This window comes from Rhinopithecus roxellana, chromosome 19 (genome assembly GCF_007565055.1).
Source record: "Rhinopithecus roxellana isolate Shanxi Qingling chromosome 19, ASM756505v1, whole genome shotgun sequence".
Taxonomy (NCBI): Eukaryota; Metazoa; Chordata; class Mammalia; order Primates; family Cercopithecidae; genus Rhinopithecus; species Rhinopithecus roxellana.
This window is the reverse complement of record NC_044567.1, coordinates 44,026,350-44,089,247: the sequence shown is the minus strand read 5'-3', so window position 1 is coordinate 44,089,247 and position 62,898 is coordinate 44,026,350. Positions and strand designations below refer to the sequence as shown.

Here is a 62,898-nt window from a genome sequence, read left to right as displayed (position 1 = left end):
TTTTTTTTTTCGAGATGGAGTCTCTGTCACCCAGGCTGGAGTGCAGTGGTGCAATCTCAACTCACTGCAACCTCTGCCTCCTGGATTCAAGCAATTCTTCTGCCTTAGCCTCCCAAGTAGCTGGGGCTACAGGCACGTGACACTATGGCTGGCTAATTTTGTTTTGTATTTTTAGTAGAGATGGTGTTTCACCATATTGGTCAGGCTAGTCTCGAATTCCTGACATCGTGATCTGCCCACCTTGGCCCCTCAAAGTGCTGGGATTACAGGTGTGAGCCACTGTGCCCAGCTTATTTCCAATTTTTTAAATTTATGCGTCTTATTTAATTATTCCCAAGAGCCAAACATAAGAGTTCAATTTACACACACAAATTTATTTACCAAAGGAAAGCCCTGCCTCTTGTCATACTCCTACTTCACAGATAACTTAAAATTTTAGCCACATATTACATTGCACTATAAAAAATGAAGTATTAAAAAAGAAAGTGCATCCAAATTTATATCTTGTATTGGTAACTTACCATAAAATGCATAAACTATATTAGGTCATGATAATTTTATCTTGATGTAGCTACTTTTAGTAACCTGTTAAGGGAGGAGACCACCCCCTCATATTGTCTTATGCCCAATTTCTGCCTCCAAAGAAAGAAGAAGTAAAAACTAAAAGGCGAAATGAAATCCACAGGCAGACAGCCCAGCGCCGTGCCCTGGGCCCTGTAGTTAAAGATTGACCCCTGACCTAACTGGTTATGTTATCTATAGATTCCAGGCATTGTACAAATTCCTGTCCTGTTCTGTTTCGTTCTGATTACCAGAGCATGCAGCCCCCAGTCACATACCCCCTGCTTGCTCAATCTATCACAACCCTCTCACACAGACACCCTTAGAATTGTGAGCCCTTAAAAGGGACAGGAATTGCTCACTCAGGGAGCTTGGCTCTTGAGACAGGAGTCTTGCCAATGCTCCCGGCCGAATAAACCCCTTCCTTCTTTAACTCAGTGTCTGAGGAGTTTTGTCTGCAGCTCGTCCTGCTACACTATCAGCAGGTTGTGTTCTGAATTTCTCAGGTCTTACAACAGTATTTCTCAAAATATAAATCCAGACATTAGAATATACTTCTCGAATACGAAAATAAATTATTCCCTAACTTAAAGTATGATTCTTACCTATATAAAACTATTTGGGAATATTTAGTTATAATGGTATATAGTACATAATTGTGTGATGCAACTTTTTCCTCACTTGAATCATTTAATATAATTTTAATCTTAAAACCGAGATAGTAAACATCTACTTTTTGGTACAAAAATTCTAAAATGTGGTGTGTTACATTAATTTGACCTCAGGTTCATTTTGCAGTTACCGGAGAAATGGCACCCTCTGTACTATTTTGTAACACCTCGTGAGTCAAACTATTTCAAAATAAAAAGCAGTTTTAATTCATGGCAAATAAAAAATATGCCTCAGACTGATGAATCCAATTCTTTCCAGCTTATTTTGATTTTGATTTTTGATTTTTATTATTTTATTTTATTTTTATTTATTTATTTATTTTTTAGATGGAGCTTCACTTTTTTGCCCAGGCTGGAGTGCAGTGGTGTGATCTTGGCCCACTGCAATCTCTGCCTTCCAGTTTCAAGTGAATCTCCTGCCTCAGTCTCCCAAGTAGCTGGGATTACAGGCACCCACCACCACCCCCAGCTAATTTTTGTATTTTTAGTAGAGATGGGGTTCCACCATGTTGCCCAGGCTGGTCTCGAACTCCTAATCTCGTGATCCATGAGCCTTGGCCTCCCAAAGTGCTGGAATTACATGCATGAGCCACCACACCCGGCCCCTGCTCACATTTTATGACTGATATGGGTAGCTAAGAAAATTGTGATACTAGGTAGGCTGGGTGCAGTGGATCACGCCTGTAATCCTAGCACTTTGGGAGGCCAAGGTGGGCAGATTGCCTGAGCTCAGGAGTTTGAGACCAGCCCGGGTAACAACGATGAAACCCTGTCTCCACTAAAATACAAAAAATTAGCCGGGCATGGCAGCATGCACCTGTAGTCCCAGCTACTTGGGACACTGAGGCAGGAGAATCGCTTGGACCCAGGAGGAGGAGGTTGCAGTGAGCCGAGATCACACCACTGCACTCCAGCCTGGGCAACAGAGCGAGACTCCATCTCCAAAACAAAACAAAACAAAACAAAACAAAAAGGAAAATTGTGATACTAGGCTAGGCACTGTGGCTGGTGCCTGTAATCCCAGCACTTTGGGAGGCCAAGGCAGGTGGATTGCTTGAGTTCAGGAGTTTGAGACCAGCCTAGGCAACATGACGAGACCCCCATCTCTACTAAAAATACAAAAACTTGACCGGGTGTGGTGGGAGGGTCACTTGAGCCCAGTGGGTGGAGGTTGCAATGAGCCGTGATCGCTCATTGTGATGAGATTGTGACATGCAGATAAGCCAAGAAGTGCAGCAGGTGATTAGGATTTTCTTAGATTTTGGATGCTTTCATTTGTATCTTACTTATTTAAACTTACTTAAATAAGTACGTTTATTTACACTTACTTGGGCATGGTATGTGAGTATTTCTATGGACAGAGCTGCTCCATTGGTCAGTAGAGTAGCCTTATCAGTTTTTTTTCCCCCCACATTTTAACTTGGGAACAGTTTTATTTATAAACAAGCTTTGATTGCTAAAAAGGCAGGTCCTGAATGTTGTCAATAGAAGAGAGTATTGGTCAGCGTTCCCTGGGTTAGACTTACAACTAACTACATTTTTGGGGGTGCCGCAAGTCAGCTGGGAGTCTATGGTTTAGCAACTCTGCTCCAGGCTGTAGGTAGATGGTGGGCGACTCCATGGTCCTCTTGTTCCACACTGTGGAGGGGCTTGACCCAGATTGAGGAAGCAGAGGCGCTTGGGGACATGTTCTCATCACAGGAGCCAAGAGTGCTGGTGGGAATTTGCAGTACCTCTAAAAGCTTCTGCTCAGGTACAGCATGCTCACCTTTCTGCTAGCCAGTGCAAGTCTCATGGCCAAGTCCAAAATCAATGGAGTGGGGGAAATATACTGTGTCTACAGGGAGGGGTGGCAAAAATGGGGGGAATTAATCATTGTGAACGAATAATATAATCTACCACCCACAGTAAATATTATTAAGTCCAGTGTCTCTCTCTTTAAAGTGTGTGGAAATGGTATCAACTTACGTGAGTTAGAAGAGCTCAGTTCTATGAGTTATATAAATTCGAAGATGGTTGGCACAGGGATGATAATTAACATATATATTCAAATTGGAAAATGAAATCAGACTCTTTCGGGGGGCCGGAATTAAGTCTGATTCGGGTGATTAATTTGACAGTCAAGACTAACTTTGCCAATTAGGGTTTACAGAGGACGCTTCCCATAACCAGCTGAGCTAAATTTGTAGCTCCGAGGTTTTGACAAAAGTATATTTAAAACACATGCTACCGGAAAATCATTTTCTATCATGTTGGCCAACGTGTGTTGAAATTAACATTTTTATTACCCAAGAGCTTTCTGAGTATACTGAGTCTTAAAAGATGCTTCTTGGCCGGGCGCAGTGGCTCACGCCTGTAATCCCAGCACTTTGGGAGGCTGAGGCAGGCGGATCATGAGGTCAGGAGATCCAGGCCATCCTGGCTAATATGATGAAACCCCATCTCTACTAAAAACACAAAAAATTAGCCTGGCATGGTGGTGGGCGCCTGTAGTCCCCCAGCTACTCAGGAGGCTGACGCAGGAGAATGGCGTGCACCCGGGAGGCATCGCGAGAATGGCGTGCACCCGGGAGGCATCGCGAGAATGGCGTGCACCCGGGAGGCATCGCGAGAATGGTGTGCACCCGGGAGGCATCGCGTCACTGTACTCCAGCCTGGGCGACAGAGCGAGACTCCATCTTAAAAAAAAAAAAAAGATGCTTCTCACAAGGATCACTTGAACCCAGGAGTTCAAAGGTACCGTGACCTATGATCATGCCACTGCTCTTCAGCCTGGCAGACACAGCAAGACCCTACGGGGGTCAAATTACGGGGGTACTTACATAGGTTTAATAATGTTTTTAATTTATTTGGGAGGTATGATGGTTGTTTTTGGTTATACTACTGCGATGGCTATTGTCTCTAAAAAAAAGAAACAAGCAAAAGGAATATAGGGATAAATAAACCCCAAATTTAGTTTAGCTTTAATCTGTGGGCAGGGGGCATGTGATTAAAAAGTGTGATGCTTCGGCTGTATCTGAAGTGTTTTATTATTTGTAACTGGCTATGATACAGAGATATTTATCATATTATCCTTTATTCTTTTAAAAATATTTTAAAGATGGCATCATAAACATTTCTAACATTTTAAAAGGGACCCACGTGCCTTTAATCCTAGAAATGTGTTCATGAGGTGCAACGTATAAGATAAAGAAAAAAAACATTTCCGACAGAATAAGGAGAGCTGATGTCCCGCTTACTGAAAATGTAGTCCCCTCCAACACGATCCTTTTTCTCTGGAGGCAGGGGTTGTTAGGTTAGAGACAGAGAGCAGCCCGGGATGAAAAGGCTGTACTGTGTGTTTTTTACTTACGCAAATTTCTTTTTATCACTATGTGTATAAATGACGTCTGAATTAAAATGCAAACTTTGATCTCTTTCCAGATTGATGCTGGGTCCAAAGTTGTGTGTCACTGTAGTATTAGTAGCCTTGAATTCCACAGTTTCCTTCGGGCTGAGTGAGGTTTCACATTTTCTCCTTCATTCTCTTTAGTTCCTTTTTTTGCTGAATGGCATGCAATTCTTAAGTCCTTTCCCCCTCCTCCAGATGCATTCATCAATAGAAAAGATGAAAATATTTGTGTTGGGGGGATATCTTTCCATCAGTAAAATGTGTACTTTTTTTTTTTTTTTTGAGACTGAGTCTTGCTCTGTCGCCAGGCTGGAGTGCAGTGATCTCGGCTCTGCAACCTCCACCTCCCGGGTTCAAGCCATTCTTCTGCCTCAGCCTCCCGAGCAGCTGGGACTACAGGCACCCACCACCACACCCGGCTAATTTTTGTATTTTTACTAGAGACGAGGTTTCACCATATTGGCCAGGATGATCTCGATCTCTTGACCTCGTGATCCATCCACCTGGGCCTCCCAAAGTCCTGGGGTTACAGGCGTGAGCCACTGCACCCTATCAAATGTGTACATTTTTATGGCACGTTGCATATCATTGTTAAAGATGCCATATAAAGTTTACCCTCTGAATTAAATTAGAGGATGATTTATTTTTTAAAGAAAGTTGTCAGAATCCCAAAGAAGACATCTGTGTTGGGAATGGAAGGAGAGGATTAGTGTGAGATATTTCAGAAAAAGACTCTGTAGGACAAATTTTTCCTCTCTACTGGAAGATTCTCAACAGTGTACACACATTTTGGTAACGTCTATCTCAGCAAAACCCTCTCTTCCTTACACACCAGTCCCTCACCTGTTTTTCTCGTGGCCTTGGTGGCAAAGCTCCTGGGAAGAGTTGTTTATACTTCACTGTCTTCACTTTTTCTCCGCCCATTCTCCACTGAACCCATTCCAGTCAGGATTGTGTAACTCCATTCAGACCATCTGTCAAGGTCAGCAGTCACCTCCAAATCACTGACCTTATGGCCACCTTTCAGTCTTTATCTCTCTCCCCCTTGGCAGCATCTGTTACTACTGAGCTTTCTCTCTTACAACACTTTCTCGACTTGCCTCCCAGACACTACACTCCCTGGTTTTCCTTTCACCTTCTCAGTAACTTCTTCTCAGTCTCTTTTGCGAGTCAAGTTCTTCTGAAACTCCAAACATTGGAGTGTCCCAGGGTTCAGCTCCTCCCTGATTTCATCCAGTCTCACAGCTTTCAACACCATCACATGTACACAGCTCCCAAATGGACGTCTCCAGGCCAGCCCCAGCCTCTCTCCTAACTCCACATTTGTGTCTCTGGCAGCCTACTTGACAACTCTACTTGAATTTCTAATGGGCATCTCACACATAACACATCCAAAATCACTCCAGAATACCATTCCCCAGCCCAAACTGCAATCTTTCTCATCTTAGCAAATAGAAAGTCCATTTTTTTCCAATTGCTCAGGCCAAAAGCACTTGGATTAGGCCAGGAGCATACCTGTAATCCTAGCACTTTGAGAAGCCCAAGTGGGTGAATCACTTGAGGTCAGGAATTCAAGACCATCCTGGCCAACACGGCAAAACCCCATCTCTACTAAAAATACAAAAATTAGCTGGGTGTGGTGGCACGTGCCTGTAATCTCAACCACTTGGGAGGCTGAGGCAGGAGAATCGCTTGAACCTGGGAGGCAGAGGTTGCAGTGAGCCAAGATCACGCCACTGCCCTCCAGCCTGCGTGACAGAGTGAGACTTTGTCTTCCCCTAAAAAAGCACTTGGATTATTCTTGACTTTCTTTCACACCCAGACTTCCAACCCAGTCCTCTGGGCTCTAACTTCTAAATATATCTATCATGCAATTATTCTCCTCACCTCCATGGGAGCCAACCTGATCTAGCCCTCATTCCTAGATTTCTAACTAATCTCCCTGCCTTCATACTTACCTCTGTTCAGTCTATTCTCAGAACAGCCCCCAGAGATAACCTTTTAAATCATAATTCCGATCATGTCACTTCTCTGCTCAAAACCTTCCACTGACTTTCCACCTCACTCACCATAAACTCAAGGCCTTCAAAATGGTCATGTGTGTATTAGTCCATTTTCGCATTGCTACAAAGAGATACCCAAGACTGGGTAATTTATAAAGAAAAGAGGTTTAATTGGCTCATAGTTCTGCAGGCTGTCCAGGAAGCATGATGCTGGAATCTACTTGGCTTCTGGGGAGGCCTCAGAAAAATTTCACTCATGGTGAAAGGCAAAGCAGGAGCAAGCATCTTCAAGTGGCTGGAGCAAGAGGAAGAGAGAGAGAGCAGGGGGAGACACTACACACATTTTGTTGTTGTTGTTGTTTGTTGTTTTAGATGGAGTCTAAAACAGCCTCCCGAGTAGCTGGGATTACAGGCGCCTGCCACTATGCCCAGCTAAAAGTGGACAAAGGATATGAACAGACACTCTCAAAAGAAGACACTTATGCAGCCAACAGACACATGAAAAAATGCTCGTCATCACTGGTCATCAGAGAAATGCAAATCAAAGCCACAATGAGATACCAATGAGACACCAGATAGAATGGTGATCATTAAAAAGTCAGGAAACAACAGATGCTGGAGAGGATGTGGAGAAATAGGAAAGCTTTTACACTGTTGGTGGGAGTGTAAACTAGTTCAACCATTGTGGAAGACAGTGTGGCAATTCCTCAAGGATCTAGAACTAGAAATACCATTTGACGCAGCCATCCCAGTACTGGGTATATACCCAAAGGATTGTAAATCATGCTACTATAAAGACACCTGCACATATATGTTTCTTGCGGCACTATTCACAATAGCAGAGACTAGGAACCAACCCAGATGCCCATCAATGATAGACTGGATTAAGAAATGTGGCACATATACACCATGGAATACTATGCAGCCATAAAAAAGGATGAGTTCATGTCCTTTGTAAGGACATGGATGAAGCTGGAAACCATCATTCTCAGCAAACTATCACAAGGACAGAAAACCAACACCACATGTTCTCACTCAGAGGTGGGAACTGAACAATGAGAACACTTGGGCACAGGGCGGGGACTGGGGCTTGTCATGGAGAGGGGGGCAGGGGAGGGATAGCATTAGGAGAAATACCTAATGTAAATGATGAGCTAATGGGTGCAGCACACTAATATGGCACATGTATACATATGTAACAAACCCACACGTTGTGCACATGTACCCTAGAACTTAAATAATTTTAAAAAAACAGAGAAAATATTTTCTGCTCACCCTGACACGAAGCAGTCCCAAGCATAATTCACAACTGCCTTCCATGCTTTGTTTATTTTCACCACCTGATAGAGCATAACTATTTTGTTTGAATCTTCTATTCCCTAATAGAAGATAAGCTCTATTAGAGCAGAGACCGTCTGTTCTGTTCAATGCCGTAGCACCCATCACCTGGAATTTTCTTTTCCATGGTCGGTGCTCAACAAACACTTGTTGAACAAATGAAGGTGGGACAAGCTAGTGTGACTTCCAGGTTTCTGGCTTGGGTGGCGGGTGGCTGGTGATGTCATTTACTAAGATAGGGATATGTCAGCAGAATGGAGGTGGATGGAGGTGGGGTGGGCAAGCTGGTGAAGTTTTATTTTTGCCTGGTTGGACTGGAGTCCCCTGCTGTCTGGAAGGCAGACAAGTAATTTAGATTTCAGGGGAGTGGTCCTGCTGGAAATGGAGAGTTGGAAGCCATCTGACAGTGATTTCCCCAGAGAGAAGATTTTACCCTGCAAAAAAAGAAAGGGCTCTGCCAGAACCCTGGGAGACACCAGACTTTAGCAAATGAAAGGAGGAAAAGATGCTGATGGAGAGGACAAAAAAGGTGCATCAATGGAAGAAGGAGGAAAACAAAAACAGAGGAAACCAATGGAAATCAAGGATTGGAAGGGATTCAGGAAGGAGAACCAATGGAAACCAAGGATTGGAAGGCATTCAGGAAGGAGAACCAATGGAAATCAAGAATTCAAAGGGATTCAGGAAGGAGGGAGGGGTCTACAGTGCTGACTGTTGAGTGCATGAGGACTGGGCAACAAGGTCATTGCAGATGGAGTGGAGTTCAGTAGCAGTGGAGGCAAAAGCCAGGTTGAAGCAGAGTAGGGAGAGAATGGGAAGCCATGCAAAGCAACACCAGCAAGATTAGACTGCTCCTTCCAGAAGTCTGACTGTGAGGAGAAAAGAAAAGCGAGGTGTACTTGAAAGGACTAAAGGGTCAAAGGAGATTTTCTGTTTATTTGCTTTTTTAATGGGAGAGACATGCGCATATTTATATGTGGGGGTGGGAGGAGAGAAGAGGCTATAGGAAGTAAAGAAAAAGAAGAAACAGGAATAGGAATGCTATGAAAGAAAGCTGTGGAGGACTGGATAGAATTGCCTTTGATGGGAAGAAGGAGACTGGGTAGGGATGAGTCAGAATGCAGAAGTGCAAGCATCAGGGAAGATAGAGCTAGATCAGTAAATAAAGCCAAAAAGAAAGCAGAAAAAGCTGTGCATGTTACCACAAAGCTAGTGAGGACACTGGGACCTCTGCTGATGTTATACTCAGAAAATCCCAAAGCCTTGAGGACCGAGCTGGCCAACAGAAAGAAGCAGGAAGCCCAGACTCCACCTTCCCTTTCTTACAAATCTCTTGCAATGCATCTGATTGTCGAAATGCGAATCACAGCTGAAGCCCTAGCTGCAAAGAAAACTGCAGTGTAAGAAAGTACACAGGAGGAGGGTAGAATGGATGTTGAGTCCCAGTGTTCCATATTCAGCCACCCATGTTTTATATATTGTTTTATATATGTATATATACACACACACACATACATAAACAAATATATATGATAATGTATTTTTACATAAAATATAAAATTATAAAACAATGTATAAAACATAAATATAACATTCTAATAATATATTTTAAATTTAAATATATAAAGATATTTTTACATATACAATTACTATGCATTATATGTTTTATATATATATATATATATTTTTTTTTTTTTTTTTGAGAGATAAGGTCTCACTCTGTCACCCAGGCTGTAGTACAGTAATGTGGTCATAGCTCACTGCAGCCTTGAACTCCTGGGCTCAAGCAAGCCTCTCTTCTTGGCCTCCCAAAATGCTGAGATTACAGGCGTGAGCCACCGTGTCAGGTCTATATTTATTTTTTATATGTAAATAAAAATTATATGTAAATATTTTATGTGTTTTATGTAAATTATTTTATGTAAATTATTTTATATGTAAATAAAATTACATTTATATGTAAATAAAAAATTATATGTAAATAAAAATAATTATAAAAATAAAAATTATGTAAATAAAAATAAATAAAAATTTAGACACATATCATCTTTACTGAGATATAATTCACATCTCATACAATTTACCCATTTCAAGTATACAGTGAATGGTTTTTAGTATATTCACAGAATTGTGCAACCATCATCACGATCAATCTTAGAACATTTTTATCACCCCAAAAAGAAATCCTGGAGGTGGAGCAAGACGGCCAAATGGAAGCCTCCACCAGTCATCCTCCCTCAGTTGCCTTCTGGACAGCAAGTGACTCCAATTCAACCAGTCAAAAATGATATAGGTTCTGCTCTATCATTTTGAATTCTGGCTTCTACCTCCACTGCTACTGAACTCCAGTCCATCAGCAATGACCTTGTTGCTCAGTCCTCATGCTCTTGACAGGTGGTGGTGCAAGATGGCTGAATAGAAGCCTCAACTGTCTACACACATAAAGCATCATTGCAATAACCGAAAATCAGGTGAGTGATCACAGAACCTGGTTTTAACTTCATATCGCTGAAAGAGGCACTGAAGAGGGTAGGAAAGACAGTCTCAAGTTGTTGATCCCCTGACAGTGGTCATGTGGTATAGAGAATTTGTGCATTTCAGCGAGGAAGAGTACAAGCGATTGTGGGACTTTGCATTGGAACTCGGTGCTGCCTTATCACAGCAGAAAGCAACACTGTTGCTTTTCTGTTGATACATCATATCAACAGAAAAAAGGACAAAAAACATATGATCGTTTCAACTCATGCTGGAAAACCTTTGAAAAAATTCAACATCCCTTCATGATAAAACCCCTAAAAACACGGGGTATAGAAGGAACATAACATAATAAAAGCTATATAATATAGCTTCATAGACCCACAACTAGTGCCATATTGAAAAACTGAAAGCCTTTCCTCTAAGATCTGGAACACAACAAGGATGCCCACTTTACAACTGTTATTCAACATGGTACTGGAAGTCCTAAAAAGAGCAACCAGACAAGAGAAAGAAAGAAAGAACATACAAATTGGAAAGGAAGAAGTCAAGTTATCCTTGTTTGTAGATGAGGTGATCTTATGTTTGGAAAAACCTAAAGACTCCACCAAAAACACTATCAGAATTAATAAACAAATTCAGTAAGGTGCAGCATGCAAAATCAACATATAAAAATCAGTAGCATTTCTATATATTAGTAGTGTACAATCTGAAAAAGATATCAAAAAAGTAATTCTCTTTACAGTAGCTACAAGTAAAATTAAATACCTAGGAATCAACCAAAGAAGGGAAGGATCTCAACAATGAAAACTACAAAACACTGGTGAAAGAAATGCAAAGGACACCAAAAAATGGGAAGTTATTCCATGTTCAAGGATTAGAAGAATCAATATCGTTAAACTTTCTGTAGTATCTAAAGTGATCTACAGATTCAATGCAATCCCTATCAAAATACCAATCACATTCTTCTCAGGAATAGAAAAAAAATTCTGAAATTTATACAACCCAGAATAGCCAAAGCTATCCTGAACAAAAGAACGAAAGTGAAGAAATCGCATTACCTGACTTCAAATTATACTACAGAGCTGTAGTCACCTCACCAAAACAGCATAGTACCGGCATAAAAATAGACATATAGACTAATGGAACAGAATAGAGAACCCAGAAACAAATATATACATCTACAGTGAACTCGTTTTTGACTAAGGTGCCAAAGACATACATGGGAAAAAGACATCCTCTTCAATAAATGGTACTGAGAAAACTTAATATCCATATGCAAAAGAATGAAACTAGATGCCTATCTCTTGCCATATATAAAAATAAAATAAAATGCATTAAATACTTAAATCTAAGACCTCAAACTATGAAACTACTAAAAGAAAACATTGGGGAAACTCTCCAGGACCTTGAAGTGGGCAAAGCGTTCTTGAGAAGTACCCCCACAAGCACAGGAAACCAAAGCAAAAATGAACAAGTACGATCACATCAAGTTAAAAACTTCTTCACAGCAAAGGAAACAATCAGCAAAGTCAAGATAAAACCCACAGAAATATTTGCAAACTGGCCGGGGGAAGTGGCTTATGTTTGTAATCTTGGCATTTTGGGAGGCCAAGGTGGGCAGATCATGAGGTCAGGAGTTCGAGATCACCCCGGCCAATATGGTGAAACCCCATCTCTACTAAAGATCCAAAAAAATGAGCGGGGAGTGGTGGTGCATGCCTGTAATCCCAGCTGAGGCAGGAGAATCGCTTGAACCTGGGAGGCAGAGGTTGCAGTAGCCAAGATTGCACCATTGCACTCCAGCCTGGGTGACGGGGTAAGACTTGGTCTCAAAAAAAAAAAAAAAAAAAAAAAGAAAAGAAAATATTTGCAAACTATCCATCTGACAAGGGATTAATAACCAGAATAGATAAGGAACTAAAAAAACTCTATAGGAAAGAAATCCGATAATCCAACTTAAAAATGGGCAAAATATCTGAATAGACATTTCTCAAAAGAAGACATACAGACGGCAAACAGGTGTATGAAAAGATGCTCAATATCACTGATCATTAGAGAAATGCAAATTAAAACTAAAATGTGATATCATCTCACTGCAGATAAAATAGCCCTTATCCAAGACAGGCAATAATGAATGCTGGCAAGGATGTGGAGAAAATGAAACCCTCATACACTGTTGGTGGGAGTTTAAATTAGTACAACCACTAAGGATAACTGTTTGGAGGTTCCTCAAAAAACTAAAAATAGGTTACCATATGACCCAGCAATCTCCCTGCTAGGTGTATACCCCAAAGAAAGGAAATCAGTATTATCAAAGAGATGTCTGCACTCCCATGTTTATTGCAGCACTATTCAAATAGCCAAGATTGGAAGCAGCCTGAGTGTCCATCAACAGATGAATGGATAAAGAAAATGTAAGATATATACACAATGGAGTACTATTCAGGTATAAAAAAGAGTGATATCCTGTCATTTGCAGCAACATAGATGGAACTGGAGGTAATTTTGTCAAGTGAAATAAGTCAGGTACACAAAGACAAACTTCACGTCTTTTCACTATTTGTGGGAGTTAGAAATGAAAGCAATTGAACTCATGGAGATGGAGAGTAGAAGAATGGCTACCAGAGCTTAGGAAGAGTAGTGGGTGATGGCTCCAAAAAGCTCCTAGAATGGATAAATGAATTCAACAAAGTTTCAGGATGCAAAATGAATGTGCACAAATTAGTAGTTCTTCTGTGCACCAACAGTGACCAAGCTGAGAGTCAAATAAAGAACTCAACCCCTTTTATAATAGCTGCAAAAAAATAAAATACTTAGGAATATACCTAACCAAGGAGGTGGAAGACCTCTACAAGGAAAACTATAAAACTACTGAAACAAGTCATAGACAACACAAATGAATGGAAATACATCTCAAGCTCATGGATAGGTAGAATCAATATTGCAAAAATGACCGTACTGCCAAAAGCAATCTACGAATTCAATGCAATTCTCATCAAAATACCACCATAATTCTTCACAGAACTAGAAAAAAAAATTCTAAACTTCATATGGAACCAAAAAAGAGCCCACATAGCCAAAGTAAGACTAAAATAAAAAAGAACAAATCTGGATGCATCACATTACCTGATTTCAAAGTACACTGTAAGGCCATAGTCACCCAAACAGCATGGTACTGATATAAAAATAGGCACATAGACCAATGGAACAGAGTAGAGAACCCAGAAATAAACTCAAACACTCACAGCCAACGGGTCTTCGACAAAGCAAACAATAACATAAACTGGGGAAGGGACACCCTATTCAACAAATAGTGCTGGGATAATTGGTGAGCCAGATGTAGGAGAATAAAACTGGATCCTCATCTCTCACCTGATACAAAAATCGACTGAGGATAGGCTGGGCGTGGTGGCTCATGCTTGTAATCCCAGCACTTTGAGAGGCCGAGGCGGGTGGATCATGAGGTCAGGAGATCGAGACCATCCTGGCTAACATGGTGAAACCCCATCTCTACTGAAAATACAAAAAATTAGCCGGGTGTGGTGGAAGGCGCCTGTAGTCCCAGCTACTCGGAATGCTGAGGCAGGAGAATGGCATGAGCCCAGGAGATGGAGCTTGCAGTGAGCCGAGATCGCGCCATTGCACTCCAGCCTGGGTGACAGGACGAGACTCCATCTCAAAAAAAAACAAACAAACAAACAAACAAACTAAGAGCATAATTGGGTTGTTTGTAACAGAAAGTATAAATACTTGAGGTGATGGATACCCAATCCCAATGCGAATATTATGCCTTGCATACCTATATCGAAATATCTCACGTATTTCATAAATAAATAAATAAATAAATAAATATATATATTTATGCATTGGATCTGTAAATTGCTTTGGGCAGTATGGCCATTTTAATGACACTGATTCTTCCTATCCATGGGCATGGAATGCCTTTCCATTTGTGTCATCTCTGGTTTCTTTTAGCAGTGTGTTGTAATTCTCATCGTAGAGATGTTTTACCTCCCTAGTTAGCTGTATTCCTAGGTATTTTATTCTCCTTGTGGCAACTGTGAAAGGGATTGCCTCCAGTCCCTAGTAACCTTGGACTCTCTGGATCCTGAAGGCAATAATGCCTAAGGCTATGAAAAAGCAAAGATGGTGGCCTGTCCCTCCCCCTGGGAGCTCTATTCCAGGGAGGTGTAATGCTGCTACCAGTGACTGGCTGGAGTTCCAAGCCAGTGGGCCTCATCTTGCAAGGTGCCATGGAAGCAGGGCCTACGGATGGTCAATGCTCAGCCCCCTGGATTTAGCACCTTTTCTAGGGGTAGAACCTCCCACTTCACTAGGGTTGCAGCTGCTTTTGCCAGGAAGTCCAGTTATCGAAAGTTCCTGGGACTCCATGTATGCCTGAGTGGCTGCTCTGCCAAAATTCCACATAGCTCTGCATGTCAGAATGCAGACCATGGTGGAGTGGGTTCATGAAGGGATCTCCTGATCTGAGAGTTGCAAAAATATATGGGGGACACATGGATCTCTGGGGTTGTTCACTCACTCATGGAGGCTCCCCTGGCTCTGTGTCACTCCCGGGCAGGCGATTGTCCTGCCTTGCTTTTCTCCATTCTCTGTGGGTTAAGTTGTTTTCCTGATGAATCCCAATAATTATACCTGGATGACTCAGTTGAAGATGTATTTACTCACCCTTTCTATTTGTCTCCATGAGAGTGGCGCACACTAGCTGCTTCTAGTCAGCCATCTTGACCATCCTTCTCCCTGACTGCCTTTCTTTTGGGTATATACCTAGCAGTGGGATTGCTGGATCATATGGTAACTCTATTTTTAATTTTCTGAGGAGCCTCCAAACTGTTCTCCACTATTAGTACAATAGTAGTTGTACTAATTTACATTCCTATAAACAGTACGAAGGTTTCCTTTTCTCCACATCCTTGCCAGCATTTGTTATAGCCTGTCTTTTGGATAAAAGCTATTATAACTGAGGTGAGATGATATCTCATTGTAGTTTTGATTTGCATTTCTCTGATGATCAATGATGTTGAGCACCTTTTCAAATGCCTGTTTGCCATTTGTATGTCTTCTTTTTGAGAAATTTCTACTCAGATCTTTTGCCCACGTTGAAATTGGATTACTAGATTTTTTTCCTATAGAGTTAGTTGAGCTTCTTAAATATTCTGGTAATTAATCCCTTGTCAGATGAGTAATTTTCAGTTATTTTCTCCCATTCTTTCCGTGGGTTGTCTTTCCACTTTGTTCATTGTTTCCTTTGCTGTGGAGAAGCTTTTTAACTTGATGTGATCCCATCTGTCTATGTTTGCTTAGGTTGCCTGTGCTTGAGGGGTATTGCTCAAGAAATCTTTACCCAGTCCAATGTCCTGGAGAGTTTCCCCAATGTTTTCTTGTAGTAGTTTCACAGTTTGAGGTCTTAGATTGACATCTTTAGTCCATTTTGATTTGATTTTCATGTACGGCAAGAGATAGTGATCTAGTTTCATTCTTCTGTACATGGATATCCAGTTTCCCCAGGACCATTTATTGAAGAGACTGCCATTTTCCCAAAGTGTGTTCTTGACATCTTTGTTGAAAATGAGTTCACTGTGGGTGTGTGGATTTGTTTCTAGGTTCTGTATTCTGTCCCATAGGTCTACGTGTCTGTTTTTATGCCAGTATCATGCTGTTTTGGTGACTATAGCTCTGTAGTATAATTTGAAGTCAGGCAATGTGATTCTTCCAGTTTTATTCTTTCTTCTCAGATAGCTTTGGCTATTCTGGGTCTTTTGTAGTTCCATATATATAAATTTAAGATTGTTTGTTCTAATTCTGTGAAGAATGCTGTTGGTTTTTTGTTTTGTTTTTGTTTTTGTTTTTTGAGACGGAGTCTCGCTCTGTTGCCCAGGCTGGAGTGCAGTGGCCGGATATCAGCTCACTGCAAGCTCCTGCCTCCCGGGTTCATGCCATTCTCCTGCCTCAGCCTCCCAAGTAGCTGGGACTACAGGCACCTGCCACCTCGCCTGGCTAGTTTTTTGTATTTTTTAGTAGAGATGGGGTTTCACCATGTTAGCCAGGATGGTCTCGATCTCCTGACCTCGTGATCCGCCCGTCTTGGCCTCCCAAAGTGCTGGGATTACAGGCTTGAGCCACCGCGCCCAGCTGTCGTTGGTATTTTGGTAAGGATTGCACTGAATCGGTAGATGACTTTGGGTAGTATGGACAGTTTAACAATATTGATTCTTTCAATCCATAAACATGAAATATTTTTCCATTTTTGGTGTCCTCTTCAATTTCCTGCATCAATGTTTCATAGTTTTCATTGTAGACATCTTTCACTTCTTTGGTTAATTCCTAGGTATTTAATTTTATTTGTAGCTTTGTACACAGGATTACTTTCTTTATTTCTTTTTCAGATTGTTCGCTGTTGGCATATAGTTCACCAGGGATACAGCAGTAAACAAAATAGGCAAAAATGTTTTTCCTCGTGGAACTATATTCTAGTTGAGAAAAATAGATAAAAAGCAAATCAAATATATAGTACTATGTAGAAAAACGAAAGCATGGAAGCAGAATACATAATATAATAGAATTGGGCAGAAATGTTAGATTGGTTGCTTTGGAAAGGCTTTACTGAGAAGGTGTCTTTTGAGAAAAGACCTGAAAGAAGTGAAGAAACTGTGTCCACACGGATTCCTGGGTAACAGACTTCCCAGTGAATGGCTAATGCAGCTGGCTTCTGTAGTGGGAGCATGCACGGCTAGTTCCTCAAACAGCAAGGAGACCAGTGTGGGTGCGGTGGCGTCAGCATGGTGGGTAAGAATGAGATATGAATGAGAAAGACAACAGGTGAGAGAAGGTTATGTAGGACCCTGTAGATTATAGTAAGGGCTTTGGCTTTTCCTCTGTGTAAGCTGGAAAACTGTTGGAGGATTTTGAGCAGAGACCTGACATGTTCTGACTTCCATTTTAAGTGGATCACTGTGCCTGCCGTACTGAGAATAGACTTTAGGGGGCAAGACAAGAAGCATGGCTAGAGTTTTGTTGTTATTATTGTTATTGTTTAATCTTACTTTAAGTTCGGGGATACATGTGCAGAATGTGCAGGTTTATTACATAGGTATACGTGTGCCATGGTGGTTTGCTGCACCTGTCAACCCGATATCTAGGTTTTAAGCCCCGTATGCATTAGGTACTTGTCCTAATGCTCTCTCTCTCCTTCCCCCCCGCAACCCCCCAACAGGCCCCGGTGTGTGATGTTCCCCTCCCTGTGTACATGTGTTCTCATTGTTCAATTTCCACTTATGAGTGAGAACAGAAGCATGGATAGAGTTTGAAGATCACTACAACAATCGAGGTGAGAGATAAGGGTAGCTGTGACTATGGTGATAACAATGGAGATGACAAAAGATCAGGTTCTCAGTATATCTTGAAAGCAAGCCAACAGGGTTTGCTGAGACACTAGATGTGGGACGTGAGAGAAAAAGCAAGGATGTCTCCAATATTTTTGGCATGAGCAACTGAGAAAAAAAAGATGCCATGAACCCACTTGGGGAATACCAGGAGACAGCTTTGGATATGTTAAATTAGCTAGCCTATTGGATATCAAAGTAGAGATGTCAAGTTGGCATTTGGAGAGGAAGGATTTTGCCCCACAAAACCTTGGAAGGCTTAGAAACTGGGGGCACCGATTTCCATGGACAGTAGGTGTGAGAGTAGGGGCTGAAAACTGTGTGACTGGTAGAAAAATCTGCAAATATATAAGTTAGACCTCAGGTTCCCTATTCCAATACTAGCGAGTTCATATTTGAAGAAGCTGAACCAGAAAGTCCCTGGACTCAGAACACTGGGTACTGTGCAGGGCTGGATGCAAACATGGAGGTTAGGTGAAAGTCTACGTATTGAACAGTGAGGCCTGCAGCTCTTCATCCCCATGCATTTCTCAGGTTTATATTAACCAGGCAAGCATTTGTAAGATCCTTCTCTGAATGGCCCAAGAGAATAGACCTGCAGATGCTGACATCTGGGAGTCAGTTAGATGAGTGAAGGAAGTCAAGTACCCAATCCTCTATAGTAAGCTAGGGTTTCACCATATTGGCCAGGCTGGTCTTGAACTCCTGACCCTGTGATCCGCCTGCCTTGGCCTCCCGAAGTGCTGGGATTACAGGCGTGAGCCACCGTGCCTGGCCAATAAATTGTATCTTGATCTTGGAAAGAAACAAAAAAAGCCCAAACTGAGATTTGAGAATCAAAGTTTGCCTTTGTATCCAGGCAGTTAACTGCCCGCAACAAATAAACAACAAAAAAAATCTCAATGGTTTCAGAGGGAGCTAAAAGAAACCAGCATCTATACAACATAATATTTACAATGTCTAGAATTCAATCCCAAATTACCTGACAAGCAAAGAAACAGATAAATGTGATCCCTTATCAAGAGAAAATACAATCAAAAGCCCAATCCAAGATGACCCATATGTTGTAATTATTAAACAAGGATTTTAAAACATCTATTGTAACCATGCATAATGATGTAAAGAAAAATATATATTTGTAATAAACAAACTGGAAAATCTCAGCAGATAAATAAAAACTCACAAATAAACCAGGTGGAAGTTCTAAAATTGATTAAAATATCTAAAATTAAAAATTAACAGCAGCAGATAGAAGATGACAGAGGAGTCAGTGAATTTGAAGATAGATCAACAGAAATTATCTAATCTGAAGAAAAAAATTAAAATAGAAGAGATCCTCAACATCAAAACCTCTGAGATACTTTCAATGAGTCCCAGAGAAAGAGACAAAGAATGGGGCAGAAAAAAATCTTGCAAAACAATAGCTGAAATTTCCCCCAATTTGGTGAAAGACATTAATTTACAGGCACTAGAAATTCAGCAAACCCCAATCGGGATAAAGATGAAGAAAACTATGCGTAGACAAATCGTTATCAAACTGCTGAAAACCAAAGACAAAAAGAAAACCTGACACCTGTCAGAGAAAAATGACAGATTACATACAGGGAATGACAACTCAAATGACCATGTACTTCTCACCAGATACTATGGAAGCCAAATAATTATGCTTGATGCATCCCCAAGCATAAATTAAAAGGGAATTCGAAAAAATATTCAAAGAATCCAAAAGAAGACAAGAAAGGAGGAACGCGGGAACAAAAAAACAAGGGGCATACAGGAAAAATGACAATAACATTGCAGACCTAAATGCAACTGTATCAACAATTATAGGCCGGGCGCGGTGGCTCAAGCCTGTAATCCCAGCACTTTGGGAGGCCGAGGCGGGCGGATCACGAGGTCAGGAGATCGAGACCATCCTGGCTAACACGGTGAAACCCCGTCTCTACTAAAAAATACAAAAAAACTAGCTGGGCGAGGTGGCGGGCGCCTGTAGTCCCAGCCACTTGGGAGGCTGAGGTAGGAGAATGGCGTGAACCCGGGAGGCGGAGCTTGCAGTGAGCTGAGATCCGGCCACTGCACTCCAGCCTGGGTGACAGAGCGAGACTCCGTCTCAAAAAAAAAAATTATATTAAATGCTAATATACTAAGCACGCCAATTAAAATATGGAATTGGACCCTGTTCACAAGATGACGCCAAAAGCGAAGAAGGAAGCTCCTGCCCCTCCTAAAGCCGAAGCAAAGGCTTTAAAGGCCAAGGAGGCAGTGTTGAAAGGTGTCCACAGCCACATAAAAAAGAAGATCCACAAAAAAATCAAGATCCACCCACCTTCTGGCAGCCCAAGACACTGTGACTCTGGAGGCAGCCCAGATATTCTCAGGAGAGTGCCGCCAGGAGAAACAAGCTTGACCACTATGCTGTCATCAAGTTTCTGCTGACCACTGAGTCTGCCATGAAGGAGACAGAAGACAACAACACACTTATGTTCATCGTGGATGTTAAAACCAACAAGCATCAGATCAAACAGGCTGTGAAGAAGCTCTGTGACATGGATGTGGCCACGGTCAACACCCTCATCAGCCTCTTGGAGAGAAGAAGGCATATGTTCAACTGCCTCCTGATTATGATGCTTTAGATGTTGCCAACAAAATTGTGTTGAGTCCAGTTGGCTAAATCTAAATATATGTATATCTTTTTCACCATAAAAAAATATGGAATTGGAAGTAGCTCCCCAACTTACTGCTTGCTGAGGAAAAGGCATAGATCATCCATTCCCATTGCTTCCATACTCATTTGATATATATCTACCCAAAAGTAATATGCTGTTCCACTCCCCTGTACTCTGCCTTCTGCCTCGAATGCCCTTCCTATCTCACACCACCCTCACCCCCAGCATTCAACACACACACACACACACACACACACACACACACACACACACACACACTCCCTCATGTCTTGCCTTTCCATGAAGGTGATATGATCTGACCACTCCACTTACTGCAATAAAAATAGATCATATTTACGCATGGGTGAAATTATATCTTGCTATGCAAGCTCACTAAGAGCTGAGACTTCATTTTGTTTGTGATTGTAGCCCCTGAGCTAGGTGTATTTAGCTGTTATGTCTAGGTGTATTAGGCTATTTAGCTATCAAAAACATTAATCAGTAATCGAAATTAAGTAGTGAATATGGTAGGCTGTTCCCCACTAATAAAATTTATAATAACAAACTTGAATAGGGGAGTAATTCAAGCCAGACTATGTCCTCTGCTTTACAAAATAATATCCTGCCAACTTGGCATGACATTGTATTTTTTTTCCTGACAAATACTGACATGTTTGCTCAAACAAATTAATATTCTTCCTTTGATTCACTTTTTTTTTGGAGGAAATAAGTTCACATGTCAATGTAAAAGCTGATCCTTACAACCTCTCCTCCAAATGAATTTTTATATCTTCATGATAACAAGATAATTAAGGAACAATAAACTTTTCTTTAACTTTGTCTTTTTTTTTTTTTTAGACATAACCCTGGCCTTCCTCATGGAGCCCTCGTTACTGAGATAGAAAAACAATGAAATGCTGCTAAATATTTAACAACCAGATCTTGGGGATGGGGAGATACTCTGATTTGTAGCATTTGCCCATTTCCATGGTTTAAATACTCTCATTACGGCCAATTTTAAGGTATCGACATGACCTTACAAATGGAACATTAAGAAGAGCTGGACAAGTCAGGCGCAGTGGCTCATGCCTGTAATTCTAGCACTTTGGGAGGCCGAGGCGGAAGGATCATGAGGTCAGGAGTTCAAGACCAGCCTTGCCAAGATGGTGAAACCCCGTTTCTACTAAAAATACAAAAATTAGCCTGGTGTGGTGGTGGGCACCTGTAATCCTAGCTACTTGGGAGGCTGAGGCAGATAATTGCTTGAACCTGGGAGGCAGAGGTTGCAGTGAGCCGAGATGGCACCACTGCACTCCAGCCTGGGTGACAGAGCAAGATTCCATCTCAAAAAAAAAAAAAAAGAAGAAGAAGAAGAAGAAATGGACACAATATCTCGGAGCCAGTGTGAATCATTGTAAGAAAGACTACGTGATGTCAAGGACAGGGTAGAAAGAAATACCTGTAAGTTTCCATTTTTAAAAATTAAAACACTAGTTATTCTCTAAAATGAGAGTCTGAGTGATGAGTAAGTTCACCCCAAATTCTGAGTGAAAAGACTCTAAGTCTCTGAACTTTTTCTCTTTCACCTCCCCCACTCCACCATAAAAAGCAACAACAACAAAAAATTGACATATATGGTCATTTGTCCTGAGTTCCTTGAGATTTGCTGCAACCAAGGTGACTATACCATGATCAAGATATTAAAAAATTGGTTGCATGCAGTGGCACATTTCCGTAATCTCAGGACCTTGGAAGGCCGAGGTGGGAGGATCACTTGAGGCCAGGGGTTCAAGACCAGCCTGGGTAACATAGTGGGACCCCATTTCTATTATGTTTTTTTAAGTTAGCTGGGTATGGTAGCGTGTGCCTGTAGTCTGTGTGAAGGCAGAAGGATTGCTTGAACCTGGGAGTTCGAGGCTGCAGTGAGCTATGATCACTACTGCACTCCAGCCTGAGTGACAGAGACAGACTTTATCTCTTTACCATATATATATAATCTGGGAAAAGGAGAAGGCTCATAACACTGACCCTCGTAAACATCAGGGAAGAGACCTGGACATCTGGGCTGTGATTGCTGATTGGATGGGAATGGGTTGGTGGTGAAAGTGGGTGAGATGTTTTAACCCGGGGCGGGGCACGGGGGAAATGTGAATGTGTGAAAAGAGACTTCTCACAGAAAGAAAGGAAGAGAAAAGTACTGGTCACTCCCCACAGAGAATGCCATGGAGTTGCTGTTTCTTGCCCATGAGTTTAATGACAAGCTTCCTTCCCCTTCACATGCCAACTAAGCAGCAGCCAGCAGGTCATTCCTCGTCTTTGCTGCCCAACCAGGCGTAGAGTCTTCCCCAAACACAGTCACAGATATTCACAGGCTTGAATGCCATCCAGAGACTAGTCATTTGATGCAATTGCCTGTGGTCTGACAAACAAACTCCCACCCACACACGTTTTGCTTGAAGAGTCTGAAATCTACACATCTCCCAGGACTCGGGCCCACTCTGACCACAGGATTCTTCTAAAGACACCACCGACAGAAGTGTGTGCAATTGCACCATATAATTTTTGTCTGGGAAGTGAAATGTCTCTGTTGTTACATCATCTTCCTTAGCGTAGTGATCCCTCAAAAGAAGAAAGCCGAAATAAGATCCCTTCTCAGAGTCAACTATTAAAACAATCCTTTTTTGGCCAGGCGCGGTGGCTCACACCTGTAATCCCAGCACTTTGGGAGGCCGAGACGGGCGGATCACGAGGTCAGGAGATCAAGACCATCCTGACTAACACGGTGGAACCCTGTCTCTACTAAAAATACAAAAATTAGCCGGGCACGGTGGCGGGCGCCTGTAGTCCCAGCTACACGGGAGGCTGAGGCAGGAGAATGGCGTGAACCCGGGAGGCGGAGCTTGCAGTGAGTGGAGATCGCGCCATGGCACTCCAGCCGGGGCGACAGAGCGAGACTCCATCTCAAAAAAAAAAAAAAAAAAAAAAAAAAAAAAAAAAATCGTTTTTAAATAAAATATTCTCTCCTGTCTTCCGTGTTGTACAAGTACAGCTCTCACACAATTTCTCTTCTGATCTTCAGAACGATTCATGGAGGGGTGTATTATTCCTGTGTCCTAGTCCAGCCAGGACTTCCTGCTCCCCCTTTCCCCCATTCCTGCAAAGGTGACATGGCCAGCCCGGCCAATTCACGTCTGAGAGATAGGCTTCCTGTGACAACCTTCGCCCGCCTCCCCGACCCACGGGCCCTGACACAAAGAGACCGCCGGAAACTCCCAACAACGGCCAAGCGGGTAGCCACAGTGTCCTGGGAAGGAATTCTAAGCCCACAACAGAGCGTTTCTCATCTAGTTTTTTTTTTTTTTTTTTTTTTTTTTAATGGGATTGGGGTTGGCAACCAGCCAAAGACGGGTGGCAGAATGATGAAATCATGCAAGTCTACGGCACCGATTGATGTTGTAGTGGAAATGGGGACAGGCTTTTGTGCTAACCAGAATGTTCCTGCATACACTGTCTGATTCATAATAGTGATGGCCCAGGAACAGCCCTGGTCATCAAAGAGAAACATTGCTTTTTCTGTAATATTCTATTGTTTTTAAAGAGCATATATTCACATATTCGTTACGTAATATAAGTTATCTTGAGAAATGAAAAGAAAATGGCCATTGCTGCCGCTTGGAGAGCCCTCAGACTCAGGGCTGTTGTGTGAGTGGGGGAAGATTTCTAACTCCCTGCTTAATTATCTCAAAACACCCCATCCATTCCGGTCAGCCAGCATTTGACTGCCTGCTACCGCAAAGCCCAGTACTGCACTGCCTAATAAGTGCAAAGCCCACAGGTCCCTCCAGGAAGGCAGGGGTGGTTGGTCAGAAAGAGCTGGCTCTCAGATCACCCATGCCTGGGACTGGATGGGGAGGAGTTGAGACAACAGACACACAGCCAACTAACCATAACCAGAGACGAAGGAGGTAGGTTCTAGATCAGTGTTGGCATAGGAATTGGTCCTGAAGAACTGCTGGGATTTTGATGGGGAAGGGAAGGGGTGGTGTGGGTGGGACAGTCTGCAGGAGGAAACATCTTGGAAGAAAATTAGGATGTAGATGAAAAGCAACCTATAGTCACTTCTAATTCCACCCCCATACCCTGGCCAGACCTTCCATTCCTCTAAGATGTCCAATCTATACACCCCTGCCACCACCCCTATCCCATCTCAGCAGGAGACAATGTGTGAAAAGAAAGCTCTTCATTTTTATTTCTTTTTCCCTTCCTCCCTCCCTTCCTTCCTCCCTCCCTCCCTCCCTCTCTCTCTCTCTTTCTTTTGACAGAGACTCATTCTGTTGCCCAGGCTGGAGTGCAGTAGTGCAATCTCGGCTCACTGCAACCTCCACTTCCCGGGTTCAAGCGATTCTCCTGCCTCAGCCTCCTGAGTAGCTGGGATTATAGGCACACACTACCACACCCGGCTAATTTTTGTATTTTTAGTAGAGACGGGATTTCACCATGTTGGTCAGGCTGGTCTCCTGACCTCGAGTTCCATCCACCTCAGCCTCCCAAAGTGCTGGGATTACAGGCATGAGCCACTGCGCCCGACCTGCTTATTTTTCATTCTTGATATTCACAGACTGCCCAGAGACAGACAGGAATGGGCAGTGAGGGTCAGAAGGATTAAGGAGCTTGCCCAGCCAGTGAGGAAGGGAACAAGATAAGATGCAAACCTCAGCCTCTGACTCTTGGTTAAGTGCTCCCTACCCCAACCAGCTGTCAAATGAGGTGGATGGGGTCTTGGTTAGGTACATAAACACCTGAATTAGATCAACCTGGTGTGAATCCCAGCTCTGATGTTGAGTGATTGACCTAGCCTCTCTCTGCCTCCATTTTCTCTTTTTTTCTTTTCATTTTTCTTTTTTGAGGCAGAGTCTCACTCTGTCACTGCCTCTGTTTTCCACAGCAAAATGGAGTCAATAATGCTTACGTGAGGGATTAAAACGAAGACAATACCTACGTAATGCTTAGAATGGTGCCTGGAACCTAGACAATGCCGAAGCAGTCCTTCGTTCTTCCCTCCTATGGCTGTGATCATCAGTACCACCACACACTGCTTCTCATTTAGTGCCTGAATTTTAGAGCCTGCCGGGACATTTCCCTTAATCTTGTTATCCTCCTCAGAAAGGCAGCACCCACCCCATTGGCAGACTCCTCGGGAATTCTCTGGGCCTGCTTGTCATCACTCCGGACGTTGTTTAGAGGCCTTCTGTAAGCACAGCTGTTTCTAGGGTGGAAAAACTCTAAGGGCCCCGGGGAGGATACACACCAGATTGGGTCTGAGCTCACACTACCCTGCATCCCCAGAGCCTCCCTGGACGCTGTTTGCGAAGTCCTCACCGCCTGGAAGTCCAGGAGCCATTTTTAGGGAGAGCATTCAAGCTCAACACGGCAAGTTCCCTCTTTCCTGCAGAGGGAGGACCAGAAGGGAGCCGGAGATGGGGGAGAAGGGTGGGAGGTGGATGGTTTGGAAAAGGGATGGAGATCCAGACAGAGCGAAGCCAGTCAGCCAGGGTAAACGAACAAGCTGCTGCCCAGGAGAAGCCTGACCTCAGGCTCCCACCCTCAGGGAGGTAGACTCGGCTGTGATAGCAGCAAAGAATGACCGCAGAGAGCAACAGCAGGGGCTGGCCATGCTGTAGAGGGGCTTCCTGGGAGGGTCCAGCCACAGGAATCAACGGGGAATCCTGAGCCGAGAATTCTGAGGATAGGATCTCCTCCCTCCCTGAAGCTGTGGGCTGGGCCGTCGGAAGACTTTCAGTTTTGTTTCCTCGCCTGCAAGAAACGAAACTCAACTGAAAGACTCCAGAGAGCAGAACATGGAAGGAGCCTTCTCGGTGTGCAAGAAATGGTAAGAAAGCGCTTTCTCCAGCAGCAGACCCGGGCTGGTGAGGCAGAAACGCCGAGGAGATAGGGCTGTTTCTGAAGGGAGGAGAAAGTACTTCATGCATAAAAACACTTAGGAGGACAAGCAGCTGGAGACCGTGGGCCCCAAGGGTAGGAGGGTTTAAACTTGATAATCTCTGGGTGAGGGTGGACAGCATTACCCCCACAGCACTGCAGCCCCTTCCCCCCAAATTTTAGGCTTCCTGGGACAGTTCTGAAGACAAATAGCCCAGCCAGTGGTCCCAACTGGGCTACTCATACTTGTGAGACTTTGGGTCCTCATCTGGGGTTCTGATACTCTGACCTTCACACCAATCTGTGAAAGAAAGGGTCCCACGGAGATTCTCCAGGACTACTCTCACCCTCCTTGAAAGGGAGCCGTGGGGCAGAGCAGGGAGGACAGAGCAGGGAACTGGGACCACACCTCTAACGGGGCGGGGGCGGAGGCCGGAATCTGACCCATCGAAAAGCCCCATTCTCAAAGCTCCCTACCTGTGGCAGGGACTTGAGTGGGACCCTCCTCAGAGAGCTTTGCTCCAGCCAGACCCTTCAACTATCCTGGTTTCTCAACCAGCCTAGGAGGAGCAAGGGGAGAAGGGTCCAGGCCAGGCAGAGGAGAGAGAACAGAGGAAGGGAGAATGCTGCTGCCTGTGTGCCGCTGCCTGGGCAGAGCAGAAGCAAAGAGCTTGTTCACATCAAGAGGAGTGAGGCTTTGACAGTCCTTCTCGGGGCACGCCCCATGTGCCAGGGACGTGGGCATGCAACTGTTCTCGTCCCCTGGCCTTTATGGCTACGGCAGTTTATTTGTAGGTCAATTATACTTCTATAAGGCTGTTTTTGAAATGAAACGTTTCACTTTAAATAATGTAAATAATTAAATTATATCAATTTCAACAATTCGAGAGAAGTGCCAACTTCTCTTGAATCTTTTTTCTTGTCTTCTGGTGCCCCTGTTTGGTCCACAGCGTTAGGAACGCAGCCCTGCCAGGGCAGCCCTGCTCCGCATTTCCCTTCTCCTGAGCTGCCACAAGCAAGAGTTGATGGAAGTGAAAAGGATCATTTCTTTCTTTCTTCCTTTTTTTTTTTTTTTCCTAAGATGGAGTTTTGCTTCTTTTTGCCCAGGCTGGAGTGCAATGGCGCAATCTCAGCTCACTGCAACCTCCACTTCCCGGGTTCGAGTGATTCTCCTGTCTCAGCCTCCCGAGTAGCTGGAATTACAGGCATGCGCCACCATGTCTGGCTAATTTTGTATTTTTTTAGTAGAGATGAGGTTTCTCCATGTTGGCCAGGCTGGTCTCTAACTCCTGACCTCAGGTGATCCACCCACCTCGGTCTCCTAAAATGCTGGGATTACAGGCGTGAGCCACCACACTTGGCTAATTTTGTATTTTTAGTAGAGATGGGATTTCTCCATGTTGGTCAGGCTGGTCTGGGATTCCCAAACTCAGGTAATCCACCCGCCTTGGCCTCCCAAAGTGCTGGGATTACAGGCGTGAGCCACGGCGCCCAGCCGAAAGGGGTCACTACTTGGTGAAGAGGATGGTTAGAGAGAAACATCCTGCCCAGGAAGTGGGAGGCTCAGAACCCTTCCTTCATTGTGGTCTCCGGGAAGAACCTCGGAGTCTCTTGTGAGTTAGCGCAGGTGAACCTGGAGGCAGGAGAGACTTGGGAAGCTCTCGCTTTGGAGATTCTGGAAGTTGGCATGGCCCTGGCAGGAAGTATGAGCCTAGCAGGGCCACATTTCTAACACTGTGGACCAAACAGAGGCACCAGAAAACAAGAAAAAAAGATTCAAGAAAATTTGGCACTTCTCTCGAATTGTTTAAATTGAAACAATGTAATTATTTACATTATTTAAAGTGAAATGTTTCATTTTAAAAACAGCCTTATAGAGGTATAATTGACTTACAAATAAACTGCACATTTTAAAGGGTAGTAATTGGTAAGTTTTGGCCTATGTTATACACATCCATGAAACACCATCACCCCAAAAGCTCCCCTGTGCCCCTTGGTAATTCCTCCCTCCTGCTCCTTCCCGTGCCCCGCCCCAGCAATGTAAGAGCTCTGTAGAACGTCCTTATTCTTATCAGATGCTGCTGCACTGTTCTGGTTTTGAACCCACACAGGGAGCGTGGGGCAGGAGGTCATCATCGTCACATGTTCAGTGCTTAAGGCCTCTGGAGATCTAGCCCTGGGTATGAAACACAGCTCCATGTTTTATAATTTGAAAATAAGTCTGTTTTCCCATCCCCCCACCTTGACCCTGTAGCAAAAGACACATAGCCTCTGCCCACTTCACCTTCCATGAGGCTCACTGCCTGCGGTTCCTGGTCTTGTGCCCGGAGTGTGAGGAGACTGTCTCCAGGAAAAACATGGAGGAGCACTGCAAGGTTGAGCACCAGCAGGTGAGGAAGTGGCAAGGATGGGGTCTGGGAGTCGGGGCAAGGGTGCAGTCCTGCCTGCAGGAGAAATGGGGTCTGAGAGTTGGAGGACGAGGGTCCAGTCCTCTCTGCAGGTGAGATGGGGTCCGGGAGTCAAGGTGAGTGTTCAGTCCTCTCTGCAGGAGAGATGGGGTCTGGGAGTTGGAGTGAGGGCTGGGGACTTAAGGCAAGGGTCCAGTCCCCCAGGCAGAGACTCACTTGAGGGTCATGGAAAGTCATTCAGCCCCTCCACACAAAGCTCCGTGGAAAGGAAATGTTAATCTTGCCTTTTTCATGCTAATCTGAGTCTACCTCCAGTTTTCCCATTTCCAATCCTTTCCCTATAGGCTTATGGATCTGGCACAGGCAAGAGGTTCTGGTTTCAAGAAAGACTGACTGTTCTCTTGAGATCTGTAAAGAGGGGACGTGAAAAAGGAAGGCCCTAGAAGGCAGTCAGGTCGAGCTTCATTTCCCGCCTTTCCATGTCCATTCCTCCTGGGACCTCTGATCTGTCTCTCTGGAGATACTCAAGCTCAGGCAGCCACTGCAACTCAGACTGGTCTGACAAACCACTTCTTGAACACTGGGCTGGGTGCTAGAGAGAGACTGAGGTAGGCACACCTGTTCCTTGCCCTGTAGGAGTTCACAGACTGAAACCCAGAATACTGTGAGCCAAAGTGGATGTGGGGCAGGCCCTGGGTGCTGGGTGGACCCACATCTGGTGTGTGTGTGTGTGTTTAGGTTGGGTGTACGATGTGTCAGCAGAGTATGCAGAAGTCCTCGCTGGAGTTTCATGAGGTAACAGCCCCATGTGGTCCATGAGTCCAACAGAGCTCAGCTCTCCCGAGGGCAGCCCCCCACTCTGGCCTTTGTCATCTGCTTTCTTGCATTGGCCGCAATTCCCTAGGGAGATGGGCACAAGTCCTCGATCTGCCTACAAAGAGGCCAGTGATCGGCCAGGCGCAGTGGCTCGTGCCTATAATCCCAGCACTTTGGGAGGCCGAGGTGGGCAGATCACAAGGTCAGGAGTTCAAGACCAGCCTGACCAACATGGTAAAACCCCGTCTCTACTAAAAATACAAAAATCAGCCAGGCGTGGTGGCGCATGCCTGTAGTCCCACCCACTCAGGAGGCTGAGGCAGGAGAATCACTTGAACCTGGGAGGCAGAGGTTGCAGTGAACCAAGATCAAGCCACTGCTCTCCAGACTGGGTGACACAGTGAGGCTCTGTCTCAAAAAAAAAAAAGAAAAAGGCCAGTGATCATGCCCTTCCTGCTCCCTCCCACAGGCCAATGAGTGCCAGGAGCGCCCTGTTGAGTGTAAGTTCTACGAACTGGACATGCAGCTCAGCAAGCTGGAGCTCCACGAATCCTACTGCGGCAGCTGGACAGAGCTCTGCCCAGGCTGTGGCCAGTTCATCCCACGCCGAATGCTCGCGCAGCACACAGATGTCTGTCGGAGTGAACAGGCCCAGCTCGGGAAAGGTGAGCACACAACTGGGGTGGAAGAGAGACATTCCAAGGGCCAGAGCCTTTCCTGGATAGGATGCAAGGAAGGGAAGCTCTCAACAGGGCGGATGACAAGTGTATTTGCTGTATAGATCTCAATTCGTCTGACTATTCTAATTCTAAACCATGCCTCAGAGTGGCCTTCCTGTGTGTCTGCTGTGGTCTTCAAATGACTGGTCCAGGGAGACCAGCAGGCTGGGGCTAGAGCCTGGCTGCCACAAAGTTGAGTAAACAGGCCATTGAGAAGAAGCTGGGCGGGGTGGCTCATGCCTGTAATCGCAGCACTTTGGGAGGCCGAGGAGGGCAGATCACCTGAGGTCGGGAGTTCAAGATCACATTGGCCAACATGGAGAAACCCTGTCTCTACTAAAAATACAAAATTAGCCAGACGTGGTAGTGGGCGCCCATAGTCCCAGCTACTTGGGAGACTGAGGCAGGAGAATCGCTTGGACCCAGGAGGCGGAGGTTGCAGTGAGCCGACATCGCGCCATTGCACTCCAGCCTGGGCAACGAGAGCAAAACTCTGTCTCAAAAAAAAAAAAAAGAAAGAAAGAAAAGAGAGACCATGGGGAATCCTAGGAAACAGGGGGCTTTCTTTGAGTGCCTCCAGCACAATCCTAGCCTGGCAGAGATCCATTGCATCCTTTTACAGATGAGAAACCTACACACAGAATAAAGCAGGGGCTTGCTAGAGGCAGAAATAAGACTGGACTCTCACATTTCCTGGCACCGAATCGAGGGCTTTTTCCATGATCAGCAATGGCCAGAAGGGAGCTAGCGATAGCTCCTGGCCTGGGGGCCTATGTATTGGCTCCCTGGTACCATTTTATGTTCACTTGACTCATTCATGTCTTTATGAGGGTGTATTTACTGTCACACAACCATCAGTGTGACAGATCCTTTGGTGCATTTGCTGGTTGTTTTGGTAACACGGGAGAGAGTCTAAAACTCCCCAGACTGTAACCCTCTCCTGATAAACAATTGATCCAAGGGCAAAACTGGCCAATGAAAACCTGAAAAGTGTGAGAGGCGTGTGCATTTCCTTCATCCCAGCATGGCTGGACTTCAACAGAATCAAACACAATTTTCACAACTTCAGTGCAACACAACACAACACAGCTTCAACACCATCCACAAAGATGTGTTCAACCAACACCTGGTCTGATCACAGAGGCTGGAAACTGGTGGAATGAAAGAGCAGTCAGGTTGGAGTGGGTCGGCATCCGCGGCTACAGCTCCATTCATCTCCTCAGAAACCAGTCCTGCTCCAGGAAAACGTCTCTCCATTAGGGTTGCTGCTGCCCTGAGTGCACATCTATGGCCATAAAGGAAATGATGTGGGTGACTCGGCCAAGAGTTGCCTGTGTGGTCAAGGATGCCGGCAGTGCAGAAAAGTCAAGGCCAGGCAGGCCCCGGGGTCAGTTCATGCTCATGAGTACAGGCCATGTAGGCAGTTGTGGGAGAGCTGGGTTAGCCATTGACAAGGTGTTGTTGTTTCTCTGCTTATTCAGGGGAAAGAATTTCAGCTCCTGAGAGGGAAATCTACTGTCATTATTGCAACCAAATGATTCCAGAAAATAAGTATTTCCACCATATGGTGAGTAGCAATTAGTAATTTTCTGATGGTGCCAATAGTTCGTCCACATTCTGAAAAGTATAGGAAAGGCAGATTCTGGGCCCAGTTTTACATAGCACGGATATTAAAAGGTCCTATATTTATTTTTTGCTTTGTTCAAAAAGATATTTTAGTGACTCGCTGAGGCTAATCAAGCACACACAATTGGTCTTCATTTGTGCCCAGCCCTTCAAAGGGGCCTCCCTTACCACTCTCAACACCCCCTGATCACCTCTGACCATCTCCAGCCTTCATGGCCTGGACATTGCAATTTGGTCCTCAATAGGGCCTGTCCTACTGCTTTCTGTCCCATGTGGGAGTCTTCTCTATCAGACTGTGAGTTTCCTGCAAAACTGAATGACTTTTTCCATTTTCCTGACATCAGGGCTTGGTGCAAAAAGAGGACTCTGTAGAGATGCAGTTATGTGATTGACTGACTGACTGATTTTGCCTGGGAACACTCACAGGCTCTTCCCTCCATAGCCCTAAGTGCCTTTTAGTGCACTGCTGTGCCAAGTTGCTCCCTTCTTTTGCAGAGAATGAAGCATTTCCCCTTTGGGAAACTTACCAAGACTTCTCTCCAAAGAACTCTTCTCCTTGGGCAGAAAGTTGTTTACCTTTCTTAACACTTCAGTTCCTAAAACTACAGAATATCAAAACTAAAGAAACCACAGAGATGATCCAGCTTTTTGCTCTTTTTTGTTTGTTTTTACTATTGTGGTAAAACCACATATGATGTTAAATTTGCCATCGCTGTAGAGACATTTGGTACATTCACAGTGTTGTGCAATCTGGTTCTAGAATATTTTCATCATTCCAAAAAGAAATCCTGTACCCATTACCAGATACCATCCATTCCCTCATCTTCCCAGTTCCTGGCAACCACTAATCTGCTTTCTATCTTTATGGATTAGTCTATTCTGGACATTTCACATCAATGGAGTCATATACTATGTGGTCTTATGTAACCATCTGCTTTCACTTAGCATAATATTTTCAAGGTTTACCCACGTTGTAGTTGTGGTGTGTATTAGCACTTTATTCCTTTTAATGGCTTTTTCTTTTTTTTTGAGACGGAGTCTCGCTCTGTCGCCCAGGCTGGAGTGCAGTGACTGGATCTCAGCTCACTGCAAGCTCCGCCTCCCGGGTTTACGCCATTCTCCTGCCTCAGCCTCCCAAGTAGCTGGGACTACAGGTGCCCGCCACCTCGCCCGGCTAGTTTTTTTTTTTATTTTTTTAGTAGAGATGGGGTTTCACCGTGTTCGCCAGGATGGTCTCGATCTCCTGACCTCGTGATCCGCCTGTCTTGGCCTCCCAAAGTGTTTTTTTTTTTTGAGATAGGGTCTCACTCTGTCGCCCAGGCTGGAGTGCAGTGGCGTGATCTCGGCTCATTGCAACGTCTGCCTTCCGGGTTCAAGCGATTCTCCTGCCTCAGCCTCCCGAGTAGCTGGAACTATAGGTGCCCACCACCACGCCTGGCTAATTTTTGTATTATTATTATTATTTTTTTTTAGTAAAGACGGGGTTTTACCATGTTGGCCAGGCCAGTCTCAAACTCCTGACCTCAGGTGATCTGCCTTCCTCGGCCTCCCAATGTTAATGGCCTTTTTATGGTCATCCCACATTTTGTTTCTCTACTTGTTGATAAACATTCGGGTTGTTTTCACCTTTCAGTTCTTTGCTTTTTGAAGTGCAGTCTGTGGACCAGCTGCATCAGCATCACCTGGGATCCTGTTAGAAATGCAGACTCTCAGGCCCTCCCCCTAGAAATGCTAAATCAGAATATGCAGGGTCACATGATTTCCCAGGCATTTCAAGTCTGAGACGTGCTGTCCCAGCCACGGGATTCTCAGCCTCCGCTGTACATGGAAATCACCTACTGACTTGTTTTCCTTAGTACTGATGTTTGTTCGATTCTATAAGTGGTCCATGTCTTCTATTTGAATGAGAAAATACTTGGTGAGCACCCAAACAAGAGTGAAGCTGACTACTCCCCTTCAAATGTTCAGCCTGGCAACCAAGGCCCCTACCTACATACTTATTTGAAGGCTGCAGGGAGCTGGGGAGCTCCAGTACACATGGAACTGGATTTGTGCTCAGAAACGCTGAATTTTAGTTCTGCTCTGCCCCTTACTGGCTGTGTAACCTCTCTGAGCTTCTTTCTTCTTTTGAGGAAAATGGGGATAATGGTTTATCTCCTTGTTCAGTAAAAGAAGACATCCACGACCAGCCAACACCAGATCTATCTCCTTGGCAGCATCCACACTCACTTACTTTGCCTTTCCACCTCTTAACCATAAAAGAGCTTTCTATGTGCCCATCTAAAGCCTATCCCCTCCTACTGGTATACTATATCCTCTCTTTCTGCCTACACAAGGTCACACAAGGTTTTTGCTACACTGCTCCAGCAGTTCTCCCCTCTCTGTCCTGCAACAGGGAGAGGTTAAATGAGCTGTATCCACAGGCAACAACAAAGTCTCAAAACTCTAGGATGTCCTAACATTTCATACAATAAGTTTTTAAAGGGGTACCACTACTGAATATGTATATATCAATGGTGAATCTTTGGTCTTGCATGAAAAGAATTTTCTTTTTTAATTTTTGAAAATTAAGGATTGAAATCATGTATACTAGGTGGTTTGTGGTTTTCAGTCTTTAACTTTTTATTAACATGACCTAAAACCAGAAAAACATGTAATACTTCTGATCCCATTTCCTACAAGCTACCATCTTGTTTCTTTGTTGCCCTCCTCAGAAAAACATTTGAACTAGTTGTCTATAGTCACTGCCTCCATGTTTTCTTCTCCCATTCTTATTCCCACTCCAAATCTACTCTTGTCAAAATCAATGACCTCTGCATTGCTAAATCCAATGCTCAGTTCTCAGTTCTCAATTTATGGGGAGCATTTACTGCTCATCACTCCCTCTTCCTTAACGCACTTTCTCGGCTTCCAGGGTACCACACTCTCATGGTTTTCAATGACCTTGGTGGTCTCTCATTCTCTACCTCCCCAACCTCTTAATTTTGAGGGGCCCTGGGGCTTAGTCTCTGGTCTCTTCTCTACCTATATTCACTTCCTTGATTATTTCATCCTATCTCCTGATTTTTAAAAATGCCATATGTAGTCAGACACTTCCAAATTTATATCTAAGTCTAGGCTTTTCTCCCCAAACTCAAGATTTGTATATTACTATTTACTGCATCTTCGCCTGAATGCTTCATAGACATCTTAAATGTAACACATCTGAAATGGAATCCTGTCTGCCACAGCTTGGCCCATCTCAGTTAATGGCAACTCTATCCTTCCAGTTGTTCAGGCCAAAATCTCAGTTTCGCTCTCGACTTCTCTTTCCCTCCGTGTTGCTACCCTGATATGAACCATCATCTTCTCTAGCCCAGACGCTGCAGCAGTCTCCTAAACAGTCTTCCTACTTCTCACCTTGCCCTCTGCAGTCTATTCTCATCACAGTGGTCAACGTGATGCCTGAAAAATACAAGTCAGATTGTTTGGCTCCTCTGTTCAGATATCTGTACTGATTCTTGCCCCATTTTATGCAAACTCAAAACTACAGTGACCTTAGAGATCTATGTCATCTTTGCCTCCCTTCCTATCTCATCACCTCTTTGATCTCACGTACTACTCCTGTTCAGCTCACTGGCCTCCTGATCGTTTCTTGAGCATACCATCACCTTAGAGCTTTTTCACTGGCTACTGCCTCTGGCTGGAAACTACCTCTTCACCTTCCCCACCTTATTCCAGGAGCTAACTCTCTCACTTCTCTCAAGTCTACCCAGATGGCACCTGCTCAAGGAGATGTACCACAACAACCTATTTAAAATTGCAACCCCCTCTCCATCATATATTTACTACCCCCTTACCTTCTTCTATTATTTTTTTTTCCATAGCATTTGCCAACTTCTAACATATTATCTAATTTACTTACTTATGATGGCCCTTGTTAATTATCTCCCACCACCTCAGTGAAACTATAAGCCCCACTGCTCCCCTTCATGCTAACTACTCCCCAGACACAAATACTCTACTTTCACTTTTAGCTGTTTCTTCCAGTAATCAGCTTCATATGTCTAAAGCACCTTCTTACATTTTTTCCAATTTTAGATATTACCTGTTGACTTATAAGGATTTAGGAATATAGATTTCATTTTCTTATACCACCCATCCCACACACATACCTCCAAAGTTCTTCATTTCATTCTTTCAATTTATTGATTTCACTCATTCTGGTTAAATAAATATTCAATATTACATTAGTATAACCACTAAACATTATAAATGGTTTTTCACATGAACTGTGATTATGTGTGCTTTCTCCTACAACTTTTTGTTTTCCCTGGACTTAATAATTGCTTCAGTTTTTCATTTGCTTCACTTTCTAGGTACTTATCATTAAATTATCCCTAATATTCTCTAGCAGATATGAAAATTCCCCTGAGTACAACTAAACACATCAGATAGTCTATCCATTTCATTTTGGAAGCATGTTATTCTCCAGGCTTGATGATTAGCTGTTGGTCTGGAATTTCTTCCACTCTCTCCACGATTGGAGTTCTGATTCCCAAATCTCAGGTCTCATCTTTCTCTTTCTTAGGTTACTCCTTGTTTGATAGAACATACCCTAGTTTCTTGAGAAAGAAAGCATGAGAGGCAAATTTTTAAGACCTTATATGTCTGAAAATGATAGCTTGAGTGGCTATAGAATCTATTGACCATCTTAATTTTTTTTAAAAAAAATTTATTCTCAAGCCTGTAATCCCAGCACTTTGGGAGGCCGAGATGGATGGATCACGAGGTCAGGAGATCGAGACCATCCTGGCTAACCCGGTGAAACCCCGTCTCTACTAAAAAATACAAAAAAAAAAAAACTAGCCAGGCGAGGTATCGGGCGCCTGTAGTCCCAGCTACTCAGGAGGCTGAGGCAGGGGAATGGCGAAAACCCGGGAGGCGGAGCTTGCAGTGAGCTGAGATTCGGCCACTGCACTCCAGCCCGGGCGACAGAGCAAGACTCCGTCTCAAAAAAAAAAAAAAAAATTATTACAATTCTGATTTGGCCACTACACATTGTATACATGTACAGAAGATCACTCTGTATTCTATAAATATGTATCATTATTACTTGTCCACTAAAAATAAAAGAAATAAAATTAATTACAAAAAATTCAAACAAATATGAAAGTAGAAAGTTAATACAATAAACGTTCATGTATTCACTCCCCAGATACAACAGCTGTTGTTCTAAACAAAGTGAATAAAAATAAATCTACTCTTAGATACATTACAGGTAAAAGGCAAAGGTTGATTTCTTTGAAATCAACCAAAGAAGATTACAAGCAAAGGAATGGCAATTAGGCTGAAAGAAAATATATCAGCAGCAATAATAGAAGCGGGTATGCAGTGGAATAATCTTCAAAGTGCTAAGAGAAAATAGCTGTTAACGTGTGGAAATCAAAAGTTTTCCAGACTTGAACTATTCTTTGTTTTCTTTTTTCTAAAGTATGTTAAAGCAAATCCAAGATATCCTGTTATTTCACCATCATTCTTTCATATCTCAAAAATACAGTCATTTTCTTAATCACAATGCCTTTATCACTCTCAATGATATTAAGAATAATTTTTCCGTAGTTGTTTTGGGGCCTTGCATTGACCACTCTTGTTCATTACGACTGCTGGTGCTGCTGCTGCTTGCTTCTCCCTTGTCTTCTATTGGATTGAGCAAGATGTCTTTATTCTCGTTCTTCTTTTCTACGGATTCAGCAATTTTGCATTCTATTTCTATCATTTCAGTAGTTATCCTTAACATTTTAATATGAATACTTGACTTAATAAAGTTTAAAATGAGTCATTAGCTCTACTCTCCTTACAAACAGTATATACATTTGAGAACATGTTAATGCTGATCCTCTACTTCTATCTTACATGAAAATGCTGCCCGAATTTTGTTTCATTTTGCTTTCATACTACCCCCTTTAGTGATTATTGTTGTTACTTATGTAACTCATGCCTGTTTAGATATACTCACAAGTTTTTTGTTTTTGCTTTTTTTCTTTCTATTTTAGAGACAGAGTCTCACTCTTGTTGCCTGGGCTGGAGTGCAATGGCACGATCTTGGCTCACTGCAACCTTTGCCTCCAGGGTTCATGCAGTACTCCTGCCTCAGCCTTTCCAGTAGCTGATACTACAGGGGTGTGCCACCATGTCTGGCTCATTTTTGTATTTTTAGTACAGATGGGGTTTTTCCATGTTGGCCAAGCTGGTCTCGAACTCCTGACCTCATGTAATCTGCCCACTTTGGCCTCCCAAAGTGCTAGGATTACAGGCATGAGCCTCTGTGTCCAGCTGGATATACTCACAAGTTTACCCTTCCCTTTGCTCACATTCTTTCTTGAATCCTAAGCTTTCCTTCTGGGTAAGATTTCTGTCTTCCTGAAACACATCTCAGCAGTTTCCTCACCAAGAACCTTCAGTAGTAAATCTTCAGTTGCCTGAAAAGATGCTTTTTGTTTTTTGCATTCATGAATGATAGTTTAGCTGAATATCAAATTCTAGATTAACAGCTATTTTCTCTTACCGTTTTGTAGATTATTTCACTGCTGTCCCACTTCTGTTATTATTGTTGATGTATTCTCTTTCAGCCTAATTGCCATTCCTTTGTATGTAATCTTTTTATTTGGTTGATTTCAAGATCCTCTTTGCCTTTTACCTGTAATGTATTTAAGAGTAGATTTATTTGTATTCATTCCGTTCAGAAGAGTGTACTCAAATGTGTTTGCTTTTCTCCTGCTCAGGATTTCTCTTTCCTTAATATAAAGATTTATATCACTAATCAGGTCTGAAAATTCTCATCTATTATCTCTTTGAATTCTCAACATTCCCCAACTCTCCCACATTCTCTCAACTCTCCTTCTGGAACATAACACATGTGTATTAAACATTCTCATTCTAGCTTCATGTCTCTCTTTTTTTCATGTAATCTTTCCCCTTTTAATAGCCTTATGTCTCTTAACCTTTCATATTTTCTCTATCTCTATCTCCTGTATTCTGGGTAATTTCCTCAAATTATCTCCAAGTTCATTCATTCTTTCTTGGCCAAATCTAATCTGCTGTTTTTAGCCCATCTATTTAGGTTCAATACCTGCATTTTTCATGTGTAGAAGTTCAATTTATCTTTCTTTCAAATTTGCCTATTTTTGTTCTCACTACAAAAGAAAGATAGGTATGTGAAGTGATGGATATGTTAATTAACTTGATTTAATCATCCCACAATGTATACATATATTAAAATATCACACGAATATATAAAGTTATTATTTGTTAATTACAAATTAGAAAATTTCAAATTTGCCTATTCTGTTTTTCATGAGATGTTATTCTTTTCCCGGATTTAACCATTTTTGATTAATTTATTTTACAGTCTCTATCCTATAGTTGCATGACCTGAACTTCTTGGAGGCTAATCTTACTGCTTTTGTGTCTGTGACTCTTACTCACGGCAGATTGCTTCCCTGTGTGTTTGTAATTTTGGATTGTGAGTTTTTGTCTGGCGGGACTCTACCTATGAGGATCCTCTATGACCTATTTTGAGGCTCCTGTCCCTCCAGAGGAATTTTGTGATTGCTTCTGCCAGACATCTCAATGTTTGTGTTAATTCTTCTGCTCAGGGATTCCCAGACCATGACGCTAAAGTAAATCCTAATCCCAAACACAGGAATGGCGTGGACCTGTGATGTTGAGTTTTCAGGGGCATGAGTTTTCTTCTCCACACTCAAATACCGGCCCAAGAAAGAAAGGCTTCCTTGCCACTTTCCTTTTCTCATTAGCTGATACTTTTCCTCTTACCCACCACAATTTACCCTTTAAAGCTTCCAGCTTTATGCAGGGTCAATAGAGTCTTACTTCCAATTCCCCTCCTGTGTGGATGGGATTTCCTCTCATCCAAGCTACAAAATTGACCCTGCATCTCCCATAACCAGTGTCAACTCCTGTGCTTAACCAGTCCATTTGTGCTGCTATAACAGGATACCACAGACAGGGTAATAATAAAGAACAGATATTTATTTCTAACAGCTCTGAAGGCTGGGAAGTTCAAGATCAGGGTACTCACCATTTGGTGTCTGGTGAGGGCCTTCTTGCTGCCTCCTAGCATGGTAGAAGGCAAAAGAGTAGAAGGCTGTAGCAAATGCTTCATGAAGCCTCTTTTATAAGGACTCTAATCCCATTAACAAGGGAGGAGCTTTCATGATCTAATCACCCCCAAAGGCTCCACCTCTTAATACCATCACATTGGCAACACCTGAATTTTGGAGGCGACACCTTCAAACCATAGCAACCAGTCAGACCTTCATTCCTGGAATGCAAAATTTTCTTTCTTTCCCGCAAAGCCAGCTATTAAATTGAATGTCTGTCACATTTTATACAGCATATAACAGTGTTTACAGTGGGAATTTTTGTGTTATCTAGTCTACTGTATTTTCTGACCATGAAAGCTGAAGTCGTTTTAAAATTTGATATATTATTCACAATTGCAGGGTAAATGTTGTCCAGACTCAGAGTTTAAGAAACGCTTTCCTGTTGGAAAGCCAAAAATTCTTCCTTCATCTCTTCCAAGTCAAGCTGCTGAAAATCAAACCTCCACGATGAAGAAAGATGTTCGCCCGAAGACAATTAGTATAAACAGATTTTCTCTTCATTCTGAAAGTTCATCAAAGAAAGCACCAAGAGGCAACAACAAAACCTTGAATCCGCTTTTGATGTCAGAGCCCAACCCCAGGACCAGCTGTCCTAGAGGAGACAGAACAGCCTATGACATTCTGAGGAGATGTTCTCAGTGTGGCATCCTGCTTCCCCTGCCGATCCTAAATCAACATCAGGTACTCAGCCTCTGTTTTCTGCTTACCGTGCTGTACACCATCTGCACAGTGTCTTTAAAAAGTCCAACACCTGAAAGCCACAACAAATGTTGTGGCTGAAAAGGCCCTTTTCTCGGACTCCTGCTTCTCTGGGTGCCCAAATGCACTCTCTCGTAGCACTTACCACCTGGTTTATTTGCATCACCTCCGAGAGACTGAGTCACTTTTGACTCAAGCCAGGTCTTTGAAGGTGGAGCCAGGTCCCTCATCTCTGTGTCTCTAGCTTCTAGGCCAGGGATTGACATACAGCAAGTGCTCCAAAACTGTTGAGTAAACGAATAAAGCAGTGGATACCCAGTCTATCTCTCTCATGGTGTAGACATGCCACTGAGGTCCAGAGATGAGATGTCTTGGTCAAGATCCTAAGCCAGTCGGTGGCTTACCTCCAGCAGATCAAGGTTTGCTTCAAGAAGATCAGGGTTTGTAGGCATCTCCCTGAATATCCTGATTTTTATGTCCTAGGTTGTTTTCCTTTTTTTTTTTTTTTTTTTTTTTTTTTTTTTTGAGATGGAGTCTCGCTCTGTCGCCCAGGCTGGAGTGCAGTGGCATGACCTCGGCTCACTGCAAGCTCCGCCTCCTGGTTTATGTCATTCTCCTATCTCAGCCTCCCGAGTAGCTGGGACTACAGGCGCCCGCCACCTCGCCCGGCTAGTTTTTTGTATTTTTTAGTAGAGACGGGGTTTCACCGTGTTCGCCAGGATGGTCTCGATCTCCTGACCTCGTGATCCGCCCGTCTCGGCCTCCCAAAGTGCTGGGATTACAGGCTTGAGCCACCGCGCCCGGCCCGTCCTAGGTTATTTCCTAGTAATAATAACAATTGACATTAGAGGTTGTTAACCACGGTGTGCCAGTTACAGTGCAGAGCTCTTTATAATCTTCATCATAAATAATAGGCATGTATTTCATCCCCATTTTAGAGATAAGGTAAAGTAACTTCCCAAGGGCTATACAATTAGAGGGTGGCAGGATCCAGCCTGAGTCCCCATGTATATAGCTCCAAAGTTTATGCTCTTAAGCTCCAGACTAAATGCCTCACTTAAAAAAATTTGTTTATTTTTTTTCAAAATACAAAAGTACTAGATTTTGTTGGAGCTAGTTGACATAATATCATATAAAGAACTATAAAAGCAAAGCTAACCCTACTTCTCCAACCCCCGTACCCTGAGATACCAATTTGGACAGTCTTATGGGCATCTTTTCAAAGCTCTATCTTTGTGTATACAAACCTAAACAAGGTTTTACTTGTTTCTTTTTCTGCACATACTATCTGACTATACTTATTACTCTGCCACTTGCCTTTTTCACTTAGTATATGACGCATGCTCCTTACAAAAGACGTAGCAGGCCAAAACTTTTTTTTAAACTTCCTTATGCATCTGTGTATGCACATAAGCATATAATTTTACAAAAATGGGCTAATTTCATATTTGCTGGGGGTGTTACTAGTGCCATTTTTCCTGGCCTCCCACAATTTGGTATATTTCCTTTCACAATTTTCTCCATCCTTATATAACAGAGTTGCTAGATTTGGCAAATAAAAATACAGGACATTCAGTCAAATTTGAATTTCAGAGAAACAAAGAATTGTTTTTAGTATAAGTATGTTCCATGCAATGATTGTTTTGCTGAAATTAAAATTTAACTGGGGCACCCTGTATTTTATTTAGCAATTTCTTACATGATGACATACAAACATATACATTTGGAGTCCTGTTATATACATTTTTTTACTTTTTTTTTTTTTTTTGAGACAGAGCCTTGTTCTGTCCACCCAGGCTGGAATGCAGTGGCAGGATCTTGGCTCACTGCAATCTCTGCCTCCCAGGTTCAAGCAATTCTCCTGCCTCAGCCGCCTGAGTAGCTGGGATTACAGGCACCTGCCACCAAGCCCAGCTAATCTTGCATTTCAGTAGAGACGGGATTTCACCCTGTTGTCCAGGCTGGTCTTGAACTCCTGATCTCAGGTGATCCACCCGCTTCGGCCTCCCAAAGTGCTGGAATTACAGGCGTGAGCCACCACGCCTGGCCAACATTTCTTTACATCCTAATGTAAATTCAGTAATACCCAAGGAAATCCCTACAAGCCAAACAATATGGCTTATTTTTGTTTTTATTAATGGCTGCCTACGATTCCATGGTGTGAGTGTTCTCCCATCTGTCCCTCCACCCAGTGATAGCAACAGGCCCCTGTTAAAGTTTGTTGCAAGCCTCCTGTACTCCTGGCTCAGCGGGCTCCTGACCTTTTCTGTGCCATTACACTCCAGTCTTTGGGCAGGGCTCATGCTCTGTAACAAGGGACAGCAATATCCAGAGATATTCTAGGAGCTAGCACTTCCTACTTTAACCATATCAAACTTTTTTTGTATCTGTTTCTTAGGAGAAATGCCGGTGGTTAGCTTCATCGAAAGGAAAACAAGTGAGAAATTTCAGCTAGATTTGGAAAAGAAAAGCTACTACAAATTCAAAAGATTTCACTTTTAACACTAGCTTTCCTGCCTACTTGCTGTGATGGTCTTGTGAAATGTGATGGGTTTTATTCGTTGGGCTTTAAAAGAAAAGGTTGGGCAGAACTAAAAACAAAACCCACATATCATCTCAACAGATACAGAAAAGGCTTTTGATAAAATTCAACTTGACTTCGTGTTAAAAACCCTCAACAAACCCGGCGTTGAAGGAACATACCTCAAAATAATAAGAGCCACCTATGACAAAACCACAGCCAACATCATACTGAATGAGCAAACGCTGGAAGCATTACCCTTGAGAACTAGAACAAGGCACTTCAGTCCTATTCAACATAGTACTGGAAGTCCTTGCCAGAGCAATCAGGCAAGAGAAAGAAATAAAAGGCAACCATATAGGAAGAGAGGAAATCGAAGCATCTCTGTTCGCAAACGATATGATTCTGTACCTAGAAAACCCCATGGTCTTGGCCCGAAAGCTCCTAGATCTGATAAACAACTTCAGCTAACTTTCAGGAGACAAAATCAATGTACAAAAATCAGTAGCATTTTTATACACCAACAACATCCAAGCTGAGAGCCAAATCAAGAATGCAATCCCATTCACAATTGCCACAAAAAGAATAAAATACCTAGGAATACAGCTAACTAGGGATATGAAAGATCTCTACCACAAAAATTACAAAACACTGCTGAAAGAAATCAGAGATGACACAACTGGAAAAACATTCCATGCTCATGGATAGGAAGAATCAATATTGTTAGAATGGCCATACTACTCATTGCAATTTATAGATTCAATGCTATTCCTATCAAACTACCAATAACATTCTTCACAGAATCAGAAAAAAAAAAAATGCTTTAAAATTTATTTGGAACCAAAAAAGCACCCAAAAGCCAAAGCAATCCTAAGCAAAAAGAACAAAGCTGGAGGCATCACATTACCCAACTTCAAACTATACTACAGGGCTACGGTAATCAAAACCGCATGATACTGGTACAAAAAGCATGGTACTGGTACAAAAGCAGACACACAGATCAATGGAACAGAATAGAGGGCCCAGAAATAAAGCTACACACCTACAACCATCTAATCTTTGACAAAGTAGAGAAAAATAAGCAATGCGGAAAGAACTCCCCATTCAATAAGTGGTACTGGGATAACTACCTAGCCATATGCAGAAGATTGAAACTGAACCCCTTCCTTACACCAGGTGCAAAAATCAACTCAAGATGGATTAAAGACTTAAACGTAAAACCCCAAACTATAAAAACTCTAGAAGATAACCTAGGCAATACCATTCTGGACATAGGAACGGACAAAGATTTCGTGACAAAGATCCCAAAAGCAATTGTAACAAAAGCAAAAATTGACAAATGGGACATGGTTAAACTAAAGGGCTCTGCATAGCAAAAGAAACTAGCAACAGAGTAAACAGACAACCTATAGAATGGGAAAAAATATTTGCAAACTCTGCATCTGACAAAGGTCTAATATCCAGAATCTATAAGGAACTTAAATAAGCTAACAAGCAAAAAACAAACAACATAATTAAAAAGTGGAAAAAGGACATGAATAGACACTTTTCAAAAGAAGACATACACGTGGCTAACAAGCATATGAAAACATGTTCAACATCACTTATCGTTAGAGACATGCAAATCAAAACCACAACGAGATGCTATCTCACATCAGTCAGAATAGCTCTTATTAAAAAGTCAAAAAGTAACAGATGTTGGTGAGGCTGCAAACAAAGGGGAACGCTGATACACTGCTGGTAGAAATGTAAATTAGTTCAGCCATTGTGGAAAGCAGTTTGGCAATATCTCAAATAACTTAAATCAGAACTACCATTGACTCAGCCATTCCATTATTGGTTATATACCCAAAGAAATCTAGAGCATTCTGTCACAAAGACATATATACACAAATGTTCACGGCAGCACTATTCACAATAGCAAAGTCATAGAATCAAACTAAATGTCCATCAGTGGTAGAATGGATAAAGAAAATGTGGCAGCTGGGTGTGGTGTAATCCCACACCTGTAATCCCAGCACTTTGAGAGGCCGAGTTGGGTGGATCACCTGAGGTCAGGAGTTTGAGACCAGCCTGGCCAATATGGCGAAACCCCGCCTCTGCTAAAAATACAAAACTTAGCTGGGCGTGGTGGCAAGTGCCTGTAATCCCAGCTACTTGGGAGGCCCAGGCAGGAGAATTGCTTGAACCTGAAAGGTGGTGGTTGCAGTGAGCAGAGATCGTGCCACTGCACTCCAGCCTGGGCAACTAAGCGAGACTCTGCCTCAAAATAAAAACAAAAACAACAAAAACAAAAAAAAGTGGCACATATATACCGTGGAATACTATGCAGCCATAAAAAAGAATGGGATCATGTCCTGTGCAGCAACATGAATGGAGCTGGAAACCATTATCCTAAATGAACTCATTCAGAAACAGAAAACCAAGTACCACATGTTCTCACTTATAAGTAGAAGCTAAACATTGAGTACACGTGGATACAAAGAAGGGCACCACAGACACTGGGGCCTACCTGAGGTTGGAGCATGGAAGGAGGGTGAGGATGGAAAAACTACCTACCTGGTACTACGCTTTTTATCTGAATGATGAAATAATCTGTACAACAAACCCTCGTGACATGCAGTTTACCTATACAACAAGCCTGCACATGTGCCTCCGAACCTAGTTAAAGGAAAAACGTTTGGACTATTTTTCTTCTTTTGAACAAAGACAATGGTTTGCCCAAGGACTACAAATAAACAAGGGGAAAAAAGAAAGGTTCCAGTTTTGTCTGAAAATTCTGATTAAACCTCTGGGCCCTGCAGCCTGGAGTACCTGGAGAACTCTACACCCACAGAACCCGGCTTTGTCCCCAAAGAATTAAAAACGCCTCTGGAAAAGCTGCTCTTCCATCTTTCTTTGGGTTCCGCACTGGTTTTCTAGGGCCAGGGATGGCAACCACGGGAACCCCAGGATGAGGGCAGTGCTCAGGGAAAGGGCAGCACAAGGTGTTCAGGGAGGGAGAAAGAAACGAGGCTGGGACAGTGGGTAAGGGCCAGGTGAAGTGGAGAGGGGCGGCTTCGAAGGCCTCAGGCAGGGAGAGTGGCGGGGGAAGCCTAGCAATGCAACCTATCCAGCAGCAAACGGCACACTCCCACCTTTCTGCCTGGGCTTTGAGGAGACCCAGTTAGGGCACCCGCCTCTGCTAGGGGAGGAAAATAGGTGGGTAGGACGTCTTTAGATTTCCCTCCCTGGTTGGCACCTGTGTGATATGGTGGACCAACCGTGGGTTCGAATCCCACCTCCCCACTTACTACACGTTCTCATTGGGAAACTTTATTCACCTTCCAACACCTCCGTCTCCGCATTTGCGAAATGGATGTGTTTGTATTCCTATCTTCCTTGACGGGGCGGTGGAAGCAGCTCTCTAGCTTTGTCTTGCCCAGCTAAGTCTGGTGCTTAAGGCTTTCCTCTGGGAGCTTTGTCTGAAGAGAGGAAAGTGGACCCAAGGGCTGAGCACGCTGCAGCGGCTTCGATAAAAACAAAACAAAACAAAAAAAAACCCGAGACTGGGTCAGGATGGGAAAGGCAACGAACTGAACGGGCTTGAGCCCCACCTCTTCCCTGCGTGCAGAAGGAAGGGCAGGAGCATGCCATCCTCACCTGGAGCGCCGGCCGAGCCTCCGGCCTCGCGACGCCTGGCCAGGGCCCCATCTGGCCCCTCTGCACACGGGATCCACTGACCTGGCAACTGTAAGTTTGGGACTGAGACCTGGGGGCAGGAACAGAGTCTTGCAGGTGGCGGCGCGTCACAAAGGCGGCCCGAGCTTGGTATTTAGCCTGGGCCAGAGCAAGGCGCAGACCCCGGGCGCCCACGGAGTTGGCGTCGGAGCAGCAGCGGCGCGGGCGGGGCAGGCAGGCGCGCTCACAGTCCCCGCAGCCCAAACTGGGCGCAGCCCGAGCAGGGCTCAGCGAACGGGTAACGGGCGAGCGTGGGCGGGAGCAGGCTGGGGTGGCGGTGGGATGCCCGAGGCCGGCGTAGGGGAGGCGGGCTGCTCTCATCGCCTCCTCTGGGAAGTGTCTTTGGCTGCAGGAGTTGCCGGGCCAACTCTCCTCCCGCGGTGGGTAGGACATCTTTAGATTTCCCTCCCTGATTGGCAGCTGTGTGATATGGTGGAACAACCCTGGGTTCGAATCCCATCTCCCCACTTACTATACGTTCTCCCTGGGAAACTTTATTCACCTTCCAACACCTCTGTTTCCGTATTTGTGAAATGGATGTGTTTGTATTCCTACCTTTCTTGACGGGACGTTGCAGAAGTACCTGAGCACCCACTTTCTTATTAATGGCAGCCAGCTCTTGTACAGCATTTACTATGGGGTGGGCACTGTTCCCGGTGCTTTCCAGGTATCAGCTCACTTAATCCTCCCAACACTAGGAGAAAGGCACTATTACTACCCCATTCACAGATATGAGGACTGAGACACAAAGAAATGGACTTGTCTAAGGTCATCCGACTGCAATGGGCATAGCTAGCATCCAACCCACTAAGCTACACTGCCTCTGATGGGGTCTGGGGGGGATAAGGGGAGGCTCCCAGGCATTAAATAGGACTTCAAGTATCCTTGCAGCAACTCTTCCAGACAAACATATTCTTCCAACCCCACCCTACAGCACCAGCGTCTGATGATTTTTCTCACCTACGACCTTGCTGGCCAAAAGGTTTCATGGAGCTTTTATTTATTTATTTATTTATTTTATTATACTTTAAGTTCTGGGATACACGTGCAGAACGTGCAGGTTTGTTACATAGGTATACATGTGCCATGGTGGTGTGCTGCACCCGTCAACCCGTCATCTAGGTTTTAAGCCCCGCATGCATTAGGTATTTGTCCTAATGCTCTCCCTCCCCTTGCCCCCCATCCGCAACAGGTCCCAGTGTGTGATGTTCCCCTCCCTGTGTCCATGTGTTCTCATTGTTCAACTCCCACTTATGAGTGAGAACATGTGGTGTTCAGTTTTCTGTTCCTGCGTTAGTTTGCTGAGAATGATGGTTTCCAGCTTCATCCATGTCCCTGCAAAGGACATGAACTCATTCTTTTTTATGGCTGCATAGTATTCACTGGTGTATATGTGCCACATTTTCTTAATCCTGTTGATCATTGATGGGCATTTGAGTTGGTTCCAAGTCTTTGCTTCGTGGAGCTTTTAAATTGGTTTATCTCTTCTGCAGCACCTTTTAGGAGCTTTGCTTGGTGGAGTGCTGTGGAGGCCCCTAGCCTTGGGCAGTTTACAAGTGGTTGAAGAGACCTATTTCTTCCTTTGTTAAATGTTTAAGTAACTTCTTAAAAGCAGAAGGAGGACGTCAAGGGGTGTGTGGGTCCCTTGGGAGAAAAGGCAAGGACACAGATCACAGGTCAGACACTTTCCAGACTTCCCCACCTCTTCCTTCAACAGTTACCAAATCGTGTCTTCTACAGAACTCGCAAACACATCCCCATTCCCGCCACAAGGCTGGGACTCTGCTCTTGACTGTCCTTCGTCTCCCCACCCTCCCCGCAGAGTGTCCTTTCCACACCTCAAAACTCACCACGTGGCTTCCAGACATGTGACCCATCAACCTTCACGGCTCTCCGTGACCTCAGCTGGGGTTTCCCACCCTGTTCTGCTGTTACACGTCTTGAATGTAAACACAACTGTCCACAATGTAGCTAGATACCGGAAGGGGACAGGCCATGTCAGGATTCCAAAATCTTGGGGAAATGGGAAGTGGGACTCTCTGGCCTCTAGGACATAATCTTTATCCCTTCACTCAGGACCCCATGATCCAGCACCTCCCACTGCTCCCACGTGATCCAGTTCCTCCATTCCCAGCCCACGTAACAAGTTAAGTGCCAGATGACCAAACCATTTTTAGTTCCCTGAACGGGAACACGTCACATACATTCACAGTTCTGTGGCTTTGCACGTGTTGTTCCCTCTGCCCAGAATGCATCAGTTCCTCCACCACTACCACTTGGCCCACCTGATCTGCCTCGCAAATCCCACTCCCCCTTCAAAGCCCAACTCAGATGTCACCTCCTCTGAGCAGCCCTCTCTACTTCCAAACACTGTATTTAGCCAAACAGAGTAAGTCACCCTCCATGTGTGCTACCCCGCACTAGAGTCTGCCTGAACCTTCCCACTCTCTCACAGGGTTATAATGGAGTACTGGTCTGTATCCCTGGATAGACTATGAAATCCTTGCAGGTGTGGACTGTATTATGAATGTATCATTGAACCACCCACACCTAGCACAGTGCCTAATGCACTTGGGACCACAGGGAAAGCTGGTTCATTTGAGTTTCATCTCTGTTTGACAGGTAATGGCTCTTCTTTTTTACTCCCCACAGAAAGCAAGTGATTGCTTTCCTTTCCTCATTTTCGGAAGCCCTGCCTAACACACAGCTGCACTCTACATCCCAGTTCCTGGATGGACGAAGAAAGTGAACTGATCCAGCCCCAAGACCAGAGCTGCTGGGCCACTCTGCCCGATGTGTGTCTGTGCCGTGTTTTCTGGTGGCTAGGAGACAGGGACAGGTCCAGGGCTGCTCTTGTCTGCAGAAAGTGGAACCAGATGATGTATTCTGCTGACCTCTGGCGGTACAGGACCATCACCTTCAGCGGGAGACCTTCCAGGGTACATGCATCTGAAGTTGAGTCAGCTCTTTGGTATGTTAAGAAGTTTGGTCGTTATCTGGAGCGCCTGGAGGTCAAATTCCTGAATCCTTACAATGCTGTCTTGACCAAGAAGTTCCAGGTCGCCATGCGGGGCCTCCTGTCTTGTCTGAGTAAGAGCAACAACCGTCTGAAATCTCTTTCCATCCAACACTTGGAGCTGGACCGCCTGGTGTGGAGGAACAGCATCAGGAGCTCATTCATCAGGAGCTTGAGCTTCTTCTTAAAGAAGATGGGCAAACACCTGGATTACCTCAACCTAAAAGGGGCCAGGCTGACCGTGGAGCAAGGCTGCCACATTCTTGACTCCCTCAGCCACCTGAGGAATGAGAATGTGATCTCGGAACTCAACATCGAGGACTACTTCAGTCATCACCTTGCTGTCTACAGCAGCCCCCAGTTCAAAAAGACCATGTCCACATTCCACAATCTTGTGTCGCTGAACCTCAACTACAACTGTATCTCCGACGAGCTGCTTGAGAACTTGTGTGAGAACGCCAGCACCCTCTGGACCATAAACATCAAATGCCACATTCATGACCCCCATGGACAGGTCATCTGGGGTATGTCCTGGGCCAAGCTGGCCAGGCAGGCCACCAATCTGAAGGTGAACTTCTACTTTGAACGGATCATGAAGTACGAACGCTTGGCCCGAATCCTCTTGCAGGAGATCCCAGTCAGGAGCATCAGTCTGAGAAGCTGCTATTTCAGTGACCCAGACTGGTCCATGAGACCCACTCTGACAGATCTCCTGCCCACCTTCCGGCACACTCTGCAGGTAGGTAGGACTTGTGAGGAGTGACTGCTGTTTAGGTGACTGGCGTCCCCAGAAGAAAGCCCACTGCTGCCTGCTCTTGGCTGGGCTCCCAAATGTTCACTCAATCTCAAATTGAAGTTCTAGCAAATATCACCAACTAAGCCTCCTCCCCTCCTCCCAAGACCACAGTAGGCAACAAAAGCTGCTACTCACTTCCTCCATGTGGTAGACACAAGGAATTATCTGGTTAGCTGTCAGCCAGGGAAAGCCCCTAAATCCTCACTCAGAGCTATGAAGCCTGAGCCGGGAGGTGCCCTGCAGGTGAAGAGCGGCTGGGCTGCCTCTTCCTACCTTTCCACCAGGTCACAGCAGCATGCAGGAGACCCTGTGACTCCTGTGGTCAGATCTCAGTTGGGGGATCTGTCTGGTTATAGCAGTGCCAGTGCCTGGTAACTGGAGAGATAGAATGGGGAGGACCGGGCCAGACAAAAAGTCAAATTTGATTTACACAACCGAAGAACTCAGAGTTTCGGGCTGTTCCCTAATCTAGCAGCTTTCTCATCGGTAAGATCAGGATCATTTTGTCTTTCCAAGGACCTCCCAGTGGTTGTGACAATTGATATTAACAGGTTTATGTATCTCTACAAACATAGATGGACTGCAAGGTGCTAGTACCTCATTAGGGATCCACATGACCCTAAGCTGGGGTAGGGCAGACATCATCATGGTGCTTGCGTGCTGCAGAAGAACTTGAGGTTCAGTGACCAGCCCACAGTCACCCAGCCAGTCCACTGCAGGGCTGGGACGAGCACCTTGTATACTCCAAGTACACTGCCTCCAAATTCCAAGTTTTGCAAACTTGGATGAGATCACCATCATTCTCACATCTCTTCCTCTAAGAACTACATGTCCAATCTCCCTTATCTAAAAAGCCACCAAATTCCATTAACACCAGACCTGTCCTACAAGAAATGCTAAAGGGAGTTCTTCAATCTGAAAGAAAAGGGCATTAATGAGCAATAAGAAGTCATCTGAAGGTACAAGATGTATACTTACTATTACTTACTGGTAATAGTAAGTACACAGAAAAACACAGAATATTGCAACACTGGAATTGTGGTGAGTAAACTACTCATATCCTAAGTAGAAAGACAAACATATAAGCTGATAAAAAATAATAACAACAACAACTTTTCAAGACCTTGACGGCACAACAAGATACAAATAGAAACAACAAAAAGCTAAACTGTAGGGAGACAAAATTCAAGGAAAAAGTTTTTATTCATTTGTTTATGCAATCAGTGTTAAGTTGTCATCAATTTAAAATAATGAGTTATCAGATACTGTCTGCAAGCCTCACCGTAATCTCAAATCTAAAAACATACAACAGATAAATAAAATAAAAAGCAAGAAATTACACATAACTCCAGAGAAAATCACCTTCCCTAAAAGGAACACAGGAAGGAAGAAAAGAAGGAAGAGAAGACCACAAAACAACCAGAAAACAAATAACAGAATGGCCAGAGTAAGTTCCTACTTAATAATAACATTGGATATAAATGGACTAAACCCTCTAATCAAAAGATGTAAGTGGCTGAACAGATTAAAAAGACTCAGCTATCTGCTGCCTACAAGTAACATATTTCACCTATAAAGACACATATAGATTGAAAATAAAGAGATGGAAAATGATATTTAATGCCAACAGAAACCAAAAAAGAGCAGCAGTAGCTATGCTTATATCAGACAAAATAGTTTTCAAGACAAAATCTATAAAAAGAGACAAAGTCATTATATAATGATAAAAGAGTCAATTCAGCAAGAGGATATAACAATTGTAAATAGATATGCACTCAACACTGGAGGACCCAGACATATAAAGCAAATATTATTAGGGCTAAAGAGAGAGATAGACCCTGATATAATAACAGCTGGAGACTTCAGCATCCCTCTTTCAGTATTGGGTAGATCTTCAAGACCGAAAATCAACAAAGAAACAGCAGACTTAATCTGCATTAGGAACAAAAAGGGCCTAAAGGATATTTACAGAAATTTTTATCCGATGGCTGAAGAATACACATTCTTCTCCTTAGCACATGGATCATTCACAAGGATAGGCCACATGTTAGGTCACAAAAAAGTCTTAAAACATTCAAAAAATTGAAATTATAACAAGCATCTTCTCTGACCACAACAGAATAAAACTAGAAATTAATAACAAGAAAAATTTTGGAAATTATATGAACACATGGAAATTAAACAATATGCTCCTGAATAACCAGTGGTTCATGAAGAGATTAAGAAGGAAATTGAAATATTTTTGAAACAAACAATAATTGAGACAAAACATACCAAAACCTGTAGGATACAGTGAGCAATACTAAGAGGGAAGTTTATAGCTATAAGCGCCTACATCAACAAAGAAGAAAAACTTCAAATAAACATTCTAATGATACACTTTAAAGGACTAAACAAACCAAAGGCAAACCAATCCCAAAATTGGTAGAAGAAACAATAAAGATTGGAGCAGAATAATGCAAAAGATCAAGGAAATAAAGTTTTTGAAAAGATAAACAAAATTGACAAACCATTAGCCAAAATAAGAAAAAAATGAGAGAAGACCCAAAGAAATAAAATCAGAGATGAGAAAGGAGACATTACAACCAATACTGGAGAAATACAAAGGATAATTAGAGCCTATAATGAGCAACTATATGCCAATAAATTGGAAAACCTAGAAGACATGGATAAATTCCTAGACACTTACAACCTACCAAGATTGAACCATGAAGAAATCCAGAACCTTAACAAACCATTGACAAGGAACAAGATAGAAGCTGTAATAAAAAGTCCTGAAGCAAAGAAAAGCCCTTGACCTGATGGCTGTACTGCTGAATTTTATCAAATATTTAAAGAAGAACTAATACCAATCCTATTCAAACTACTCCAAAAAAATAGAAGCAGAGGGAATACTTTTAAACTCATTCTACAAGGCTGGTATTACCCTGATACCAAAGCCAGATAAGGACACATCAAAAACAAGAAAACTATAGGCGAATATTCCTAATGAACATTGATGGAAAACTTCTCAACAGATTACTAGCAAACCAAATTTGACAACACATTACAAAGATCATTCATCCTGACCAAGTGGGATTTATCACAGGGATGCAAGAATTGTTCAAAATATGCAAATAAATCAATGTGATACCTCATAACAACAGAATGAAGAAGAAAAAACATATGATTATTTTAATCAATGCTGTAAAAGCATTTGATAAAATTCAACATCCCTTCATGATTAAAACTCTCAAAAAACTGGGTGTAGAAGGAACATACCTCAATACAATAAAAGCCATATATGACAGACCCACAGCTAGTATCATATTGAATAGGGAAAAACTGAAAGCCTTTTCTTTAAGATCCAGAACAAAGTAAGGATGCCGCTGTTACCACTTCATTCGACATAGTACTGGAAGTCCTAGCTAAAGCAATCAGATGAGAGAAATAAAGGGCATCCAAATAGAAAATGAAGTCAAATAATTTTTGTGTGAAGATGATGTGATATTATATTTGGAAAAACCTAAAGACTCCACCAAAAAAAACTATCAGCTAAAAAAATTCAGTAAAGTTGCAGGATACAAAATCAACATACAAAAATCAGTAGCATTTCTATACGCCAACAGTGAACAGTCTGAAAAATAAATCAAGAAAGTAATCCTGTTTACAATAGCTACAAATAAAATTAAATACCTAGGAATTAACCAAAGGAATGAAAGATTTCTACAATGAAAACTATAAAATATTGATGCAAGAAATTGAAGAGGACACAAAAAATGGAAAGATATTCTATGTTCATGAGTTGAAAGAATCAATATTGTCAAAAATGTTTATATGACCCAAAGCCATCTACAGATTCAGAGGTATCCTATCAAAATACCAATGACATTCTTCACAGAAATAGAACAGAGAATCTTAAATTTATATATATATGGAACCACAAAAGATTCAAAATAGCCAAAGCTGTCCTGACCAAAAAGAACAAAACTGTAGAAACCACATTACCTGACTTCAAATTATACTGCAGAGCTATCGTCACTAAAACAGCATGAGACTAGCATAAAAACAGATTTTGAGTTCCTTATATATTCTGGTTATTTATTAATCCCATAAAGACCAACAGAACAGAATAGAGAACCCAGAAACAAATTCATTCTTCTATAGTGAACTCATGTTTGACAAAGGTGTCAAAAACATACATTGGGAAAAGGACAATCTCTTCAGTAAATGGTGCTAGGAAAACTGGATATCCACATGCAGAAGAATGAAACTAGACCACTATCTCTTGCCATATATGAAAATCAAATCAAAATGGACCGAAGACTTCAATCTAAGACCTCAAACTATGAAACTACTACAAGAAAACGTTGCGGAAACTCTCCAGGACATTGGACTGGGCAAAGATCTCTTGAGTAGCACAGGCAACCAAAGCAAACATAGACAGATGGGATCACATCAAGTTAAAAGGTTTCTGCACAACGAAGGAAACAGTCAACAAAGTGAAGAGACAACCCACAGGAAGAATGGGAGAAAATATTTGTAAGCTACCCATCTCACAAGGGATTAATAAATAACCAGAATATATAGAGCTCAAACAACTCAATAGGAAAAAAAATAGTAATCCAATTAAAAATGGGCAAAAGACCTGAACAGGTATTTCTCAAGACATATAAATGGCAAAATAGATATATCAAAAGGTGCTCGACATCACTGATCATCAGAGAAATGCAAATCAAAACCACCATGAGATATTATCTCACCCCAGTTAAAACGATTTTTATTCAAAAGACAGGCAATAGCAAATGCCGGAAAGGATGTGGAGAAAAGGAAATTCTTATATACAGTTGGTGGGAATTTAAAGTAGTACAGCCACTGTAGAGAACAGTTTGGAGGTTCCTCAAAAAACTAAAAATAGAGCTTACATGCGATCCAGCAATCCCACTGCTAGGTATATACCCCAAAGAAAGAAAGTCAATATATTAAAGAGATGTCTGCACTCTCGTGTTTATTGCAGCACTGTTCACAATAGCCAATATTTGGAAGCAACCTGGGTGTCCATCAATGGATAAAGAAAATGTGGTACATACACACAATGGAGTGCTATTCAGTCACAAAAAAGCATGAGATTCTCTCGTTTACAATAACATAGATGCAACTGAGGTCGTTATGTTAAGTGAAATACGTCAGGCACCGAAGGACAAACTTTGCATGTTCTCACTTATTTGTGGGAGCTAAAAATTAAAACAATTTAACTCATGGAGATAGAAAGTAGAAGGATGGTTACCAGAGGCAGGGAAGGGTAGTAGGGGGTGGAGAGGGAAGTGGGGATGGTTAATGGGTACAAAAAAAGTTAGAAAGAATGAACAAGATCTAGTATTTGATAGCACGACAGGGTGTCTATAGTCAATCATCATTTAATTGTACATTTTTAAATAACTAAAAGAGTATAATTGGATTGTTTGTAACACAAAGGATAAATGCTTGAAGTCACGGATACTCTATTTACCCCATTGTGATTATTACACATTGTATGCCTACAACAAAATATCCCATATACCCCGTAAATATATATACCTATGTACCACAAAAATTAAAAACTAAAATTAAAAGCCCCCAAACCATCATAGCTATCAGGCCCAGAGCCAGGTCGTGGAACTGTTACAGGACAACCCAGCCAGTCTCAGCATCTCTGCCCACACACATCCTCCCTTTCGGTGCTTTTCCAGAAATTAACTTTTGAATTCAACAACAACCACGAGTCACTCGACGAGGAGCTGCACCTCCTCATCATATCCTGCAGGAAGTTGTTTTACTTCAAAATCTGGGCTTTCCTTGATGTTAGGTTTGTGGAGCGGATCCTGAAGAGTCAGAAAGAACGGCAGTGTGCCCTGCGCACGCTCAAGGTAAGCGGCCCCCAGGCTGGTTCCACGGGGTGGAGTGGGGGCATCCAGGAATGGCACTTCCGCTCTGGAATGAAGGGCAGAGATAAGGTAGCGAACAGAATCATCTGTTCATTGGAAATCAGCAGTTTCACAGAAGGGAATTTGGAGCTCTTTTTTCCAGCAGTTGGGTTTGGTCTTTTCCTGATTCTGCCAACATATTTTCCTGATTCAACAACTGTATATGTAGATCATTTAAGTTGTTGTCAAGCCCTGAAAAGTGTAGTCACAATGTGTCTGTGTGTGTGTGTGTGTATGCTCATATGTGGATGTATTTCTCTGTTGACACAGGTGAGAATTTATACAAACAGATATGAGACGAATGAAGAGGACAGGACCCTGCGGGAAATTTACAGGAAGTATAGAAAGCTGATCGACTCAGAGCTTAGCTATTTTGTCATCGCATACCCTATGATGTAATGAACGCTCTATAAATGAAGAAAGCTAGGAGCACTTTGAACTTGAAAATCATTTCTCTTAGAACTACACTCGGGCATGGCCAGCCCTCTTACTCCTTTCTCTTCCCCACCTCTCTCTCTCTTTTTTTTTTTTTTTTTTTTTTTTTTTTTTGGTCAGTTCAATACCAACACGAGCAGCCCAGCAAAGGCTGAGACTGCCGATGACCTGAAGGCTCCAGGTGGCTTTAAAGCACTGTTTACCAACTATCCAGGTGTAATTTCTCTTTTTGTCAGTTTTGCTTTTTGACACCCTCACTCATCCACAGAGCTAAAAACCCAAAGCCACTCAGAGTAGCTTCCTTTTTCTTTTTTTTGAGATGTGTTGATGAAAAGACTCAAACTGTGTAAAATATTTTTAGAGATTTATTCTGAGCCGAATATTTTTAAAGATTTACTCTGAGCCAAATATGAGTGACCATGGCCTGTGACACAGCTCTCAGGAGGTCCTGAGAACATGTGCCCATGATGATCGGGGTACAGCTTGCTTTTATATATTTTAGGAGGCATGAGACATCAATCAAATAGATTTAAGAAATACATTGGTTTAATTCAGAAAGGCGGGGCAACAAAGCAGGGGCTTCCAGGCTGTAGGTAAATTTAAACATTTTCTGGTTGACAATTGGTTGAGTTTATCTGAAGACCTGGGATCAACAGAAAGGAAATGTTTGGGTTAAGATAAAGGATTGTGGAGACCAAGTTTTACTGCGCTCTCAGATAGCTGACTTCAGAGAGAGCAGGTTGTAAAATGTTTCTTATTGGACTTAAAACGGTCCCTGGCTCTTAGCTGATTATCTCCTGGAACTGGAAAGGAAGGAAGGAAAACAAAGGGGAAAGGACATTTTCTATAGAATGTGGGTTTTTCCCACAAGAGACTTTGCAGGGCAATTTCAAGGTATGGCAAAGAAATATATTTTGGGATAAAACATTTTGATTTTCTTCCGTGTTATGCCAGAGTCAGATTGGAAAGTCACTATATACAGGGTTAAATAAAACCCATCTGACCAGAATTTATGGCTTGTAGGGCATGACTCCTCCTCAGACCCCTTCAATAGGAATTTGGGCAAGATTTAAAAAAAAAAATAAGAGCTTAGTCCTCAGATGGAGTCTTGCTCTGTTGCCCAGGCTAGAGTGCAGTGGTGCGATCTCAGCTCACTGCAACTTCTGCCTCTCAGGTTCAAGCAATTCTCCTTCCTCAGCCTCCAAGTAGCTGGGACTACAGGCATGTGCCACCATGCCCAGATAATTTTCATATTTTTTGTAGAGATGGATTTCGCCATGTTAGCCAGGCTGGTCTCCAACTCCTGGCCTCAAATGATCCACCTGCCTCAGTCTCCCAAAGTGCTAGGATTACAAGCGTGAGCCACCACACCTGGCCCCAGAGTAGCTTCTTACTAGAGGACCCTGACTCCTGCTGACCTGTGCACCTGAAAAGGTGTGTGTAACCATGGAGCAAATCGAATCACGTTTTCTACTGACTGACATTATCAGTTTATAAATCCTTTGTATCTGCTGACCTTCATGTGGGAACCTCCTGACATTGACATTGTCTGGGCCCGATCTCAGATGCATAGAAATCTCCAGACTGCCCTTGGATGAAGCAGGAAAAGCCCCACTTTTAGGAGGAGTCTGCTCAGAGCTGGAACTCCCTCCCACAGAAGGAACTCAGCCCCTGACTTAATGGCCTCATGGACTCGAATCTCCTGCCTCTGTTTTTGCTGCGTCTCCTTCATTTTTCCACAAATATGCTGGGACTGGGTCTGCGATGTTGAACATAGACGTAAATGGCCAAGTTTGATGGCTCCAAACCTGGCTTTTGGAGCCAGGTGTCTGGGGTTGAGTACTGGCCTGCCATGCACTTGTCTTGTGCCTTTGGGTAAGATTTTAACCTCCCTGAGTTTCAGCTTCTCTGTGTGTAAATGAAGAAAAAAAATTAATTACATGCATTGCGACACACACACCTGGCCCGTGTCGACTTTTATCTTGTTTGATATATGAAGGAACAGGCTCTAAGGAAGTTAATTTACCCCGAGTCATACAGCCAATTTGTGGCATAACTAATAACAAAGTCTCCAGATTTAGAACCCAAGACTCTTTCTTCCACCCAAACAACAAAATGCGAAGAACCCATTCCCCCTCCCTTCCTCCACCCAGCTTATCTCAGACAGATATTAAAGTGGTCACTGGCTGAGTGTTTACATGCTAGATATAAATTCACCTAGTTTCATTTAATCCTCACACCGCTCTAGAAAGTAGAGACTACTGTTATCCTTCTTTTAGAAGGATCCTGAAGGATTGCCAAGTCTAACCTGCCCTGTCATGCATTTAGGAAGTGCTGGAAGTGAGTGTCAAACCCAACCCAATTCTAGAGCTCTGCTCTTAATTCCTACATATTATCCCCCACAGCAGGAGGATTTGGGGTCTGTTGTACCGTAATTCTATTAAGTGAAGAGCATGGTTGGAAGAGAGGATCAATGATAATAAATTCCTGAACCCATGCCATAGACATTGTATTACTTCTGGTCCTTTGAGGGTTTTGTGCATGCGATGGCATACAGTTCTTTTTTTCAATAGATATAAATTAATAAAATCCCAGAACACTTTTAACAAGTGACATTTCAGATTTTGTTTGTCTTGCCTCTTGTGTGCTATGCCCAGTATAGTTGCTTAGCTGAGGTTTTCGGAAGTGAGAAGTGTTGGTGACATTGTCAGACAAAGGATTTGCAACTGTCATAGACTCACCATCCACCACATGGCACTCACAGGTGGCATTTATTCACAAACAGACCTCAAGGACTCCAAAATACTGAGGATTTTCCATGGTATCCAGAGATGATGAGGGAACAAAGGTCTGTACCCGTCAACAGGCACCCGTCAATATGGCTTGTTACTGACACGTTAATCTCCATGGCAACATAAAGCTATTCTTTCCTTAAATTTAACCATCCCAACAAATTTGAGAAATGCTAACACCCTCCAATAAAGACTTTGTGAACCTAATTGACACTGTCCTTTTAAATGCCATTTATGATATGAGGCAGGCAACGGGAAACGTATTTTATAAGTAACTTGTCTTCTTTAAGGATTTTAAGGAATATATGCCAGGGACTGACAGCCACAACTCACATAAACCTCAAACCAAGCTACCCTGCACTCCATAATGACTTTATTATGCAATTGGTATAAAGGTAAACCAGAAAAAAAAAAAAAAAAAAAAAAAGCTGGCTCAGGCTTTTTAGGTATTCCTGAGACTTCAGTGTTTCGAATACAACTAGGTTGATAGCATTCTGCTAATTCCATTTCTGGGCTAGACTAGATACTTTTCAAAGTCTCCATTCACAGCTTTAAGGTTTATGCCTTCAAGACACACTTTTTTTAGGGCTGTAGGCCAAATTGAAAGAAGCCAACCTGATATTTTATAACGTGGACTGTAGGCTTGCCTGTAGTAAACGGAGATGTTTCACTATCTCTTCTCTGTCCTATCAGCTTTCCTCAGCCCTTGAAGCAGTGTACATTATCAGCAGACGACAGAGGTTAGTCAATTTCTTTTCAAAGTCCAGCCAAAGATAAGCATCTTTAAGCCTCTATCACACCACTGCACTCCAGCCTGAGCAACAGAGCGAGACCCCATCTCTCATACAAATAGACAATAGGTAAAACAAACATAAGCCTCTACACTTCTTGACTTCTTCCTCCAATACTCTTTTGGAATTGCTTTCAGCAAAGTGTCATTGGTGGCTGCCTAATTGCCACATCTAGAGGATGCTTTTCCTTTCTTAGCTGACTCTCTGGAGCCTTTGACCTGCTGACCCAGTGCCTCAAAAAGTGGCACCTGGGGCCGGGCGCGGTAGCTCACGCCTGTAATCCCAGCACGTTGGGAGGCGGAGGCAGGCAGATCACGAGGTCAGGAGATCAAGACCATCCTGGCTAACACGGTGAAACCCCGTCTCTACTAAAAATACAAAAAAACTAGCCGGGCGAGGTGGTGGGAGCCTGTAGTCCCAGCTACTCGGGAGGCTGAGGCAGGAGAATGGCGTGAACCCGGGAGGCGGAGCTTGCAGTGAGCTGAGATCCAGCCACTGCACTCCAGCCTGGGCGACAGAGCGAGACTCCGTCTTAAAAAAAAAAAAAAAGTGGCACCCATGACACCCATGCTTTCCTGGCTTCCTCCAGCCCCTGGGATGTTTTGCCCAACCTGAGAGTGTTGGTGTTTCTCAAGGCTCAGCCCCTCCGCGGCTTCTACCACCACCTGTCTGCAGATGTCTCCCAGCCCTCTTGCTACAGCCAGACCTCTCTCCACCCACGGGCTCCTCATATTCAGAGACAGAGCTTGCGCCCTTGGCTCTCCCGCCCTCACCCTTATTTTATTTTATTTTATTTTTTTATTTTATTTATTTATTTTTTTTTAGACAAGAGTCTCGCTCTATGGCCCAGGCTGGAGTGCAGTGGCACTATCTCAGCTCACTGCAACCTCTGCCTCCCTGCTTCAAGCGATTCTCTTGCCTCAGCCTCCTGAGTAGCTGAGATCATAGACACTTGCCACTACGTCTGGCTAATTTTTGTGTTTTTAGTAGAGACGGGGTTTCACATGTTGGCCAGGCTGGTCTCGAACTCCTGACCTCAAGTGATCCACCCACTTCAGCCTCCCAAAGTGCTAGGATGACAGGCGTGAGCCACCGTGCCCGGCCTTCACCCTCATTTTAGAAGCCCTCCTCCTCCTACGTTCCCTCTCAGCAATCCATTCACCCTGCTACTCAAGCCAGAAACCTGGGAGCCACCCTAGATCCCTCCCTGTCCCTCGCCCTGTATAACAAATCAGTCTCCAAGCCACTTAGCCGCTAGACATTTCTGGATTCTGTCCCTTCTTCACTATTTCTACATTCCTGTCTTAACTCAGTCTCTCTTATGTCTACCTGGATTTCTGGGCCTCCTGCATTGCCTTCGGGCCTCCAGTTCCAATCTCTCCCAGCCTCCAGCCCTCAGTCCCATCTACACTTGCCTAAAAGCACCCTGCTCTTTCAAGCATCTGTTTCTTCCTTCCCATCTTCCTGGAATGTCCTTCCTACCTTTCTCCTTGACTACTGAATTTCTGCTCATGTTCCATAGCAGGTGCTCACCAGTTGGTAATGGCTGTTTCAGACAGGCTCGTCAGCGTCCTTCCTGTCTCAGTTTAGGCGGCTCCTCTTCCAGGAAGCGGCTCCTGATCCCTAAGGCTGTTCTCACAGCTATCATGGTTATTGTCGCTTCGCCTCCCTCCCTACTCTGCCTGCTACATGATAGGTGCTCAATAAATATGGGAGATATTATTTTGAAATTTGTACTTTTCTCTAGTCCCAGCTACTCAGGAGGCTGAGGCAGGAGGATCACCTGAGCCTGGGGAGGTCGAGGCTGCAGCGAGCCCTGATCACACTACTATACTCCAGATTGGGTGACAGAGCAAGATTCTGTCTCAAAAAAAAAAAAAAAGAAAGAAAGAAAAGAAAATAAATTTGTACTTTTTATTTTTATTTTTTTCTTTTTTTGAGACAGAGTTTCACTCTGTCACCCAGGCTAGAGTGCAGTGGCGTGATCTCGGCTCACTGCAA

General features: G+C 43.3%; 2 protein-coding genes and 1 pseudogene across 3 annotated transcripts; all 3 read left to right on the top strand.

Moving 5' to 3' along the window:
• The first annotated feature begins 20,032 nt into the window (after positions 1-20,032).
• On the top strand, positions 20,033-20,516 carry LOC115894932 (annotated as a pseudogene).
• A 5,667-nt stretch (positions 20,517-26,183) lies between these two features.
• XAF1 (XIAP associated factor 1) lies at positions 26,184-43,761 on the top strand. 2 transcript variants are annotated; one of them, XM_010377897.2, is made up of 6 exons: positions 26,184-26,401; positions 28,706-28,841; positions 30,145-30,340; positions 31,876-31,961; positions 40,525-40,866; positions 43,283-43,761. In XM_010377897.2, the coding sequence occupies exons 1-6, from the start codon at positions 26,370-26,372 to the stop codon at positions 43,337-43,339; spliced, it is 849 nt and encodes a 282-aa protein (XP_010376199.1). In that variant the 5' UTR covers positions 26,184-26,369; the 3' UTR covers positions 43,340-43,761. The 2 variants fall into 2 exon arrangements, with proteins under 2 accessions (XP_010376199.1, XP_030780115.1); XM_030924255.1 differs by lacking the exon at positions 31,876-31,961 and having other exon boundaries at positions 43,283-43,738.
• Positions 43,762-45,697: 1,936 nt separating this feature from the next.
• On the top strand, positions 45,698-57,523 carry FBXO39 (F-box protein 39). Its single transcript, XM_030922546.1, has 4 exons — positions 45,698-47,137; positions 49,778-50,880; positions 56,646-56,822; positions 57,150-57,523. The coding sequence occupies exons 2-4, from the start codon at positions 49,858-49,860 to the stop codon at positions 57,276-57,278; spliced, it is 1,329 nt and encodes a 442-aa protein (XP_030778406.1). The 5' UTR covers positions 45,698-47,137; positions 49,778-49,857; the 3' UTR covers positions 57,279-57,523.
• Positions 57,524-62,898: the final 5,375 nt, after the last annotated feature.

Bases quoted from the DNA above. Each gene is read 5' to 3' on its own strand.
- XAF1 (XM_010377897.2), top strand. From the start codon at position 26,370: ATGGAAGGAGCCTTCTCGGTGTGCAAGAAATG. The intron at 26,402-28,705 runs GTAAGAAAGCGC...TTGACCCTGTAG, and splicing joins TTCTCGGTGTGCAAGAAATG to CAAAAGACACATAGCCTCTG. The intron at 28,842-30,144 runs GTGAGGAAGTGG...TCCCTCCCACAG, and splicing joins GCAAGGTTGAGCACCAGCAG to GCCAATGAGTGCCAGGAGCG.
- FBXO39 (XM_030922546.1), top strand. From the start codon at position 49,858: ATGGACGAAGAAAGTGAACTGATCCAGCCCCAAGACCAGAGCTGCTGG. The intron at 50,881-56,645 runs GTAGGTAGGACT...GTGCTTTTCCAG, and splicing joins CCTTCCGGCACACTCTGCAG to AAATTAACTTTTGAATTCAA. The intron at 56,823-57,149 runs GTAAGCGGCCCC...CTGTTGACACAG, and splicing joins GTGCCCTGCGCACGCTCAAG to GTGAGAATTTATACAAACAG.